Source organism: Hyla sarda, chromosome 8 (assembly GCF_029499605.1).
Source record: "Hyla sarda isolate aHylSar1 chromosome 8, aHylSar1.hap1, whole genome shotgun sequence".
NCBI lineage: Eukaryota > Metazoa > Chordata > Amphibia > Anura > Hylidae > Hyla > Hyla sarda.
In genome coordinates, this window is record NC_079196.1 from 18,110,843 (window position 1) to 18,182,931 (window position 72,089).

The following is a 72,089-nucleotide window of genomic DNA, read 5'->3' on the forward strand; positions in this document are numbered from 1 at the left end:
AGGGGGAAACTACCGGGGGCCTATCTACAGGGGAAAACTACTGGGGGCCTATCTACAGGGGGAAACTACTGGGGGCCTATCTACAGGGGGAAACTACTGGGGGCCTATCTACAGGGAGAAACTACTGGGGGCCTATCTACAGTGGGAAACTACTGGTGGCCTATCTACAGGGAGAAACTACTGGGGGCCTATCTACAGGGAGAAACTACTGGGGGCCTATCTACAGGGGGAAACTACTGGGGGCCTATCTACAGGGAGAAACTACTGGGGGCCTATCTACAGGGAGAAACTACTGGGGGCCTATCTACAGGGGGAAACTACTGGGGGCCTATCTACAGGGGGAAACTACTGGGGGCCTATCTACAGGGGGAAACTACTGGAAGCCTATCTACAGGGGGAAACTACTGGGGGCCTATCTACAGGGGGAAACTACTGGGGGCCTATCTATAGGGAGAAACTACTGGGGGCCTATCTACAGGGGGAAACTACTGGGGGCCTATCTACAGGGAGAAACTACTGGGGGCCTATCTACAGGGAGAAACTACTGGGGGCCTATCTACAGGGGGAAACTACTGGGGGCCTATCTACAGGGGGAAACTACTGGGGGCCTATCTACAGGGGGAAACTACTGGGGGCCTATCTACAGGGGGAAACTACCTACAAGGGCCTATCTACTGTGGAAACTGGTATCTACCACTCTATGGGGGACATCGGTTTGTGTATAATTTTCTTTTATTTATTAACAATATGGTGATAATATGTAGTAATATTGTGACAGAATTATTTCCCCCTTAAGACTTTATATACCCCTGATATTGACCATGGCATCTAGGTGGTTAAGAGTGTAGGATCGAAAGGTATCTCCGCCTGCTCCATGCTCCCTTACCGCCACCATGATGTACATATACTATGCGGTGTTAAGGGGTTAATCTCTATGAGACACACATTGTAAACTTGTAAACTGGTGACATATATGGGATCTGTGAGGAGCGGAGCCGTCACATCTATATAATCTGGTGTTTTTTTTTAATGTTTGCAAAAAATGTTGCAGACCTGGTGTAGCGGCCCTATAAACAGCGGCGCGTGTACCTATAATCTACGGCGCCGTCTCTGCAGACGTTTATTACCATCCTGTGTGAGATGTTATTACCATCGCTTTTATGCCGTATTTGCGAAGGTTCTGTCTCTACCTGGTGGGATTTATGGCCGGCGCTTAGGTTTGTACACACCGTCAGTAATTGAGGGCCCGGCTGTTCCCGAGGACGTTTTCATTAAAGGGGCGATGTGTATTTGTGTGTTCGCATCTCACTTAGATTATAGGTTTCTATTGACTTTCGGAGCGTCCTGATTATTACAGATAGATCCGCCGGTAACCGCTCATTAAACTCCACAGCGTTATTACCAGGGGCGACATTAACCAGCCGCAAGACATCTGCATCGTGAGTTACTGGACCATTGGTGCTGCCATAGAAGAGTCAACAATCGGGATTACATGTACAAGAATATTCCAGAAGGCCCCATAGATTGCAATAAGGACGCAGCATTGCCTAATGAAGACAACTGTATATTTTAGAATAAGATCTGTATCAGCCTACCCACAACCCCCTGCTTCATGGAGGGGCCTACTGAACGGCTCATCCTGGGCTGTCTGATTTAAGAATTAAATTCAACAACTTCAGTGAAGACTGACACAGAGACAGCAACATATAATAGAATATAATGACAAAGCCAGCCGGCAACATTGCCCCTACAGGAGAGACAGCCTGCAACACTGCGCCTATAGGAGAGCCAGCCGGCAACATTGCCCCTACAGGAGAGACAGCCTGCAACACTGCGCCTATAGGAGAGCCAGCCGGCAACATTGCCCCTACAGGAGAGACAGCCTGCAACACTGCGCCTACAGGAGAGCCAGCCGGCAACACTGCAACTTCAGGAGAGCCAGCCTGCAACACTGCGCCTACAGGAGAGCCAGCCTGCAACATTGCCCCTACAGGAGAGACAGCCTGCAACACTGCGCCTACAGGAGAGCCACCCGGCAACACTGCCCCTACAGGAGAGCCAGCCTGCAACACTGCACCTACAGGAGAGCCAGCCGGCAACACTGCACCTACAGGAGAGCCAGCCGGCAACACTGCGTCTACAGGAGAGACAGCCTGCAACACTGCACCTACAGGAGAGCCAGCCTGCAACACTGCACCTACAGAAGAGCCAGCCGGCAACACTGCACCTACAGGAGAGCCAGCCTGCAACACTGAACCTATAGGAGAGCCAGCCGGCAACACTGCACCTACAGGAGAGCCAGCCGGCAACACTGCGCCTACAGAAGAGCCAGCCGGCAACATTGCCCCTACAGGAAAGACAGCCGGCAACACTGCGCCTACAGAAGAGCCAGCCTGCAACACTGCACCTACAGGAGAGCTAGCCGGCAACACTGCGCCTACAGGAGAGCCAGCCTGCAACACTGCACCTACAGGAGAGCCAGCCTGCAACACTTCGCCTACAGGAGAGCCAGCCTGCAACACTGCGCCTACAGGAGAGCCAGCCTGCAACACTGCACCTACAGGAGAGCCAGCCTGCAACACTTCGCCTACAGGAGAGCCAGCCTGCAACACTGCGCCTACAGGAGAGCCAGCCTGCAACACTGCACCTACAGGAGAGCCAGCCTGCAACACTGGACCTACAGGAGAGCCAGCCGGCAACATTGCCCCTACAGGAGAGCCAGCCGGCAACACTGCACCTACAGGAGAGCCAGCCTGCAACACTGCACCTACAGGAGAGCCAGCCGGCAACACTGCACCTACAGGAGAGCCAGCCTGCAACACTGCACCTACAGGAGAGCCAGCCTGCAACACTGCACCTACAGGAGAGCCAGCCGGCAACATTGCACTTACTAACCACAGCCCCCCAGTACTAACCACAGCCCCCCCAGTACTAACCACAGCCCTCCTAGTACTAACCGCAGCCCCCCTAGTACTAACCAAAGCCCCCTAGTACTAACCGCAGCCCCCCCTAGTACTAACCACAGCCCCCTAGTACCAACCATAGCCCCCCTAGTACTAACCACAGCCCTCCTAGTACTAACCGCAGCCCCCCTAGTACTAACCGCAGCCCCCCTAGTTCTAACCACAGCCCCCCTAGTACTAACCGCAGCCCCCTAGTACTAACCGCAGCCCCCAAGTACTAACCACAGCCCCCTAGTACTAACCACAGCCCCCTAGTACCAACCACAGCCCCCTAGTACTAACCACAGCCCCCTAGTATTAACCATAGCCCCCCTAGTACTAACCACAGCCCTCTAGTACTAACCACAGTCCTCTTAGTACTAACCACAGCCCCCCTAGTACTAACCACAGCCCTCCTCGTACTAACCACAGCCCTCCTAGTACTAACCACAGACCCCCAGTACTAACCACAGCCCTCCTAGTACTAACCACAGACCCCCAGTACTAACCACAGTCCTCTTAGTACTAACCACAGCCCCCCTAGTACTAACCACAGCCCTCCTAGTACTAACCACAGCCCCCCTAGTACTAACCACAGCTCTCCTAGTACTAACCACAGCCCTCCTAGTACTAACCACAGACCCCCAGTACTAACCACAGCCTCCCTAGTACTAACCACAGCCCCCCTAGTACTAACCACAGCCCCCTAGTACTAACCACAGCCCCCCAGAACTAAGCACAGCCCTCCTAGTACTAACCCCAGCCCCCCTAGTACTAACCACAGCCCCCTAGTACTAACCACAGACCCCCAGTACTAACCACAGCCCTCCTAGTACTAACCACAGCCCCCCCAGTACTAACCACAGCCCCCTAGTACTAACCACAGCCTCCCTAGTACTAACCACAGCCCTCCTAGTACTAACCACAGACCCCCTAGTACTAACCCCAGCCCCTCTAGTACTAACCACAGCCCCCTAGTACTAACCACAGCCCTCCTAGTACTAACTACAGACCCCCAGTACTAACCACAGCCCTCCTAGTACTAACCACAGACCCCCTAGTACTAACCACAGCCCCCTAGTACTAACCACAGCCCCCTAGTACTAACCACAGCCTCCCTAGTACTAACCACAGCCCCCCCTAGTACTAACCATAGCCCCCCTAGTACTAACCACAGCCCTCCTAGTACTAACCGCAGCCCCCCTAGTACTAACCACAGCCCCCCTAGTACTAACCACAGCCTCCCTAGTACTAACCACAGCCCCCCCTAGTTCTAACCATAGCCCCCCTAGTACTAACCACAGCCCTCCTAGTACTAACCGCAGCCCCCTTAGTACTAACCACAGCCCCCCTAGTACTAACCACAGACCCCCTAGTACTAACCATAGCCCCCCTAGTACTAACCACAGCCCTCCTAGTACTAACCACAGACCCCCTAGTACTAACCAAAGCCCCCCTAGTACTAACCACAGCCCCCTATTACTAACCACAGCCTCCCTAGTACTAACCACAGCCCCCCCTAGTACTAACCATAGCCCCCCTAGTACTAACCGCAGCCCCCCTAGTACTAACCGCAGCCCCCCTAGTTCTAACCGCAGCCCCCCTAGTACTAACCGCAGCCCCCTAGTACTAACCGCAGCCCCCAAGTACTAACCACAGCCCCCTAGTACTAACCACAGCCCCCTAGTACCAACCACAGCCCCCTAGTACTAACCACAGCCCCCTAGTATTAACCATAGCCCCCCTAGTACTAACCACAGCCCTCTAGTACTAACCACAGTCCTCTTAGTACTAACCACAGCCCCCCTAGTACTTACCACAGCCCTCCTCGTACTAACCACAGCCCTCCTAGTACTAACCACAGACCCCCAGTACTAACCACAGCCCTCCTCGTACTAACCACAGACCCCCAGTACTAACCACAGTCCTCTTAGTACTAACCACAGCCCCCCTAGTGCTAACCACAGCCCTCCTAGTACTAACCACAGCCTCCCTAGTACTAACCACAGCCCCCCCTAGTACTAACCACAGCCCCCCTAGTACTAACCACAGCCCCCTAAGTACTAACCACAGCCCTCTAGTACTAACCACAGCCCCTCTAGTACTAACCACAGCCCCCCTAGTACTAACCACAGCCCCCTAGTACTAACCACAGCCCCCCTAGTACTAACCACAGACCCCCTAGTACTAACCACAGTCCTCCTAGTACTAACCACAGCCCCCCTAGTACTAACTACAGACCCCCAGTACTAACTACAGCCCTCCTAGTACTAACCACAGCCCCCCTAGTACTAACCCCAGCCCCCCTAGTACTAACCACAGCCCCCCTAGTACTAACCACAGCCCCCTAGTACTAACCACAGCCTCCCTAGTACTAACCACAGCCCCCCCTAGTACTAACCATAGCCCCCCTAGTACTAACCGCAGCCCCCCTAGTACTAACCGCAGCCCCCCTAGTTCTAACCGCAGCCCCCCTAGTACTAACCGCAGCCCCCTAGTACTAACCGCAGCCCCCAAGTACTAACCACAGCCCCCTAGTACTAACCACAGCCCCCTAGTACCAACCACAGCCCCCTAGTACTAACCACAGCCCCCTAGTATTAACCATAGCCCCCCTAGTACTAACCACAGCCCTCTAGTACTAACCATAGTCCTCTTAGTACTAACCACAGCCCCCCTAGTACTTACCACAGCCCTCCTCGTACTAACCACAGCCCTCCTAGTACTAACCACAGACCCCCAGTACTAACCACAGCCCTCCTAGTACTAACCACAGACCCCCTAGTACTAACCACAGTCCTCTTAGTACTAACCACAGCCCCCCTAGTGCTAACCACAGCCCTCCTAGTACTAACCACAGCCTCCCTAGTACTAACCACAGCCCCCCCTAGTACTAACCACAGCCCCCCTAGTACTAACCACAGCCCCCTAAGTACTAACCACAGCCCTCTAGTACTAACCACAGCCCCTCTAGTACTAACCACAGCCCCCCTAGTACTAACCACAGCCCCCTAGTACTAACCACAGCCCCCCTAGTACTAACCACAGACCCCCTAGTACTAACCACAGTCCTCCTAGTACTAACCACAGCCCCCCTAGTACTAACTACAGACCCCCAGTACTAACTACAGCCCTCCTAGTACTAACCACAGCCCCCCTAGTACTAACCCCAGCCCCCCTAGTACTAACCACAGCCCCCCTAGTACTAACCACAGCCCCCTAGTACTAACCACAGCCCCCCCCTAGTACTAACCATAGCCCCCCTAGTACTAACCGCAGCCCCCCTAGTACTAACCGCAGCCCCCCTAGTACTAACCGCAGCCCCCCTAGTTCTAACCGCAGCCCCCCTAGTACTAATCGCAGCCCCCTAGTACTAACCACAGACCCCCAGTACTAACCACAGTCCTCTTAGTACTAACCACATCCCCCCTAGTGCTAACCACAGCCCCCCTAGTACTAACCACAGCCTCCCTAGTACTAACCACAGCCCCCCCTAGTACTAACCACAGCCCCCCTAGTACTAACCACAGCCCCCTAAGTACTAACCACAGCCCTCTAGTACTAACCACAGCCCCTCTAGTACTAACCACAGCCCCCCTAGTACTAACCACAGCCCCCTAGTACTAACCACAGCCCCCCTAGTACTAACCACAGACCCCCTAGTACTAACCACAGTCCTCCTAGTACTAACCACAGCCCCCCTAGTACTAACTACAGACCCCCAGTACTAACTACAGCCCTCCTAGTATTAACCACAGCCCCCCTAGTACTAACCCCAGCCCCCCTAGTACTAACCACAGCCCTCCTAGTACTAACCACAGCCCTCCTAGTACTAACTACAGACCCCCAGTACTAACCACAGCCCTCCGAGTACTAACCACAGACCCCCAGTACTAACCATAGCCCCCCTCGTACTAACCACAGACCCCCAGTACTAACCACAGCCCCCTAGTACTAACCACAGCCCCCCTAGTACTAACCACAGACCCCCTAGTACTAACCACAGTCCTCCTAGTACTAACCACAGCCCCCCTAGTACTAACTACAGACCCCCAGTACTAACTACAGCCCTCCTAGTACTAACCACAGCCCCCCTAGTACTAACCCCAGCCCCCCTAGTACTAACCACAGCCCCCCTAGTACTAACCACAGCCCCCTAGTACTAACCACAGCCTCCCTAGTACTAACCACAGCCCCCCCCTAGTACTAACCATAGCCCCCCTAGTACTAACCGCAGCCCCCCTAGTACTAACCGCAGCCCCCCTAGTACTAACCGCAGCCCCCCTAGTTCTAACCGCAGCCCCCCTAGTACTAATCGCAGCCCCCTAGTACTAACCACAGACCCCCAGTACTAACCACAGTCCTCTTAGTACTAACCACAGCCCCCCTAGTGCTAACCACAGCCCCCCTAGTACTAACCACAGCCTCCCTAGTACTAACCACAGCCCCCCCTAGTACTAACCACAGCCCCCCTAGTACTAACCACAGCCCCCTAAGTACTAACCACAGCCCTCTAGTACTAACCACAGCCCCTCTAGTACTAACCACAGCCCCCCTAGTACTAACCACAGCCCCCTAGTACTAACCACAGCCCCCCTAGTACTAACCACAGACCCCCTAGTACTAACCACAGTCCTCCTAGTACTAACCACAGCCCCCCTAGTACTAACTACAGACCCCCAGTACTAACTACAGCCCTCCTAGTATTAACCACAGCCCCCCTAGTACTAACCCCAGCCCCCGTAGTACTAACCACAGCCCTCCTAGTACTAACCACAGCCCTCCTAGTACTAACTACAGACCCCCAGTACTAACCACAGCCCTCCGAGTACTAACCACAGACCCCCAGTACTAACCATAGCCCCCCTCGTACTAACCACAGACCCCCAGTACTAACCACAGCCCCCTAGTACTAACCACAGCCCCCTAGTACTAACCACAGCCTCCCTAGTACTAACCACAGCCCCCCTAGTACTAACCATAGCCCCCTTAGTACTAACCACAGCCTCCTAGTACAAACCACAGCCCACCTAGTACTAACTACAGCCCTCCTAGTACTAACCACAGCCTCCCTAGTACTAACCACAGCCTCCTAGTACTAACCACAGCCTCCCCAGTACTAACCACAGCCCCCTAGTTCTAACCATAGCCTCCCTAGTACTAACCACAGCCCCCCTAGTACTAACCACAGCCTCCCCAGTACTAACCACAGCCCCCTAGTTCTAACCATAGCCCCTCGTACTAACCACAGCCCCCTAGTACTAACCACAGCCCCTCTAGTACTAACCACAGCCTCCCTAGTACTAACTACAGCCCCCCCCCAATACTAACCACAGCCCCCCGAGTACTAACCACAGCCCCCCCAGTACCAGCCATCGTGCACCCAGTTAGAATATCTTTCCATGTATTTAATACGTCGCCGTTTCACACAAACACATGGGAGATTCTACATAATCTACATTTCAGCAGATGTTGACTCTTATAGTTAACTACACCCAGATTTCCTGAGGAAGACACCCAGAGATAATATGCGCTTTATGTTCCATTTAAACAATAGGTTAAATTAAATATATTCCCGGATTTGATTTATAAATGCATCCTGTCAGTCAGAGTAACAAATTGTGGTAGCGGGGTGTGATGAGGGCAGATGTTGTTACCCTAGGGGCAGATGGCATTAACCCCTTGTATTCGTGACGCCAGGGCGCAGTTTAGCCTATAACCACCTGAGGGTGTACCGCTGGATCCTGGGCTAGGCACAGGGGGGCAATAATGACTCCGACGCCAAGTTACGGACAACGGTAGCTTTACTGAGGGTAGACAGATGGTAAAGTCTATACAGTTCAGCCAGGGCCCAAGGAGGTGACCAGTGACTCAGAGACCTTAAGGGCTTGCTGGGACTTGTAGTAGGACTGGACAATTGAATGCCGGCCATGCTGACTTGACAGATGACAGGGACTGACTGGACTCATAAAGCTGTGACTTTATCTTACTTGACTTGATGGCGGCTGCAGGACTGGACTTTGAGGTCTCCAACACTCTGGACACACACACTAGACAAGACTGCACTGGACCTCAGCAGAAGAGAGAGAAGCTCCACCCAGGGGTTATATGGGGAGACTAGCAGGGAGCCCATAGGTCACTCTTGGGGTCACCTGGTCACTGGTACCTCCTGGGTAACAATCACATGACATTTCTTTTAAAGATACAAGACATTTTATAATACAATACACTGCAGAACATATGTACAGGGGGGAGGGGGACAGGTACAAGGAGCCCTGGGGACACTGAAGGAGGCTGCCTGACAGGACAGCAAGGGTACGGGGTAACATCTCCCATACTGGGCCACCACACAGACGTGTCCTTAAATGGCTCTAACTGGGTTTTATACATGAAGTCAATCTTCAGTCATTGGTGAAAAAGTAACTTTGTCCTAAAGGTTTCCTTGCTCTTCTGCACCAGATTTCAGATCTCATAATTCAGCGCGCAGTGTAAAGAATGGGGGATTTTTATTCTGGTTGCGATGGCCACATCTGGTGACTGTCTACATTTCTGAAGGAGATTAATCCTATCTCTTGGCAGCCTCTCAGGGTCATAACATATATTATTGGGGTTCATGGTGGAGGGGAAACCGTTAGTATGGCCATGACTGCAGGGATATACAGGGGCAGAAGAGTTTAGGGATATTTGGTTCCAGTTTAGGGAAAGGTCTAGGGAAAGATTAGGGCCAGTCCTTGTATTTGTTTCCATTACCTTCTTCTATTTGCATTGTCATATTTTCCCTCCTGTCTAGTTCAGGTTATCTTTTGGTGAGTTGCCATCTTCGTGTTACCTTCTGATATTAATATGTGCTTGTATGGTTTTCCTTACGACTGCCTGCTGGTCATCCTACTCTGCCCTCCTGTAAGTCCTGGGGGTATTTAAGTACTAGGTGTCAGAGGTAAAGCTCAGTCCTGTTGTCTAGAAAGCAGCCAGTGTGGTTAAAAGTAGGAGTGGGAATGTGGTGCTAGCTTCTTCCTCCCAAAGTTAAGTCACCATTGTACAGGATATGCACATACAACTACAGGGTAATACACATCTATAGGATGAGATCTGGTGACTGTGGAGGCCATTAAAGTCATGTGACCTCATTGTCCTGTATGAGATGATGTCATGTGACCTCATTGTCCTGTATGAGATGATGTCATGTGACCTCATTGTCCTGTATGAGATGATGTCATGTGACCTCATTGTCCTGTATGAGATGATGTCATGTGACCCCCATTGTCCTGTATGAGATGATGTCATGTGACCTCATTGTCCTGTATGAGATTATGTCATGTGACCTTATTGTCGTGTATGAGATGATGTCATGTGACCTCATTGGCCTGTATGAGATGATGTCATGTGACCTCATTGGCCTGTATGAGATGATGTCATGTGACCTCATTGGCCTGTATGAGATGATGTCATGTGACATGGGGCATTATCCTGCTGGAAGTATCATTAGAAGATACAGGGGACACTGTGGTCATAAAGGGACGGACATGATCAGTAACAATACTCAGGTAGGCTGTGGTGTTTATACCAGGATCAATTGGTACTAAGGGGCCCAAAGTGCCCAGAAAATGTCCCCAGTGTGGTCTTCTGCTGCTGTAGCCCATCTCCAAGGCTGGACATATTGTGTGATCAGAGGTGGTATTCTGCAGACCTTGGTTGTAACCTTTCTACCTTTCTGTCATCTCGAACCAGTCTGCCCATTCTCCTCTGACATGAACAAGCTATTTTTCTCCACACATCTGCCACTCACTGGATATTTCCACTTTTTCGGACTGTTCTCTGTAGACCCTAGAGATGGTTGTGCGTGAAAATCCCAATAGATTGTGAAATACCCAGCACCAACAACCATGTCACATTCACAGTCCCTAATTTGGGTACTTTGGTGGATTTATTTATTTATGTATTTTTTATCAACTGGTGCCAGGAAATTAAACAGATTTGTAAATTACTTTTATTAAAAGTTCCAGTACTTATCAGCTGCTGTATGCTCCACAGGAAGTTGTGTAGTTCTTACCAGTCTGACCACAGTGCTCTCTGCTGCCACCTCTGTCCATGTCAGGAACTGTCCAGAGCAGGAGCAAATCCCCATAGCAAACCTGACGTGGACAGAGGTGACAGCAGAGAGCACTGTGGTCAGACTGGTAAGAACTATACAACTTCCTCTGGAGCATACAGCAGCTGATAAGTACTGGAAGGATTAAGATTTCCTAATTTACAAATATGTATAACTTTCTGGCACTAGTTGATTTAAAAAATAAAATAAAAAAAATAAAACATTTTTTTTCACCGGAGTACTCCTCTAAATCCCCTTTCCTTCCCATTCTGAAGCTCGATTTGAATGTCAGCAAGTTGTCTTAACCACGTCTACTTGCCTAAATACATTGAGTTGCTGCCATGTCATCGGCTGATCAGCTGTTTGTGTTCACAAGCAATGAAACTGGTGTACCTAATAAAGTGGCCAGTGAGTATAGATTCTCCATTTGTTCTTCCATGTCCTTATTTTAATATTTGCTACATTGTGTCAGTTTGAACCAGTGTTTCCCAATGGGGGTGCCCCCAGCTGTTGCAAAACTACAACTCCCAGCATGCCCGGACAGCCGTTGGCTGTCCGGGCATGCTGGGAGTTGTAGTTTTGCAACAGCTGGAGGCGCCCTGGTTAGCAAGCGCTGTTTTAATCAGTGACTGATCTCCCAACCTGGCGGTATTTTTTATCAATACACCGCGTGTGAATTTATGCACATTGTGCAGATCTATTTCTGAATTGTCATCCGCGCGCACTTTTATTATTTTTTATTTTTTCATTACTTTTTTTTTTTTCATTTCCTGGCATGCGATCCCGAATCGCATTATTTTAAGCAGTTTGCACTGTTTCTCATGAAAATACTGTACATTTATTTAAACAGCAAAACTGAAGGTGACAGCAGCACAAATGCTACTAACCGCGTGTACACGCTATTCATCGGCCGCGGTATTTATAGCATTCTTTTCTTAGGTACGAGGGACAGCGCTAATCTCATTTATTGGCAAATAAACCTGGAGGGAGAGAGAGGGGGGGGGGAAATAGACTTAAAGGGAAAGCGTTACGAGGAAAGACATTTATCACATCCTTAATATGTCCTAATAATACTGATCTAGTGGACTCCTGGGGCTATAACCTGCTCCTCAAGGGGGCCAGATAGTAGCGTGCACATTAGCCCATCCCCTATGTAAGCCGATTTACCCGCCTTATCCACTGGGCTGAGCTTCTACTATTATTTTGCATGCAATGAAGATGCATTTTTTATGTGGCGCACAGCGGCACATAGAAATTTTAAGTGTAACTTTCAGATTTGGTGCCCCCCCCCCTGCCCCATACTCACTTTGCAGATGGCCGGCAGTAGCCCTGCTAGCTTGGGGAATGATCTGGGCATTGGGAATGTTCCACACTAGCCTACACCTGCCCTACATTGGCCCTAACATGCTCCCGACAGGTTTCATCCAGCACCCTGGCTTCATCAGGGTAGTTGATACATGTGATATATGCCGTATTGAACAAAAGGCAGAACTCAATAAAATGGACAGTGTACGCCCTGACCTACACCTGCCCTACCTGGGTCAGAACATGCTCCCGACAGGTTTCATCCAGCACCCTGGCATCATCAGGGGAGTTGATTCATGTGATATACGTCATGTTAAAAAAGGGCAGAACTCAATAAAATGGTCAGTGTCAAAAGAATGCATACTAGACAGGGAAGAGGTGGATGCAACTGCAGTCTGAAGTCTGATTGGCTCAGAAAAGGTGTGACATCGCCCCTCTATGTAAGGAGAAATGTGGCTGGCTGTAGGGACATCCAATTATACAACCTTAAAGCGTAGCTGTCATGTCACAGAAAAACAATAATGCATATATGTCTTGTTATCTAGCTTCTGTGTTTGGCTCACAAATCCCTCTGTTCTGATGCTCCCTCATTCTGACATCCACTGCTCAGGAAGGGCGTGTCCGGGGCAAGCATTGATCCCGCCCTCACTCACCATGTCTTTACTTTCTCCCTGAGTATGCTGTGCTGTGTTGAGTCTCTTTATCCAATTACTGCAGGCTGTTCTGTAACCCTCTCCTCTCTGTTTTCATACTGCAATCTGATAGGACAGGAGTGAGCACAGAGGAGTGCTAGTCCCGCCCTCACTTCCTGGACTTTGTCCCTGTCTATGCTTCAGCTGGGACAAAGATAATGCTTCAGCCGGACAGGATCCTACTCTGGATGGTATGGGGACCCCTAGTGGTCATTATATTATAAGCCATTAAAGGGTTACTCCGCTACCCAGCATCAGGAACATTGACTTTCGAACGCTGCCTGCTGGCTTCCATGTTAACGCCCGCCCCCTCGTGACGTCCCGCGCCGCCATGTGACGTCACATCCCGCCCCCTCAATGCAAGTCTATGGGAGGGGGCCTGACGGCCATCGCGCCCCCTTCCCATAGACTTTCATTGAGGGGGCAGGCCGTGACGTCACGAGGGAGCGGGCGAGAACACGGAAGCCCGCACACAGCATTCGGAACTCAATGTTCCGGACGCTGGGAAGCGGAGTAACTCTTTAATTTTATTAAAAGGAGATAACATTTTCTTACAAAGTAAATTAGAAAAGTTAATGTTTTGCCAAGATGTACAACATATAAAATTAGATGCTTATCTCCTATCCTGTGGACAGATAATACGTTTTTAAGTACTGGAGTACCCCTTTAAGTTTAGTCCAGTGTTTTTCAACCAGGGTGGCTCCAGCTGTTGCAGAACTACAACTCCCAGCATGCCCGGACAGCCGTTGGCTGTCCGGGCATGCTGGGATTTGTAGTTCTGCAACAGCTGGAGGCACCCTAGTAGATGCAAAAGGCTTTTACATGTGTAAACATAAACGTGACTAATTCCTAAATAAACTGATATATTCTGCTGTATGTCATGCAAAATAAATATAAGTAAAACCCTACAAGCTGCTGCCCTTATCTCCTAAGACAGAGCCTCCGCATTGTCACCGATACAACAACAAAAAAATCCCATTAAGCTCCCGGCTGTGTGCACAAGGCCTTAACTGGAGCAATATACTTCACCTTGGTGCTAGAATGGAGACAGATCACAGAATGGCTGGAACTTTTGCTATCGGCAAATCAGCTTTTTGCGCAGAGTATATTGGGTAGAAAGATAGAAATGGACAATGTAATACGGCAGAGGAAGGAGCCGGGGAGAAAGATATGTGTTCACTGACCCAGGCAAAAAGGAGTGCAGAAGAGTTAGTTATATTTGTTATCAAAAAACATGGTATAAAACACTATAGATGTAACAAAATATAAAGAAATGTGATATAATAAAATATCATTGTATATGAAAATGTAAACTATGTAATGGTTTCTGCTATAATACTATAATACTGCACTTATGTACAAGAATATAACTACTATAATACTGCTCCTATATACAAGAATATAACTACTATAATACTGCCTCCTATATACAAGAATATAACTACTATAATACTGCCCCTATATACAAGAATATAACTACTATAATACCGCTCCTATATACAAGAATATAACTACTATAATACTGCTCCTATATACAAGAATATAACTGGTATAATACTGCTCCTATATACAAGAATATAACTACTATAATACTGCTCCTATATACAAGAATATAACTACTATAATACTGCTCCTATATACAAGAATATAACTACTATAATACTGCCCACTATATACAAGAATATAACTACTATAATACTGCTCCTATATACAAGAATATAACTACTATAATACTGCTGCTATATACAAGAATATAACTACTATAATACTGCACCTATATACAAGAATATAACTACTATAATACTGCCCCTATATACAAGAATATAACTACTATAATACTGCCTCCTATATACAAGAATATAACTACTATAATACTGCCTCCTAGCTGAGAGGTTGTGTCTGTGTAGCTCTCCTGATGTCTGGTGAAAGCCCGGGGCGGGGCGGGGCCACCCTGGGTGGGGAAGCTCCCCAAGCAAGGCCCAGGCTTCTCGGCCTATTCTGGGAATTAATCCCCAGACACCTCAAACCATGGATGAAAATCCTAAAGTTTCTCTGGATGTAAGAAATGTTCAGAATGTTGTCAGTTCTGGTGCAGCAAGAAGCACAGATGAAAAGAAAGTCTTGGAAGCTAAGAAGGAATCATCAAGTAAGGTAATGGCTGCAGGTACAATCCACCCCTCCTGCAGTCAGACAGAGGAGAACATCCCTGGAGAAGCAGACCATGCAGGAGAATCTGCAGCAGCCTGTCCTGATACGTTCTGACCGCACACGATACGGGAGCGGGAGCAGCGCAAAAGTTACAAGCACGCCAGAGGGGACCAGAGGGAGTACAGCAGGAAGGCTTCAGGGGGCCACAAGTGCGGTCACTGGGAAGAACCAGGGGCCCAGTCCCCAGTCTGGAGATTGTGACCCCGCAGCAGTGACCACAGCACCGAGACAGATCCCACCTCAGAAGCAGAGTCCTGTGAGTACCCCACCAGCGCGGCCCCCCAATACTCAGCGGGCACCTGAACTATGTCTGGCCGAGCAGATCCCAGCTCTGGTAAAGAGACTTGAGACTTTAAAAAAGACTAAGTTACAGCTGCAGAAACAAATTGAATGTATTTACAAGCTAAAGGCAGCAAACCCCAATAACCAGGCCGTCCATGACAAGAAGCTGAGCTCCCTCGCTGTGCAGCTCGCTGACACTGTGCAGGACATGGAGGACGTATTGGACCAGATGGGACCAGTCGCTGAGACCTTCAGAAACCAGCAGCGATTTGAGGGATATAAGGAAAGACCAGCAACAAAGTCATCTACATCTACTGCTGCACCCAAGTCTTCAGCCTCACCAGGGGACACCCAGCAGTCCTGTACAAGACAAGAGGACATCCAGCAGTCCTGTGCAAGACCAGTCCTCAGACCAGCCAGCTTCCCTTTTGAAAAAGGGGATTTGTACAGACAAGCAGAAGCAAGCGTCCAGCAACATCAGAGACCTGCAGAGACTCCTCCAGAGGTACCACAAGTCCCAGCAGTCAGCACGGTGAAGCAAGACTATGGACACATACCTGAAGGTAACTCTGTAACAGTAGTGCAGTCACCACAAGCCCCTGGGGGCAGTAGAGAGCAGCAGGACTGTGGACTCTTACCTGAAGGCAGCAGTGCAGCAGAGAGTTCACAGGACATGGCTCTGCAGGGCTTGCTGGGCTCTGTAGTGCAGGATCATACTGCCAGTGACTGCACTGATATGACTGTATGTGATATTACTGATAATGTGTCTGCAGAGGGGGGTGCTTCACAGTCTGTGTGGGATCTGGGGTCATCTCTGGGGTCAGGTCCACCATTAGTTCAGCCTTCAGAGGCTTGTGACCCCCAGAGTATAGAGGTTGATGGTGGGGAGGGGGCTGTACAGTCTGATGCACAACACTTCCCCCCTTTAGTCACACAAGTGTCAGACCCCCCTAGTACGGCTGGTCAGCAGCCATCACAGCGCCCCCAAGTACAGCAGGAGGGTAGAAGTAGTGGCGCCTCCTCTGGTAATGCCTGGAGTCGTGGGTCACCATTCATGTCTAATGTAAACTACACGGGTCAGGCTTTCAAGAGGAGGAACGTGGTCAGGTTCAGACATAGAGGGGCCAAGGAGGAGCTGCCTGACAGGAGGTTTGTGGTCCGTGAACTTCTGTGCCACCAAATGGGCTTCCTGCCATCTAACATCCTGGCAGTGATAAACCTTCCTGACAGGCAGGGCTATGACGTCAGCTTCAAACTCATGTCTGACCTGGACCGCTTCTGGGCCCATGTCACCCGGGTGAGAGATGCTGATGGCTGGAATAAGTTCAGCTTTGTCCCCATCTCCAGACCGGACACAGCGAATGTCACCATTATATTCTGGAACGAGTCTGTCCCCCCCCAGGATATTGTTGTATGGTTAAAGAGACACTGTGACCTAATGTCAGACCTGACTAAGACCAGGGATGAGGACGGCATATGGACGGGAGGGTGGAAGGTCCTGGTGAAGTTAAGGCAGATTAATAACATTACCCAACATCTGCCCAATTCATTTTTCATTGGTCGGGAGAAGGGGGTTTGTTTCTATGCAGGTCAGCCCAGAAAATTCTTCAAGTGTGGGAAGACCGGTCATATCGCGAGTGTGTGCACCCTAGTGAAGTGTAATTTATGTGGGAGATCGGCCATGTCAGCGCCACCTGCCAGAACATCCGCTGCAACCTCTGTGGTAAGACCGGTCACTCCCACAGGGACTGTCCTGACGCCTGGCATAATATCTGTAAGGACTTCCCTGATGAGGACCTGCTGGAGGGGGCAGAGGACTTGGAGGAGGAGACATTGGTGTCAGGGTCAGCAGTGACACAGTCCGAGCCTCAGCATAACACTAGGGGTGACAATATGGGTGACACTGTAGGTGACACTAGGGGTGACAATATGGGTGACAATATTGGTGACACAGTGCCCGACCAGTCCCAGCCAGGAGCCACTGAGGGGAACAGGGAGGTCACTGAGAGGGTTGTGGCCATGTCTTCTTCTGCCCCAGCATCAATAAATCCGCAGAAGAGATGGAAAAAAGACAAAACCAGCCGTAAGCCTGAGGAGGGATGGACCACTGTCCAAAAGCCCTCCAAAAAGAAAGTAGACCCCGGGTCAGGTCTAATGACCATCACAAATAGGTACAGTGTGTTGTCAGAGTCAGACGCTGAGGAAGAGATGGAGAGGGAGCTAAAGAGAGTGATAGAGGAATTTAATGAAGACCAAGAGGGTGATCCCCCCACAAAAAGGAGACCCCCACGGGATAAACGTCTGTCCGAATCGGACATGGAAACAGGTGGTCAGCAGGAGGGCTCGGACTCAGATCTGTGATGATGGGGGTGACATCTCTGCACTTTCTTCTTTCCTTTGTTATGATGGCCGACTTTACCCTTAAAGTGTTCTCCAGTAATGTGAACAGTGTCAGAGTGAGGAGGACCAGACACGTCGTATATGACCATCTAAAGTCTATTGACGCTGACATCTTCTTCTTACAGGAGACACGTTTAAATACTCAAGGACTGTTACGTGAAGCAGAGCGTGAATGGCGGTCTGGTCCATCCTTTTGGTCACTGGCTGTGGAACCAAGTGCCGGGGTCTCTATCCTCTTTACCACCAATGATGTAACTGTACATAGGCTGACAGAGGTATTGATGGGAAGGTGCCTAATGCTGGAAGTTACTATATGGGGTAGAAGGCTCCGACTCATTAATATCTATGGTTCACAGACAGTGACTGAAAGGGTTAACCTTTATAATGAAGTGAAGCCATATCTCTTCACGTCTGTCCCCGTCATCTTGGCTGGAGATTTTAATGCCTCCAGAACAACTAGTGACAGATCCTCTAATAGACCTCTAACACGAGACTCCAAGGTCTTAAACAACATCATTCTACAGGCCGGGTTGTCAGATGTGTTTGTGCAGGGTGGTCGGAAGGCAAAGTTTACCTATTTTTGTGGTGGAAGAAGCAGTAGGATAGATTTGGCTCTGGTTAGTCCTACAGAGACGATTGGTGAGAAAGATGAGAAAGTCGTCCCTTATTCTGACCATCTGGCCTTATATTTTTGTCTGGGTGTCACACAGGGTCCTGAGACAGGTAGAGGGTTGTGGAGACTGAATTCCAGTCTATTAGAGGATTCTTCTGTGCAGAGACAGGTTCACTCTCTTATACAGGGTCAGCTAGAGCGGGTGGACTTCTATGATGATATGGCCGCCTGGTGGGAGGATGTCAAGGATGAGATCAGAACCCTCTTAAAGAGACTGTCCTTTATAAAGGGGAAGAGTAAGTATGGCCAGTATCTCAAGCTGCGGAAAGAATTGGAGTCACTATATTCGGCGGGTGGGGACCAACAAAGGATAGACCGGCTGAAATCTGAGATAAGGCAGTATCAGTACAGCAGGTATACCTCCCTGGTTCTTGAACGGGATTATGGGTCCTTAGGGTCTCCTGATCCCTTTGAGAATTGCCGGGAGCGGGTGGCAAATAAATCTGTCACCGGTCTCACTGACTCCCAGGGTGTTTTGCAGGAATCTCGGGAGGGTATCCTGGGGGTGGTGAGATCGTACTATGCTGACTTGTTTCAGAGGAAGGTTTTGGATAGAGACAAGATGACCCAATTCTTGGAGACAACTCCGCTCCCTGATACTAATGATTTGGACTTTTCTCCTTTGACAGCAGAATTGACGGTGGCAGAGGTCAAAGAGGCCATTGATAAGTTACATCTGAAGAAGGCACCAGGTCCAGATGGGATAACAGCAGAATTCTATAAGACATTCAGAGACCTCTTGGCCCCAATCCTCGTGGATGTTTATACAAATTGTCTAGAAAGTCACCTGATGCCTCCATCCATGAGAGTGTCCTCGCTGATTCTGCTGTCTAAAGGTAAAGAGCCGAGTGACATCAAGAACTGGAGGCCAATTGCCCTCTTGAATGTCGACAGGAAGATTCTGGCAAAAATCCTGTTTTCTAGGTTAGTTTGTCTGTCCCCGGCACTGTTGGCAGGCTGTCAGTATGGCACAGTAAAAGGGCGGAACATCTCTGGGGCAGTGATCTCCATAAGGGAGATGTTTGAGAGATGTAAAGTCCTGAGGTGTGGGAGATATGTTGTCAGTCTTGACCAGGCTAAAGCCTTTGACAGAGTAGATCACGAGTATCTATGGGCCACTTTGTCAAAGTACGGTATTCCGGGACAATTCATCGATTGGCTGAAGACTTTGTATTGTGAGGCCGAGAGCTTTCCTCTGATCAATGGTTGGCAGGGTGACACGTTCAGGGTTGAGGCGGGGGTGAGACAAGGTTGCCCACTGAGCCCGCTACTGTATGTATTTGCCTTAGACCCGTTTCTGAGGTCACTGCAGGAGTGTGGTTTTCAGGGGGTGCCGGTTCCCCACTGCCTACCCCTGAGTGTTGTTGCCTACGCGGATGATGTGACTGTAGTGATATCTGAGCCTCGTGAGGTGGAGATGTTGTCTGCGGCCATCAAAAGTTACTCGGAGGCCTCAGGGTCTCTGGTCAACCTTGAGAAGAGTCAAGCTCTCTGGGTATCAGATACTGATCCAGATTTTGATCTGCCCCAATTTGTGAGAGCCTCCTCCTATATTAAAATCCTAGGGGTCAAATTCGGGAGGGACGATAACGCCAAACTAAATTGGGAAGAGAAGTTGGAAGCCGGAAATGCAAAGGTTCAGCGATGGAAGAACTGGAGGCTGACCTATAGAGAAAGGGTTAAAATGTTGAAGACTTACCTGGTCCCCGTCTTTTTGTATGTCTCTGTTGTTTTTCCTTTGCCAGAATCTTTCTCCGCTCGGCTCTTTAGCCTGTTCTTCCAAATGTTCTGGGGGAACAGGTTGAATCTGATAAAAAGAGGGGTCACCTACCTACAGAGGAGAGAGGGTGGGTTGGATATGCTGAATCCAAGGGTGTTCTTTGACTCCATGTTTCTAAAAGTTAATTTTGGTTGCATGGACTCAAACAACAGCTCCCTGTGGGTGAATAGTATCAGGGACTGGATATTGCCTTTTGCAGAGTCTTGGGTGCGAGGTGGCAGTCTCAAGAGGGGGAGATGGACGCGTGACTACCTCCCCCCGTACCTGGAATACGGGCTCAGATGTCTGAAGAGATGGCGCATTGAGAAGTCCGATATAGAGAGTAAGCCAAGGAAGGATCTATACGTAAGGGTTTGTAGGGCTTTCTTCTGCTCTCCGCTTGCCTTGAGGGATTGTGTGACCAGCACTTTACAGGAAAGTCTAAAGTTCCTCAATGGGAAACGACTCCCCGCAAAATTCTTTGACATAGCTTGGCTGTCGCTCCATGGGAGGCTCTTTGTCAGGGGTAACCTGAAATATCTAAGCGTTTCTGATAGGAACTGTCCTCTGGGTTGTCAGCAGGAGGAGACTATGGAGCATTTCATATCTGACTGCAGGGGCGGGAGGAGGATATGGGAAGAAGTGTCCAGTAAGCTGAACATCCCATTACTGCAGAACCTGATGTATCCTGACATCATATATGCTGTACCATCCAGTAACAGGACTGTAGACAGGGGGACAATGTACATAATTATAACAATCATTAAATATTACCATTGGCACATGAGAACTAGAGTGTCCATACACAACGAGCCATTCCACCACATCACAGCAGTAAGACAGATCATGTCCGAGCTCCAGTGGGTAAAGTCATTAGAGATACGGAGGAACCAAAATAATGGGAAATTATGGAGGAATGTCTCTTTGGTTTAACACGGATGATGTCATGTTATTTTATTAAATTTTTTGTGTTTTTTCTTTTCCAGCAAATGTGGACTTTCTAAGTTTAATATTACTCTGTACATACTCTAGTTGAGTAGTCATTGTGTGTACAATGCTTGTTATTTTTGTTTTGCATTGTAAGAATTTATGTTAATTGTAATTTTGTTTGTTTTCACAATAAAAATTGCCTCCTATATACAAGAATATAACTACTATAATACTGCTCCTATATACAATAATATAACTACTATAATACTGCTCCTATATACAAAAATATAACTACTATAATACTGCCCATATATACAAGAATATAACTACTAGAATACTGCCCCTATATACAAGAATATAACTACTATAATACTGCTCCTATATACAAGAATATATCTACTAGAATACTGCTCCTATATACAAGAATATAACTACTATAATACTGCTCCTATATACAAGAATATAACTACTATAATACTGCCTCCTATATACAAGAATATAACTACTATAATACTGCTCCTATATACAAGAATATAACTACTATAATACTGCCTCCTATATACAAGAATATAACTGCTATAATACTGCTCCTATATACAAGAATATAACTACTATAATACTGCTCCTATATACAAGAATATAACTACTATAATGCTGCTCCTATATACAAGAATATAACTACTATAATACTGCTCCTATATACAAGAATACACCTACTATAATACTGCCCATATATACAAGAATATAACTACTATAATACTGCCCCTATATACAAGAATATAACTACTATAATACTGCTCCTATATACAAGAATATATCTACTATAATACTGCTCCTATATACAAGAATATAACTACTATAATACTGCTCCTATATACAAGAATATAACTACTATAATACTGCTCCTATATACAAGAATATAACTACTATAATACTGCCTCCTAGCTGAGAGGTTGTGTGTGTGTAGCTCTCCTGATGTCTGGAGAAAGCCCAGGGAGGGGCCACCCTGGGTGGGGAAGCTCCCCAAGCAAGGCCCAGGCTTCTCGGCCTATTCTGGGAATTAATCCCCAGACACCACAAACCATGGATGAAAATCCTAAAGTTTCTATGGATGTAAGAAATGTTCAGAATGTTGTCAGTTCTGGTGCAGTAAGAAGCACAGATGAGAAGAAAGTTGTGGAACTAAAGAAGGAATCATCATCAAGTAAGGTAATGGCTGCAGGTACAATCCACCCCTCCTGCAGTCAGACAGAGGAGAACATCCCTGGAGAAGCAGACCATGCAGGAGAATCTGCAGCAGCCTGTCCTGATACGGTCTGACCGCACACGATACGGGAGCGGGAGCAGCGCAAAAGTTACAAGCACGCCAGAGGGGACCAGAGGGAATACACCAGGAAGGCTTCAGGGGGCCACAAGTGCGGTCACTGGGAAGAACCAGGGGCCCAGTCCCCAGTCTGGAGATTGTGACCCTGCAGCAGTGACCACAGCACCGAGACAGATCCCACCTCAGAAGCAGAGTCCAGTGAGTACCCCACCAGCGCGGCCCCCCAATACTCAGCGGGAACCTGAACTATGTCTGGCCGAGCAGATCCCAGCTCTGGTAAAGAGACTTGAGACTTTAAAAAAGACAAAGTTACAGCTGCAGAAACAAATTGAATGTATATACAAGCTAAAGGCAGCAAACCCCAATAACCAGGCTGTACATGACAAGAAGCTGAGCTCCCTCGCTGTGCAGCTCGCTGACACTGTGCAGGACATGGAGGACGTATTGGAGCGGATGGGACCAGTCGCTGAAACCTTCAGGAATCAGCAAAGATTTGAGGGATATAAGGAGAGACCAGCAACAAAGTCATCTACATCTACTGCTGAACCCAAGTCTACAACCTGTCCAGATGACATCCAGCAGTCCTGTGCAAGACAAGAGGACATCCAGCAGTCCTGTGCAAGACCACTCCTCAGACCAGCCAGCTTCCCTTTTGAAAAAGGGGATTTGTACAGACAAGCAGAAGCAAGTGTCCAGCAACAACAGAGACCTGCAGAGACTCCTCCAGAGGTACCACAAGTCCCAGCAGTCAGCACGGTGAAGCAGGACTATGGACTCCTACCAGAAGGTAACTCTGTAACCGTTGTGCAGTCACCACAAGCCCCTGGGCGCAGTAGAGAGCAGCAGGACTGTGGACTCTTACCTGAAGGCAGCAGTGCAGCAGAGAGTTCACAGGACATGGCTCTGCAAGGCTTGCTGGGCTCTGTAGTGCAGGATCATACTGCCAGTGACTGCACTGATATGACTGTATGTGATATTACTGATAATGTGTCTGCAGAGGGGGGTGCTTCACAGTCTGTGTGGGATCTGGGGTCAGGTCCACCATTAGTTCAGCCTTCAGAGGCTTGTGACCCCCAGAGTATAGAGGTTGATGGTGGGGAGGGGGCTGTACAGTCTGATGCACAACACTTCCCCCCTTTAGTCACACAAGTGTCAGACCCCCCTAGTACGGCTGGTCAGCAGCCACCACAGCGCCCCCAAGTACAGCAGGAGGGTAGAAGTAGTGGCGCCTCCTCTGGTAATGCCTGGAGTCGTGGGTCACCATTCATGTCCAATGTAAACTATACGGGTCAGGCTTTCAAGAGGAGGAACGTGGTCAGGTTCAGACATAGAGGGGCCAAGGAGGAGCTGCCTGACAGGAGGTTTGTGGTCCGTGAACTTCTGTGCCACCAAATGGGCTTCCTGCCATCTAACATCCTGGCAGTGATAAACCTTCCTGACAGGCAGGGCTATGACGTCAGCTTCAAACTCCTGTCTGACCTGGACCGCTTCTGGGCCCATGTCACCCGGGTGAGAGATGCTGATGGCTGGAATAAGTTCAGCTTTGTCCCCATCTCCAGACCGGACACAGCGAATGTCACCATTATATTCTGGAACGAGTCTGTCCCCCCCCAGGATATTGTTGTGTGGTTAAAAAGGCACTGTGACCTAATGTCAGACCTGACTAAGACCAGGGATGAGGACGGCATATGGACGGGCGGGTGGAAGGTCCTGGTAAAGTTACGGCAGATTAATAACATTACCCAACATCTGCCCAATTCATTTTTCATTGGTCGGGAGAAAGGGGTTTGCTTCTATGCAGGTCAGCCCAGAAAATGTTTCAAGTGTGGGAAGACCGGTCATATCGCGAGTGTGTGCACCCTAGTGAAGTGTAATTTATGTGGGGAGATCGGTCATGTCAGCGCCACCTGCCAGAATATCCGCTGCAACCTCTGTGGTAAGACCGGTCACTCCCACAGGGACTGTCCTGACGCCTGGCATAACATCTGTAAGGACTTCCCTGATGAGGACCTGCTGGAGGGGGCAGAGGACCTGGAGGGGGAGACATTGGTGTCAGGGTCAGCAGTGACACAACCCGAGCCTCAGCATAACACTAGGGGTGACAATATGGGTGACACTGTAGGTGACACTAGGGGTGACAATATGGGTGACAATATTGGTGACACAGTGCCCGACCAGTCCCAGCCAGGAGCCACTGAGGGGAACAGGGAGGTCACTGAGCAGGTTGTGGCCATGTCTTCTTCTGCCCCAGCATCAATAAATCCGCAGAAGAGACGGAAAAAAGACAAAACCAGCCGCAAGCCTGAGGAGGGATGGACCACTGTCCAAAAGCCCTCCAAAAAGAAAGTAGACCCCGGGTCAGGTGTAATGACCATCACAAATAGGTACAGTGTGTTGTCAGAGTCAGACGCTGAGGAAGAGATGGAGAGGGAGCTAAAGAGAGTGATAGAGGAATTTAATGAAGACCAAGAGGGTGATCCCCCCACAAAAAGGAGACCCCCACGGGATAAACGTCTGTCCGAATCGGACATGGAAACAGGTGGTCAGCAGGAGGGCTCGGACTCAGATCTGTGATGATGGGGGTGACATCTCTGCTTCTTCTGCTTTCCTTTGTTATGATGGCCGACTTTACCCTTAAAGTGTTCTCCAGTAATGTGAACAATGTCAGAGTGAGGAGGACCAGACACGTCGTATATGACCATCTAAAGTCTATTGATGCTGACATCTTCTTCTTACAGGAGACACGTTTAAATACTCAAGGACTGTTACGTGAAGCAGAGCGTGAATGGCGGTCTGGTCCATCCTTTTGGTCACTGGCTGTGGAACCAAGTGCCGGGGTCTCTATCCTCTTTACCACCAATGATGTAACTGTACATAGGCTGACAGAGGTATTGATGGGAAGGTGCCTAATGCTAGAAGTTACTATTCGGGGTAGAAGGCTCCGACTCATTAATATCTATGGTTCACAGACAGTGACTGAAAGGGTTAACCTTTATAATGAAGTGAAGCCATATCTCTTCACGTCTGTCCCTGTCATCTTGGCCGGAGATTTTAATGCCTCCAGAACAACTAGTGACAGAACATCTAATAGACCTCTGACACGAGACTCCAAGGTCTTAAACCAAATCATTCTACAGGCCGGGTTGTCAGATGTGTTTGTGCAGGGTGGTCGGAAGGCAAAGTTTACCTATTTTTGTGGTGGAAGAAGCAGTAGGATAGATTTGGCTCTGGTTAGTCCTACAGAGACGATTGGTGAGAAAGATGAGAAGATCGTCCCTTATTCTGACCATCTGGCCTTATATTTCTGTTTGGGTGTCACACAGGGTCCTGAGACAGGTAGAGGGTTGTGGAGACTGAATTCCAGTCTATTAGAGGATCCTTCTGTGCAGAGACAGGTTCACTCTCTTATACAGGGTCAACTAGAGAGGGTGGACTTCTATGATGATATGGCCGCCTGGTGGGAGGATGTCAAGGATGAGATCAGAACCCTCTTAAAGAGACTGTCAGTTATAAAGGGGAAGAGTAAGTATGGCCAGTATCTCAAGCTGCGGAAAGAATTGGAGTCACTGTATTCGGCGGGTGGGGACCAACAAAGGATAGACCGGCTGAAATCTGAGATAAGGCAGTATCAGTACAGCAGGTATACCTCCCTGGTTCTTGAACGGGATTATGGGTCCTTAGGGTCTCCTGATCCCTTTGAGAATTGCCGGGAGCGGGTGGCAAATAAATCTGTCACCGGTCTCACTGACTCCCAGGGTGTTTTGCAGGAATCTCGGGAGGGTATCCTGGGGGTGGTGAGATCGTACTATGCTGACTTGTTTCAGAGGAAGGTTTTGGATAGAGACAAGATGACCCAATTCTTGGAGGCGACTCCGCTCCCTGATACTAATGATTTGGACTTTTCTCCTTTGACAGCAGAATTGACGGTGGCAGAGGTCAAAGAGGCCATTGATAAGTTACATGTGAAGAAGGCACCAGGTCCAGATGGGATAACAGCAGAATTCTATAAGACATTCAGAGACCTCTTGGCTCCAATCCTCGTGGATGTTTACACAAATTGTCTAGAAAGTCACCTGATGCCTCCATCCATGAGAGTGTCCTCGCTGATTCTGCTGTCTAAAGGTAAAGAGCCGAGTGACATCAAGAACTGGAGGCCAATTGCCCTCTTGAATGTCGACAGGAAGATTCTGGCAAAAATCCTGTTTTCTAGGTTAGTTTGTCTGTCCCCGGCACTGTTGGCAGGCTGTCAGTATGGCACAGTAAAAGGGCGGAACATCTCTGGGGCAGTGATCTCCATAAGGGAGATGTTTGAGAGATGTAAAGCCCTGAGGTGTGGGAGATATGTTGTCAGTCTTGACCAGGCTAAAGCCTTTGACAGAGTAGATCATGAGTATCTATGGGCCACTTTGTCAAAGTACGGTATTCCGGGACAATTCATCGATTGGCTGAAGACTTTGTATTGTGAGGCCGAGAGCTTTCCTCTGATCAATGGTTGGCAGGGTGACACCTTCAGGTTTGAGGCGGGGGTGAGACAAGGTTGCCCACTGAGCCCGCTGCTGTATGTATTTGCCTTAGACCCGTTTCTGAGGTCACTGCAGGAGTGTGGTTTTCAGGGGGTGCCGGTCCCCCACTGCCTACCCCTGAGTGTTATTGCCTTCGCGGATGATGTGACCGTAGTGATATCTGAGCCTCGTGAGGTGGAGATGTTGTCTGCGGCCATCAGAAGTTACTCGGAGGCCTCAGGGTCTCTGGTCAACCTTGAGAAGAGTCAAGCTCTCTGGGTATCAGATACTGACCCAGATTTTGATCTGCCCCAATTTGTGAGAGTCTCCTCCTATATTAAAATCCTAGGGGTCAAATTCGGGAGGGACGATAACGCCAAACTAAATTGGGAAGAGAAGTTGGAAGCCGGAAATGCAAAGGTTCAGCGATGGAAGAACTGGAGGCTGACCTATAGAGAAAGGGTTAAAATGTTGAAGACTTACCTGGTCCCCGTCTTCTTATATGTCTCTGTTGTTTTTCCTTTGCCAGAATCTTTCTCCGCTCGGCTCTTTAGCCTGTTCTTCCAAATGTTCTGGGGGAACAGGTTGAATCTGATAAAAAGAGGGGTCACCTACCTACAGAGGAGAGAGGGTGGGTTGGATATGCTGAATCCAAGGGTGTTCTTTGACTCCATGTTTCTAAAAGTTAATTTTGGTTGCCTGGACTCAACAGCTCCCTGTGGGCGAATAGTATCAGGGACTGGATATTGCCTTTTGCAGAGTCTTGGGTGCGAGGCGGCAGTCTCAAGAGGGGGAGATGGACGCGTGACTACCTCCCCCCGTACCTGGAATACGGGCTCAGATGTCTGAAGAGATGGCGCATTGAGAAGTCCTATATAGAGAGTAAGCCAAGGAAGGATCTATACGTAAGGGTTTGTAGGGCTTTCTTCTGCTCTCCGCTTGCCTTGAGGGATTGTGTGACCAGCACTTTACAGGAAAGTCTAAAGTTCCTCAATGGGAAACGACTCCCCGCAAAATTCTTTGACATAGCTTGGCTGTCGCTCCATGGGAGGCTCTTTGTCAGGGGTAACCTGAAATATCTAAGCGTTTCTGATAGGAACTGTCCTCTGGGTTGTCAGCAGGAGGAGACTATGGAGCATTTCATATCTGACTGCAGGGGCGGGAGGAGGATATGGGAAGAAGTGTCCGGTAAGCTAAACATCCCATTACTGCAGAACCTGACGTATCCTGACATCATATATGCTGTACCATCCAGTAACAGGACTGTAGACAGGGGGACTATGTACATAATTATAACAATCATTAAATATTACCATTGGCACATGAGAACTAGAGTGTCCATACACAATGAGCCATTCCATCACAACACAGCAGTAAGCCAGATCATGTCCGAGCTCCAGTGGGTAAAATCATTAGAGATACGGAGGAACCAAAATAATGGGAAATTATGGAGGAATGTCTCTTTGGTTTAACACGGATGATGTCATGTTATTTTATTAAATTTTTTTGTGTTTTTCCTTTTCCAGCAAATGTGGACTTTCTAAGTTTAATATTACTCTGTACATACTCTAGTTGAGTAGTCATTGTGTGTACAATGCTTGTTATTTTTGTTTTGCATTGTAAGAATTTATGTTAATTGTAATTTTGTTTGTTTTCACAATAAAAATTGCCTCCTATATACAAGAATATAACTGCTATAATACTGCTCCTATATACAAGAATATAACTACTATAATACTGCTCATATATACAAGAATATAACTACTATAATACTGCCTCCTATATACAAGAATATAACTACTATAATACTGTTCCTATATACAAGAATATAACTACTATAATACTGCCTCCTATATACAAGAATATAACTACTATAATACTGCTCCTATATACAAGAATATAACTACTATAATACTGCCTCCTATATACAAGAATATAACCACTATAATACTGCTCCTATATACAAGAATATAACTACTATAATACTGCCTCCTATATACAAGAATATAACTACTATAATACAGCTCCTATATACAAGAATATAACTACTATAATACTGCTCCTATATGCAAGAATATAACTACTATAATACTACCTCCTATATACAAGAATATAGCTACTATAATACTGCTCCTATATACAAGAATATAACTACTATAATACTGCTCCTATATACAAGAATATAACTACTATAATACTGCTCCTATATACAAGAATATAACTACTATAATACCGCCTCCTATATACAAGAATATAACTACTATAATACTGCTCCTATATACAAGAATATAACTACTATAGTACTGCTCCTATATACAAGAATATGACTACTATAATACTGCCATCTATATACAAGAATATAACTACTATAATACTGCTCCTATGTACCAGAATATAACTACTATAATACTGCTCCTATATACAAGAATATATCTACTATAATACTGCTGCTATATACAAGAATATAACTACTATAATACTGCTCCTATATACAAGAATATAACTACTATAATATTGCTGCTATATATAAGACAATAGATGACGGTATGTTCATATCTTGGTGTCAGATACAGATAGAACAGATTCTTGTGAGCTGTTTTGCTGATTCGGTTATAGTTCTGTCCTCCCCTTCGCACCCTCCTCCCCTCCCCCTCCTGTGGTGTCACTGTAAATCCATTAGTTCTGCATAATTTAATTGTACTCAATTACCAGATTATGATAATTAACTCCTCATTTAGGGGGAAACAATCTCATTCACTTCTTCTCTTCTGGATCGTATTCAGCACCAGTTGGCAGGATGGAGCCGTGGGGCGTCCTCTGGGTCACCTACAAGGTCAGAGGTCAGAGCAAGGAGCCTGGACGTTCGACCACTTATGATGTCATTTAGAGGGGTCACCCCCATCATCCTCATGGTGGAGCGGTCACCCCCATCATCCTCACATCTGAACACATCTCTCTGCCAAGAGACTAATGAAAAGACTTAATATGAGGGTAACTGTAAAGAAAGTAATCATGGAGAACGCTTCGTCTTTTATCTACCATATGTTTAAGTACAGGAAATGTTCTGATATGATTGTATCAAACACCGAAAACTCGTTAAGGAGAAACTCCAACTAAAACCATGAAATCTTTCCTACCAGACGGGAAAATAGAAGTCATCGGGCTCCAGAGCAAAACTCCGAAAGGGTCTCACAATATTTATGGTTTATATGGTGATGAAATTATTAATTGTAGAATTCTACTACCACTAGGGGGAGCTGAACCCCATAAATAAGCTGACCATACTTCCTGGTTTTGTTCTTAAAGGGGTACTCCGAGGAAAACTTTTTTTTTAAAATCAACTGGTGCCAGAAAGTTAAACAGATTTGTAAATTACTTCTATTAAAAAATCTTCCAGTACTTATTAGCTGCTGAATACTACAGAGGAAATGATTTTCTTTTTGGAACACACAGCTCTTTGCTGACATCATGACCACAGTGCTCTCTGCTGACACCTCTGTCCATTTTAGGAACTGACCAGAGCAGCATATGTTTGCTATGGGGATTTTCTCCTACTTTGGACAGTTCTTAAAATGGACAGAGGTGTCAGCAGAGAGCACTGTGTTCCAAAAAGAAAATTATTTCTTCTGTAGTATTCAGCAGCTAATAAGTACTGGAAGGATTAAGATTTTTTAAATAGAAGTAATTTACAAATCTGTTTAACTTTCTGGCACCAGTTGATTAAAAAAAAATAAAAGTATTCCACTGGAGTACCCCTTTAAAGAGGTACTCTTTTTTTTTTTATTTTTTTTTTTTTTAATCAACTGGTGCCAGAAAGTTAAACAGATTTGTAAATTACTTCTATTAAAAAATCTTAATCCTTCCAGTACGTACTAGCTGCTGAATACTACAGAGGAAATTATTTTCTATTTGGAACACAGAGCTCTCTGCTGACATCACAAGCACAGTGCTCTCTGCTGACACCTCTGTCCATTTTAGGGACTGTCCAGAGCAGCATATGTTTTCTATGGGGATTTTCTCCTACTTTGGACAGTTCTTAAAATGGACAGATATGTCAGCAGAGAGCACTGTGGTCATGATGTCAGCAGAGAGCTCTGTGTTCCAAAAAGAAAATAATTTCCTCTGTAGTATTCAGCAGCAAATAAGTACTGGAAAGATTAATATTTTTTTTAATAGAAGTAATTTACAAACCTGTTTAACTTTCTGGCACCGGTTGATTGAAAAAAAAAAAAAAAAGTTTTCCACCAGAGCACCCTTTTAAAGAGGTACCCTGCCCCCTTAATGTAAGTCTATGGGAGGGGGCGTGACGCTGTCACGCCCCCTCCCATAGACTTGCATTAAGGGGGCAGGGTGGGATGTCACGATCTTCCAACCCCTGCCAGTCATCAGGCATGGAACGAAGTTTGCTCCGTGCACCAGATGATAAGGGTGCTGCAGAAGAGATTGCGGTGGTCCTCAGGGGAGTGACCTCCACGATCAGACATCTTATCCTTTGTATAGGGAATAAGATGTCTAGGGGCGGAGTACCCCTTTAAAGTGTTAGTTAGTGCCATGGTCACTTTGACGCTGCCCTCCAAGGAGCGGAGCAGGAGGACATCTGGGATGTCAGGAGAGGTTGTGTCAGGACCTTGGTGTGGAACCTGAAGCGGGCACCGGTGCAGAACTGCTCCCCTGGTCTGAGCACCTACCGCTGTGGTCATAGCAGTAGGTCCCGACCCCAGAACAGAGGAGCAGTGGAGCAACAGGGCAGTATGGCGGGGCCGCCTACTACTATATATATTAGGGCATATAGAAGAGAGGGACCACAACTAAATGGGGTACAGGGAGGGGCCTACAACTATATATGGAGTCATTATAGAACTTACATCTATATATATGGGGGCAGTATAGGGGACTACAACTAAATATAGGGGTAGTTTAGAGGTCCACAACTAAATATAGGGGCAGTTTAGAGGTCTACAACTAAATATAGGGGCAGTTTAGAGGTCTACAACTATATATGGGGCAGTTTAGAGGTCTACAACTATATATAGGGGCAGTTTAGAGGTCTACAACTATATATAGGGGCAGTTTAGAGGTCTACAACTATATATAGGGGCAGTTTAGAGGTCTACAACTAAATATAGGGTCAGTTTAGAGGTCTACAACTATATATAGGGGCAGTTTAGAGGTCTACAACTAAATATAGGGGCAGTTTAGAGGTCTACAACTAAATATAGGGGCAGTTTAGAGGTCTACAACTATATATAGGGTCAGTTTAGAGGTCTACAACTATATATAGGGTCAGTTTAGAGGTCTACAACTATATATAGGGGCAGTTTAGAGGTCTACAACTAAATATAGGGGCAGTTTAGAGGTCTACAACAATATATAGGGGCAGTTTAGAGGTCTACAACTATATATAGGGCAGTTTAGAGGTCTACAACTATATATGGGGCAGTTTAGAGGTCTACAACTAAATATAGGGTCAGTTTAGAGGTCTACAACTATATATAGGGGCAGTTTAGAGGTCTACAACTAAATATAGGGTCAGTTTAGAGGTCTACAACTAAATATAGGGCAGTTTAGAGGTCTACAACTAAATATAGGGGCAGTTTAGAGGTCTACAACTATATATAGGGGCAGTTTAGAGGTCTACAACTATATATGGGGCAGTATAGGGGACTACAGCTAAATATAGGGGCAGTTTAGAGGTCTACAACTATATATAGGGCAGTTTAGAGGTCTACAACTATATATAGGGGCAGTTTAGAGGTCTACAACTAAATATAGGGGCAGTTTAGAGGTCTACAACTATATATAGGGAAGTTTAGAGGTCTACAACTATATATAGGGGCAGTTTAGAGGTCTACAACTATATATAGGGGCAGTTTAGAGGTCTACAACTATATATAGGGACCGTTTAGAGGTCTACAACTATATATAGGGGCAGTTTAGAGGTCTACAAGTACATATAGGGGCAGTTTAGAGGTCTACAAGTAAATATAGTGGCAGTTTAGAGGTCTACAAGTAAATATAGGGGCAGTTTAGAGGTCTACAACTAAATATAGGGGCAGTTTAGAGGTCTACAACTAAATATAGGGGCAGTTTAGAGGTCTACAACTAAATATAGGGTCAGTTTAGAGGTCTACAACTAAATATGGGGCAGTTTAGAGGTCTACAACTAAATATAGGGGCAGTTTAGAGGTCTACAACTAAATATAGGGGCAGTTTAGAGGTGTACAACTAAATATAGGGGCAGTTTAGAGGTCTACAACTAAATATAGGGGCAGTTTAGAGGTCCACGACTAAAAATAGGGCAGTTTAGAGGTCTACAACTATATATAGGGGCAGTTTAGAGGTCTACAACTAAATATAGGGGCAGTTTAGAGGTCTACAACTATATATAGGGCAGTTTAGAGGTCTACAACTATATATGGGGCAGTTTAGAGGTCTACAACTAAATATAGGGGCAGTTTTGAGGTCTACAACTAAATATAGGGGCAGTTTAGAGGTCTACAACTATATATAGGGGCAGTTTAGAGGTCTACAACTATATATAGGGGCAGTTCGGAGGTCTACAACTATATATAGGGGCAGTTCGGAGGTCTACAACTATATATAGGGGCAGTTTAGAGGTCTACAAATATACATAGGGTCAGTTTAGAGGTCTACATCTAAATATAGGGTCAGTTTAGAGGTCTACAACTATATATAGGGGCAACACAAAGGTCTACAACTATATATAGGGGTCTACAACTATTTATGGGGCAGTATAGGGGTCTACAACTATATATAACCCAATGTCCCATTTTTTATCTTGGTCATAGGAATGTATCCAGCATGTATCAACCTCCATTGGTGCTGGACCCGCCATTCTCCGCCACCAAGGTGCATTTGCAAAGGAAATTATATACATATCCATAATGTAATGTGATTGGTCCTTCCCACTTTTGGGAGGGTAGACTTGTTTCTTAGGAAGAGCTACTCTTATGGCCCCAGATGGGAGAACAGTCAGGACCCTGAACGCTCTTTTAAGTCCATTAGAGATAAGCAAATTGATTGATCAATTTGTTTCAAATTTCTCTGAAAAAAAAAAAATCTGATTCATCCAAATCTGACACTTTCGGGATAGTTTTCAGGCGTATTCTCCAGATGTCCATGGCGCCCTACAGCAATTCAGTACGATGCAACAAGGAAAGTATGAAAAGGAGCAGGGACTAAATTCAATAACAGGAGTCCCTGCTCTAGTAAACTGAGTGGCCTAGAGGTAAAACATATGTCCATATTCTCATCTCTATGTCAGACCATCTTGTACACTATGGCATACATTTGCTGACCAACGGGTGTAGTCATCAGAGTATGGTATATAGTAGGTAGGCAATAGTAGACATAGAGTAGGTGTGGCAGGGGGTGTGATGAGGGCAGATGTTGTTACCCTAGGGGCAGATGGCATTAACCCCTTGTATTCGTGACACCAGGGCGTGGTTTAGCCTATAACCACCTGAAGGTATACCGCTGGATCCTGGGCTAGGCACGGGGGCAATAAAGACTCCGACGCCAAGTTACAGATAACGGTAGCTTTACTGAGGGTAGACAGATGGTAAAGTCTATACAGTTCAGCCAGGGCCCAAGGAGGTGACCAGTGACGCAGAGACATTAAGGGCTTGCTGGGACTTGTAGTAGGACTGGACAATTGAATGCAGACCACGCTGACTTGACAGATGACAGGGACTGACTTGACTCCTAAAGCTGTGACTTTATCTTACTTGACTTGATGGCGGCTGCAGGACTGGACTTTGAGGTCTCCAACACTCTGGACACACAGACTAGACAAGACTGCACTGGACCTCAGCAGAAGAGAGAGAGAAGCTCCACCCAGGGCTTATATGGGGGAGACTAGCAGGGAGCCCATAGGTCACCCCTGGGATCACCTGATCACTGGTACCTCCTGGGTAACAATCACATGACATATCACATGGTATAACTCTTAAAACAATATTACATTTTATAACACTTTAAATGCAGGGGACCTTGTGGACACTGAAGGAGGCCGCCTGACAGGACAGAAGGAGCACAGGGTAACTCCTCCCGTACTGGGCCACCACATAGGCAATGGCACAAAGGCTTCTGCCACAAAATAAGATATTAGTATGAACCTAAGTTCAGAATAACCAAAGGATAAGCAAAAATCTAGCGCCTCAATGCAAAACATGTAATGGGACCCCTACCATGGACCACTTATATATTAGTAACAAGCATTGGGGAAACATGCAGATGGCATCCCACAAATATGGGCACATTGGCTTAGATCCTCACAGCAGTACCACATGTACCACCTTTATGGTTGGACCCACTACCTCTACCCACTCTATTTCTAAAACTGTGGTCATCTAGCTGTAGCAAAACTACAACTTCCAGCATGCCTGGACAGCCATTGTAAACCCCTTGCAAACTCTTCCGTGATAGTCCATGGTAGGTAAATCAAGGTTTCCCTCTTAACCTAACAGCAGCAGTTCAGTGCTTCACGTAGCCCAGTGTTTCCCAAGCAGGGTGCCTTCAGCTGTTGCAAAACTACAACTCCCAAGCATGCCCAGACAGCCATTGAAAACCCCTTGCAAACCCTTCCATGATAGTCCATGGTAGGTAAATCAAGGTTTCCCTCTTATCCCAACAGCAGCAGTTCAGTGCTTAGTGTAACCCAGTACTTCTCAATCAGTGTGCCTCCAGCTGTTGCAAGTCTACAACACCTAGCATGCCAGGACAGCCTTTCCAAACCCTTTCATGATAGCTCATGATAGGTAAATCAAGGTTTCCAGCAGTTCAGTGCTTAATGTAACCCAGTACTTAAAGTAACCCAGTGCTCAACCAGTGTGCCTCCAGCTGTTGCAAATCTACAACTCCCAGCATGCCTGGACAGCCTTTTTCAAACCCTTCTATGATAGTCCATGACAGGTAAATCAAGGTTTCCCTCTTATCCCAACAGCAGCAGATCAGTGCTTAGTGAAACCCAGTGTTTCCCAACCAGTGTGCCTCCAGCTGCTGCAAAACTACAACTCCCAGCAGGCCCGGACAGCCAAAGGCTGTCCGGGCATGCTAGGAGTTGTAGTTTTGAAACATCTGAAGGTCCACAGTTTATAGACCACTGCCCCACTTGAATCCGGGGCACTTTGGGGGGGGATTGATCAAAACCTATGCAAAGAAAAAGTTGCCCAGTTGCCCATAGCAACCAATCAGATGGCTTCTTTCATTTTGCAGAGGCCTTGTTAAAAATGAAAGTAGCGATCTGATTGGTTGCTATGGGCAACTGGGCAACTTTTCCTGTGGACAGGTTTCGATAAATCTCCCCCTTTATGTGCTGTTCACCTTTATAGCATCTCAATGTGGCAGATTCCCCACCCTTCGTGGTATGAATACCTCGGCGCCGCTTTATTCACTTACCGCCTTTTCTTTACGCTTTTTTTCACCATTTTCATGATAATTTTCCCGTTGCTCCATTGTAGTTCCGGGATGTTAATGAGAATAGGTAACACAATGGGTGTTCCGCTTGTATTAATAAATGTCAATACCAGCTCATCGCCGCCGAAAACCTTCTGCCTAGAACCTGACAGATGAAATGATTAATTTTGGGAAATCCTTCACGGCAAGACAGTTTTCTGCAAAACATTGACACGTTATAATAAATAAAGGTTTTATAACTATATTATCTTCAACAGGGAGACTAGAGAATTTAATGCAGTGTTTCCCAAGCAGGGTGCCTCCAGCTGTTCCAAAACTACAACTCCCAGCATGCCCGGACAGCCTTTGGCTGTCCGGGCATGCTAGGAGCTGTTGTTTTGCAACAGCTGGAGGCACACAGCTTGGGAAACACCGACCTTAATGCATGAAAACCAAATAAAAAGCCGAGAGGTGGCCCATAGCAAGTCAGGTCACTGCTTATCTGTGCTGTGATGTCACAGTACAGGGATAATACACACAGTGATGTCACCGTACAGGGATAATACACAGTGATGTCACAGTACAGGCATAATACACACAGTGATGTCACAGTACAGGGATAATACACAGTGATGTTACAGTACAGGGATAATACACACAGTGATGTCACAGTACAGGGATAATACACAGTGATGTTACAGTACAGGGATAATACACACAGTGATGTCACAGTACAGGGATAATACACACAGTGATGTCACAGTACAGGGATAATACACAGTGATGTCACAGTACAGGGATAATATACACAGTGATGTCACAGTACAGGGATAATACAAAGAGTGATGTCACAGTACAGGGATAATACACACAGTGATGTCACAGTACAGAGATAATACACACAGTGATGTCACAGTACAGGGAAAATACACAGTGATGTCGACGTACAGGGATAATACATAGTGATGTCACAGTACAGGGATAATATACACAGTGATGTCACAGTACAGGGATAATATACACAGTGATGTCACAGTACAGGGATAATACACAGTGATGTCACAGTACAGGGATAATACACAGTGATGTCACAGTACAGGGATAATACACACAGTGATGTCACAGTACAGGGATAATACACACAGTGATGTCACAGTACAGGGATAATACACAGTGATGTCACAGTACAGGGATAATACACAGTGATGTCTAAGTACAGGGATAATACACACAGTGATGTCACAGTACAGGGATAATACACACAGTGATGTCACAGTACAGGGATAATACACAGTGATGTCACAGTACAGGGATAATACACAGTGATGTCACAGTACAGGGATAATATACACAGTGATGTCACAGTACAGGGATAATATACACAGTGATGTCACAGTACAGGGATAATACACAGTGATGTCACAGTACAGGGATAATACACAGTGATGTCACAGTACAGGGATAATACACACAGTGATGTCACAGTACAGGGATAATACACACAGTGATGTCACAGTACAGGGATAATACACACAGTGATGTCACAGTACAGGGATAATACACACAGTGATGTCACAGTACAGGAATAATACACAGTGATGTCACAGTACAGAGATAATACACAGTGATGTCACAGTACAGGGATAATACACAGTGATGTCACAGTACAGGGATAATACACAGTGATGTCAAAGTGCAGGGATAATACACACAGTGATGTCACAGTATAGGGATAATACACAGTGATGTCACAGTACAGAGATAATACACACAGTGATGTCACAGTACAGGGATAATACACAGTGATGTCACAGTACAGGGATAATACACACAGTGATGTCACAGTACAAGGATAATACACAGTGATGTCACAGTACAGGGATAATACACAGTGATGTCACAGTACAGGGATAATACACAGTGTTGTCACAGTGCAGGGATAATACACACAGTGATGTCACAGTACAGGGATAATACACAGTGATGTCACAGTACAGAGATAATACACACAGTGATGTCACAGTACAGGGATAATACACAAAGTGATGTCACAGTACAGTGATAATACACACAGTGATGTCACAGTACAGGGATAATACACACAGTGATGTCACAGTACAGAGATAATACACAGTGATGTCACAGTACAGAGATAATACACACAGTGATGTCACAGTACAGGGATAATACACACAGTGATGTCACAGTACAGGGATAATACACACAGTGATGTCACAGTACAGGGATAATACACAGTGATGTCACAGTACAGAGATAATACACAGTGATGTCACAGTACAGGGATAATACACACAGTGATGCCACAGTACAGGGATAATACACACAGTGATGTCACAGTACAGGGATAATATACAGTGATGTCACAGTACAGGGATAATACACAGTGATGTCACAGTACAGGGATAATACACACAGTGATGTCACAGTACAGGGATAATACACAGTGATGTCACAGTACAGAGATAATACACAGTGATGTCACAGTACAGGGATAATACACACAGTGATGTCACAGTACAGGGATAATACACAGTGATGTCACAGTACAGGTATAATACACAGTGATGTCACAGTACAGGGATAATACACACAGTGATGTCACAGTACAGGGATAACACACAGTGATGTCACAGTACAAGGATAATACACAGTGATGTCACAGTACAGGGATAATACACAGTGATGTCACAGTACAGGGATAATACACACAGTGATGTCACAGTACAGAGATAATACACAGTGATGTCACAGTACAGGGTTAATATACACAGTGATGTCACAGTACAGAGATAATACACACAGTGATGTCACAGTACAGGGATAATACACACAGTGATGTCACAGTACAGAGATAATACACACAGTGATGTCACATTACAGGGATAATAAACACAGTGATGTCACAGTACAGAGATAATACACGCAGTGATGTCACATTACAGGGATAATACACACAGTGATGTCACAGTACAGGGATAATACACAGTGATGTCACAGTACAGGAATAATACACACAGTGATGTCACAGTACAGGGATAATACACAGTGATGTCCCAGTACAGAGATAATACACACAGTGATGTCACAGTACAGGGATAATACACACAGTGATGTCACAGTACAGGGATAATACACAGTGATGTTACAGTACAGGGATAATACACACAGTAATGTAACAGTACAGAGATAATACACATAGTGATGTCACAGTACAGGGATAATACACACAGTGATGTCACAGTACAGGGATAATACACACAGTGATGTCAGAGTACAGGGATAATATACACAGTGATGTCACAGTACAGGGATAATACACACAGTGATGTCACAGTACAGAGATAATACACAGTGATGTCACAGTACAGGGATAATACACACAGTGATGTCACAGTACAGGGATAATACACAGTGATGTCACAGTACAGAGATAAAACACAGTGATGTCACAGTACAGGGATAATACACACAGTGATGTCACAGTACAGGGATAATACACAGTGATGTCACAGTACAGGTATAATACACAGTGATGTCACAGTACAGGGATAATACACACAGTGATGTCACAGTACAGGGATAATACACAGTGATTTCACAGTACAAGGATAATACACAGTGATGTCACAGTACAGGGATAATACACAGTGATGTCACAGTACAGGGATAATACACACAGTGATGTCACAGTACAGAGATAATACACAGTGATGTCACAGTACAGAGATAATACACACAGTGATGTCACAGTACAAAGATAATACACACAGTGATGTCACATTACAGGGATAATACACACAGTGATGTCACAGTACAGGGATAATACACACAGTGATGTCACAGTACAGAGATAATACACACAGTGATGTCACAGTACAGGGATAATACACACAGTGATGTCACAGTACAGGGATAATACACAGTGATGTTACAGTACAGGGATAAGACACACAGTGATGTAACAGTACAGAGATAATACACATAGCGATGTCACAGTACAGGGATAATACACACAGTGATGTCACAGTACAGGGATAATAGACACAGTGATGTCACAGTACAGGGATAATATACACAGTGATGTCACAGTACAGGGATAATATACAGTGATGTCACAGTACAGGGATAATATACACAGTGATGTCACAGTACAGGTATAATATACACAGTGATGTCACAGTACAGGGATAATACACAGTGATTTCACAGTACAAGGATAATACACAGTGATGTCACAGTACAGGGATAATACACAGTGATGTCACAGTACAGGGATAATACACACAGTGATGTCACAGTACAGAGATAATACACAGTGATGTCACAGTACAGAGATAATACACACAGTGATGTCACAGTACAAAGATAATACACACAGTGATGTCACATTACAGGGATAATACACACAGTGATGTCACAGTACAGGGATAATACACACAGTGATGTCACAGTACAGAGATAATACACACAGTGATGTCACAGTACAGGGATAATACACACAGTGATGTCACAGTACAGGGATAATACACAGTGATGTTACAGTACAGGGATAAGACACACAGTGATGTAACAGTACAGAGATAATACACATAGCGATGTCACAGTACAGGGATAATACACACAGTGATGTCACAGTACAGGGATAATACACACAGTGATGTCACAGTACAGGGATAATATACACAGTGATGTCACAGTACAGGGATAATATACAGTGATGTCACAGTACAGGGATAATATACACAGTGATGTCACAGTACAGGTATAATATACACAGTGATGTCACAGTACAGGGATAATACACAGTGATGTCACAGTACAAGGATAATACACAGTGATGTCACAGTACAGGGATAATACACAGTGATGTCACAGTACAGGGATAATACACACAGTGATGTCACAGTACAGAGATAATACACAGTGATGTCACAGTACAGAGATAATACACACAGTGATGTCACAGTACAGAGATAATACACACAGTGATGTCACATTACAGGGATAATACACACAGTGATGTCACAGTACAGGGATAATACACACAGTGATGTCACAGTACAGAGATAATACACACAGTGATGTCACAGTACAGGCATAATACACACAGTGATGTCACAGTACAGGGATAATACACAGTGATGTTACAGTACAGGGATAATACACACAGTGATGTAACAGTACAGAGATAATACACATAGTGATGTCACAGTACAGGGATAATACACACAGTGATGTCACAGTACAGGGATAATACACACAGTGATGTCACAGTACAGGGATAATATACACAGTGATGTCACAGTACAGGGATAATATACAGTGATGTCACAGTACAGGGATAATATACACAGTGATGTCACAGTACAGGTATAATATACACAGTGCTGTCACAGTATATTGATAATATGCAGGGATAGTACGCACATTACAACATAGAAAGAACATTATACAGTCATGCCCGTAAATGTTGGCACCCCGGAAATATTTAGAGACAATGAAGTATTTCTCACAGAAAAGGATTGCAGTAACATGATTTGCTATACACATGTTTATTCCCTTTGTGTGTATTGGAACTAAACCAAAAAAGGAGGAAAAAAAGCAAATTATGACATAATGTCACCAAACTCCAAAAATGGTCTGGACAAAATTATTGGCACCCTTTCAAAATTGTGGAAAAATAAGATTGTTTCAAGCATGTGATGCTCCTTTATACTCACCTGGGGCAAGTAACAGGTGTGGGCAATATAAAAATCACACCTGAAAGCAGATAAAAAGGAGAGAAGTTCACTTAGTCTTTGCATTGTGTGTCTGTGTGTGCGCTACACTAAGCATGGACAACAGAAAGAGGAGAAGAGAACTGTCTGAGGACTTGAGAACCAAAATTGTGGAAAAATATCAACAATCTCAAGGTTACAAGTCCATCTCCAGAGATCTAGATTTGCCTTTGTCCACAGTGCGCAACATTATCAAGAAGTTTGCAACCCATGGCCCTGTAGCTAATCTCCCTGGGCATGGACGGAAGAGAAAAATTGGTGAAAGGTGTCAACACAGGATAGTCCGGATGGTGGATAACCAGCCCCAAACAAGTTCCAAAGATATTCAAGCTGTCCTGCAGGCTCAGGGAGCATCAGTGTCAGCGCGAACTATCCGTCGACATTTAAATTAAATGAAATGCTATGGCAGGAGACCCAGGAGGACCCCACTATGGAGGAGACCCAGGAGGACCCCACTATGGAGGAGACCCAGGAGGACCCCACTATGGAGGAGACCCAGGAGGACCCCACTATGGAGGAGACCCAGGAGGACCCCACTATGGAGGAGACCAAGGAGTACCCCACTATGGAGGAGACCCAGGAGGACCCCACTATGGAGGAGACCCAGGAGGACCCCACTATGGAGGAGACCCAGGAGGACCCCACTATGGAGGAGACCCAGGAGGACCCCACTATGGAGGAGACCCAGGAGGACCCCACTATGGAGGAGACCCAGGAGGACCCCACTATGGAGGAGACCCAGGAGGACCCCACTGCTGACACAGAGACATAAAAAAGCAAGACTACATTTTACAAAAATGAACTTGAGTTACCAAAATCCTTCTGGGAAAATGTCTTGTGGACAGATGAGACCAAGACAGAGCTTTTTGGTAAAGCAAATCATTCTACTGTTTACCGAAAACAGAATGAGGCCTACAAAGAAAAGAACACAGTACCTACAGTGAAATATGGTGGAGGTTCAGTGATGTTTTGGGTTGTTTTGCTGCCTCTGGCACTGGGGGCCTTGAATGTGTACAAGACATCATGAAATCTGAGGTTTACCAATGGATTTTGGGTCGCACTGTACAGCCCCCTGTCAGAAAGCTGGGTTTGCGTCCGAGATCTTGGGTCTCCCAGCAGGACAATGACCCCAAACATACGTCAAAAAGCCCCAGAAATGGATGACAACAAAGCGCTGGAGAGTTCTGAAGTGTCAGCAATGAGTCCAGATCTAAATCCCATTGATCACCTGTGGAGAGATCTTAAAATTCCTGTTGGGAAAAGGCGCCTCCCAATACGAGACCGGGAGCAGTTTGTAAAGGAAGAGTGGTCCAACATTCCGCTGAGAGGTGCAAGAAGCCTATTGATAGTTATAGGAAGTGACTGATTTCAGTTATTTTTCCCAAAGGGTGTGCAACCAAATATTAAGTTAAGGGTGCCAATAATTTTGTCCAGCCCATTTTTGGAGTTTGGTGACATTATGTTCAATTTGCTTTTTTTTCCTCCCTTTTTTGGCTAAGTTCCAATACACACAAAGGGAATAAACATGTGTATACTGTATAGCAAAACATGTGTTACTGCAATCCTTTCCTGTGAGAAATACTTCATTTTCTAGAAACATTTCAGGGGTGCCAACATTTACGCCCATGACTGTATAGTGATGTCACAGCCCAATATTAGTGCATGATACGGCACTCCACAGTATGGGTAACTGTGATAACAATTATAATGCAGTCGCACTCAGTTTTAGATGATCAATAGGGTCGTGTGGTATTGGATTAGGGCCCTCTTGGTTGTTGGGCCCCATGACGGCTGCTACATTTCCTACCCTGGTAGTTTCGTCCCATGCTCCCGAATACACAGGGGCCTATCTCACCCATTAGTCTTCTTATTCTTCTGGTTATAAAGTAGCACTTAGTATAGAGCATCATGTGGGGTGACGCAGCCTGCGGGAAGAAGGACAAGGCGTAATGGTGTGCAGCAGGAGCTGGAGTGTGTCTGCGGTGTGACCGCGCTCTCCTGTCACATCTCTTATTCATGGCATAAACAATGATAGATAAACAGTTAAGTGAGATCATCATTTTAACCTGACTGGTGTGGGGAATAATGGACGGTGAAGGTCCGGGGCGGCTCTAACATGCTGACTCCGGTTTAACAGGCTATAAATCCTGCATTTACTTAAAGGCTAACTCCGCTGCAGTGTCAATAGCTGGACGTATCTTTATACAATTCCGTTAAAAGGTAATGTGCCTTCTAGATTTCTTTTAATTAGTTAAAGCAGTGTTTTCCAACCAGTCTGCCTCCTGCTGTTGCAAAACTACAACTCTCAGAATGCCCGGACAGCCGTTGGCTGTCCGGGCATGCTGGGAGTTGTAGTTTTTGCAATAGCCGGGGACACCTCGGTTGGGAAACACTGATCTAAAGCAATAGTCTCCAACCCATAGTTTTCTAGAAGGCTTTCAGAGCATGCTGGGAGCTGTAGTTTTGCAACAGCCGGGAGACAGACTGGTTGGGAAACACTAGAAGTTGGGAAACACTAGAGGCTGGGAAACACTAGAGGCTGGAATACACTAGAAGTTGGGGAACACGAGAGGTTTGGAAACACTTGAGGCTGGGAAACACTGGATGTTGGGAAACAATAGAGGCTGGAAAAAACTAAAGGTTGGGAAATACTAGAGGTTGGGAAACACTAGAGGTTGGAAAACACTACAGGCTAGGAAACACTAGAGGCTAGGAAACACTAGAGGCTGGGAAACACTAGAGGCTGGGAAACACTAGAGGCTGGGAAACACTAAAGGCTAGGAAACGCTAGAGGTTGGGAAACACTAGAGGCTGGGAAACACTAGAATTTGGGGAACACAAGAGGTTGGGAAACACTAGAGGCTGAGAAACACTAGAGGTTGGGAAACACTAGAGGTTGGACAACACTAAAGGCTAGGAAACACTACAGGCTAGGAAAAACTTGAGGCTGGGAAACACTGGAGGTTGGGAAACACTAGAGGCTGGGAAACACTACAGGCTAGGAAACACTAGAGGCTAGGAAACACTAGAGGCTGGGAAATACTAGAGGTTGGGAAACACTAGAGGCTGGGAAACACTAGAGGCTGGGAAACACTAGAGGTTTGGAAACACTAGAGGTTGGGAAACACTAGATGCTGGAAAACACTAAAGGTTGAGAAACACAAGCGGTTGGGAAACTCCAGAGGTTGGGAAACACTAGAGGCTGGAAAACTCTAGAGACTGGAAAACTAGAGGTTGGGAAACACTAGATACTGAAACGTTCTTTTTTTCTAATGATTTTCAATGTTGTAAAAAATGTTTTATTCATTTTTTTTTTTTAGTACAATCATACAGGGGTACATCTTGCTTGAGCTGTTTTTAACAGCATTTAGTGATATGCTTTACAGCAAACCCCATAGACATAGACACAATAAACATCTTCAAGCCTATTCTATGTATTGGGGATTCTTTTGAGCATGCTCCGTGACCTGTGCAGTGATCATTCTATAGAGGAGGGGGAGGCTGAGCTCCTGTTGTCTTTATCTACTGATGTCACCTCTTGCTGTTATTCTGTACAGATCACTTTTCAGCAGCATCATACCTATCATTACAGCCAGTATCATAAGAGTAATACCCATTTTTGAATATTTTTTGTATTGTTGCACTACTTTAAAAAAGTCTAACTTTTTTTTAACAAAATCAGTATGCTTAAAATTGTCCTATTCTTTTTATTTTGGGGGCTAATTTTTGCACCATGATCTGTAGTTTTGTCTGTACCATTTTTTTAATATATATATATATATATGAGTAATTGGGTTTCGGGGGTGTCCCCCATACATCCCTGTGGTCTACCCCTGTTGCCTCTTACCTCTTTGAGCTCGGCAGGCCGATCCTGAGCCTCTGCCACCTGGGAGCTGAGGTTCATATCTGTGGCAGTGCCTCCACCCAATGGAGCATCTGGGGTATGGTTGTGGGGCCCCATTGGGAAGAACACCTGCAGCCCACCCTAATCTTCAACCTAGTGGCCATTGGGTACCTTCAGTTGGTGAATAGATGTGGCCCTTACAAAGTCTTTCTCTACTGATCTTTTTATCAGTATGTGAATTCAGAGTGGCGTATTGTGGGACAGGGAAGAAGGATTTCAGACTTACCCTTACGCGGGCTGTAATCAGTTCAGTCCAGCTTCAAGTTCTCTTTACTGTTTTTGCTACCAACACTGAATCTTGTTCCACCTTCTAGCAGATTCCTTTCAGCTGCTGCAGCAGTCTTTAAACCAGGACTCCTGAGGAAGCCACCATCTTTGGCGGAACGCGTGGAGCAAGCTGTTCCCCTGACCCCAGGTGAATCTGTTCTCATGTCTTATCGCTTATCTTAAATAGTCGCCATTTTTTGCAGCCAGAACTCACTTATTTAATAGGGCTATTCTCCCCCCCCCCCCCTGTTTTTTTTGGGGGCCCTTATGCATCACTTTATTGGGGGGTAGTAGGATGGTTTTTGCTATATATTATTCTTTGAACACATTGTTTGGGTTAATATCTACATAGACACTGGTTTAAACCAGGATTCCGCACTGGCTGTCCCTCTGTGTCCTCTCTGTCTGCTTGATCTGCCGGAACTGAAAAAAATCCAAGATGGCTACAAGCACATGTCCACAAAAAATACCTCTTCTCTCGCTTTAATCAATGCTCAGCTCATTTTCTCGTGCAGTTCTCCACCTACTTCATGTAATTGCAGGATACTACACAACAATAATCCCAGGGGGTTACATGTGACTTTTTGATCACCTTGTATTTATATTATTTTATGTGATATGACCAAAAATCGGCATTTTTAATTATTCAAACAATTCTGTATGTGGTGATAATTGTGTAGTATTTACGTTTTTAGTTTTTGTATTTTTTTGTTGAACAATTGGGTTATTTAGATATTAGAGGACAAATGGACAACCATGAAACGGTCATAGCCACATCTGTTTACTCAGCGTTTGCTGATCCACATCTCTCTATCGAAGGAAACTTCAATACGTTTTGATGATTTTTCACTGGGTGATTACTTTTCTATTTACAGAATTGTATTGTACATATTGAGTTTTTGCATAAACTTGATGTATTCGTCAATAAAAGTTTAAGAACATATGAAATGTTTAGAATTGTATCCAGTAACCATAGAAACATCTGACTTAAAAATCTAAAAACAATAAAGTAGCAAACTGTGTGAAAACCAGAATTTGTGTCAGTCTGGAAACCTTTGGCCACGTCTGCAGTTCTGCCCTCGTTATTCTCTGCAGGACCTCACTGGCAGGACCTCTGCAGGACCTCACTGGACCTCTGCAGGACCTCACTGGACCTCTGCAGGACCTCACTGGACCTCTGCAGGACCTCACTGGCAGGATCTCTGCAGGACCTCACAGGACCTCACTGGCAGGACCTCTGCAGGACCTCACAGGACCTCACTGGCAGGACCTCTGCAGGACCTCACAGGACCTCACTGGCAGGACCTCTGCAGGACCTCACTGGACCTCACTGGCAGGACCTCTGCAGGACCTCACAGGACCTCACTGGCAGGACCTCTGCAGGACCTCACTGGACCTCACTGGCAGGACCTCTGCAGGACCTCACAGGACCTCACTGGCAGGACCTCACAGGACCTCACAGGACCTCACTGGCAGAGTCCATTAGTGGTCTGTTATTCTTCATTTTATTCCTTTTTATTTTTAGAATTGTTTTTCTCATGTATGTCATTTCTATTACATTTTTATTGCACTGTTTGAAGAAAACTGGGTGAGCCGGTTGAAACATAGCTTAGGCTGGGTTCACATCACGTTTTCTACCATACGGGGGCGCATACGACAGGGGGGATCTGAAACCTCGCGCTCTCGTATGCCTTTCTATGCGCTCCCGTATGTCATTCATTTCAATGAGCCGGCCGGAGTGAAACGTTCGGTCCGGTCGGCTAATTTTTGTGCTGTATGCGCTTTTACAACCGGACCTAAAACCGTGGTTGACCAGCTCCCCCCTGCCGTATGCGATCCCGTATGGGAGAAAACGTGATGTGAACCCAGCCTTACTGTGAGACACTGTTTTTTTTGCCATGGAATAAACACCCAATATTTTTAACCAATTTTGTGTGCTGTGGGAAGATTCCTTTTGCTGTCTGAAGTGGAGGGGCCCTAACCCAGGCTCCAGAACCACGTGCACCAACTACACCAATTCAAAGGAAAAGGGATGTGCTGTTTTTCTACATTATCTAGATAGATATGAGATAGATAGATATGTGGTAGCGGGGTGTGATTAGGGCAGATGTTGTTACCATAGGGGCAGATGGCATTAACCCCTAGTATTCGTGACGCCAGGGCGTGGTTTAGCCTATAACCTCCCAAAGGTATACCACAAAATCCTGGGCTAGGCACGGGGGCAATAAAGACTCTGATGCCAAGTTACGGACAACGGTAGCTTTACTGAGGGTAGACAGATGGTAAAGTCTATACAGTGCAGCCAGGGCCCAAGGAGGTGACCAGTGACACAGAGACCTTAAGGGCTTGCTGGGACTTGTAGTAGGACTGGACAGTTGAATGCAGACACGCTGACCTGACAGATGACAGGGACTGACTTGACTCATAAAGCTGTGACTTTATCTTACTTGACTTGATGGCGGCTGCAGGACTGGACTTTGAGGTCTCCAACACTCTGGACACACACACTAGACAAGACTGCACTGGACCTCAGCAGAAGAGAGAGAAGCTCCACCCAGGGCTTATATGGGGGAGACTAGCAGGGAGCCCATAGGTCACTCTTGGGATCACATGGTCACTGGTACCTCCTGGGTAACAATCACATGACATATCACATGGTATAACTCTTAAAGCAACATCACATTTTATAACACTTTACATGGTAAAACATATTTACAATGGGGAAACAAATGCAGGGGGCCTTGGGGAAACTGAAGGAGGCTGCCTGACAGGACAGCAGGAGCACGGGGTAACAGCTCCCATACTGGACCATCACAAACTCCCCCTCTTAATTACAGTTGTTCTCAACGCCCATTCCTGGAGGGCAGAGGACTTCAGTTGGTGCTCGCTGGTTAGGCCAAACCTCCTCGACCACAGGAGTAGGCCTGGGCACATTCACAAATGACTGTGGTAGATACTTTGGTGCCATGACAGGCACTTCGGGCATTTAGACCTCCTCCTGGACGGTACCTCTGACTTTAGGCTGTTGCAACCCAAAGGGATCGACATCCATGTCGTCCAATGGGAAGTAGGTAAACGGAATCTGGGTTGGATTCTTAGGACGGGTCACCTCAGCCGCCCACTCTCCTCTCAAGCTCTGTACAGGAGTATACTCCACGATCTCCCCGCTCTCTAGAGAATGCAAGGATGGAGGAAGATAGTCTCTCTGCACTGCCCAACGATTGACCAGGATGGCCCCTCCATGACGACAGTCCATGAGGGTGCCAAATCCCGCACTTTGTCAAATTTCATCACCGTAGCACAGCAGTATTCCAGGGGTGGCTCACCCTCTTGGGGTTATTCCAATTTTCTGATGTACAGGGCCTCTAATGCTTTGGTGTCCTGTTGCTGAGCCTGTCGTACCTCATATGGCAGCAGCTTCGGCCCATATCTCTCCGCTCTCTGTGCCCTCAGTCCCTCTATGATCTCGGCCAACTGAGCCTCTCTTCTGGCCCTCTCGGACTGTGCCAGAGCGACTTGGGGATGGGACTTCGATGGCAGGGGAAGAAGGTGCTCCCTCACTTATCAGATCAGTCCAGGCTCATCGCCAAACAACCACTTCGGTAATGGTGGTGACTGGGGATGGGTGACAGACTTCTGGGCCTGGGGGGGTTTGCTCTTGGCTAGGGGTAGAAGGAGGGGTAGAGAATGTTGCCTCAGCCGGGTTATTCACTTCTGACTCCTCGGTGTGAATTTCGGCCAAGGACCCCCAGGTCGAGTGGTGAGGGGACAGCCTCACTGGCGATGCACTAGAAGAAGCTGGCGTTCCCTCCTCCAGGGTTGGTGGCCAGTCTCCATCATCCTCAAGTAGCGGGACGTGGTAGCAGTCCTCTTCAGCTCTGATGGACATGCGCTGTAGACGATCTGCCAGCTTCTGAAACACTTACACCGCAGCAACTTTCCGGGACTCTGGCACCATCTTGGGACTCTCTGCATGTGTGCTTGCCTGTTCCGCCATGCTGCTCCTCTTACTGACTTCCGGCAAACTGAGAGGTTCCAAAAGTGCGTCAGCAGTGCAGCGCTGACTTCCGCTCCCCCGGGAACAAGGGGCTGATCTTCACAGTTCCACTTCGGCATCGATACAACAACATGGTTTCCACGCCCAGGGGCGGGACACTGGCAACAAACTTTTCTTCACCTCCCCCTCTATTTCACAAGCGCCTTGGGTAAAACACATTTAATAGACAAAGTCCCATAACTTTTTGGTGTAGACTTAAATCGCATCGGCATGCTTTTTTTGCAGACACGGTGTTTTGGACACAGTTCAGACTAGGGGGGAGGATTTGTGGCATAAGGCGCACACCCGTATCCTGTTCGTGACGCCAAAGGTTGTGGTGGCAAGGTGTGTTGTGCAGGGCAGATGTTGTTACCCTAGGGGCAGAAGGCATTAACCCCTTGTATTCGTAACACCTCATGTACTTGGCCACCACAGATAGATATGAGATAGATAGATTTGCTGACTTTTAAATGACATTACTGCATCAGTCATGGCAACATATAACAATGATTAGAATGTAGTTTGGGGCCCCGGGGGGGCTCCTGATTGACCCCCACTCTCTTATTCCGCAGATTCACATCTGACACAGCTCTGGGCCTCTCTACAGACGTGGTCACCTATAATTGATATGAAAATGAAGCAGAATTTTTCTCCAGAATCAGCTTAATCTCGATTGTTCGTTCCTCCTTTTATAAATGAGGACTCCGGGTAAGGTCAGGCCGCCCCAATTAGAACAAGAATCGTTCTGCAAAACCTCCACATCAGCCCCGGGGGGACCCTGAAATGTCTCTGCGTAGCATGCGGAGAACGCTTACATCACAGGAGCGAAGAGCGCCCGCTCATTAGGAGGAGGGGGGTCTGGGGGGAGAAGAAAGTTGAGTCGGCACTAACAGAGGACGTTAGCCCTTTAACTGCCGGAACGTGCCGAACCCATTACAAACCTTCTGTGTTGTTAGATACCATATTTTTAATTTGCACCACTGTAAAGAGGCTCTCCGCTTTAAACCGACCCATTTTGTTTGATGGGCCCACCAAAAAATAAAGGTTAATCATTGGCAGCATGGGTAAATGTGGCCCACCCATTAGGTAGGTATGTCCTTAAATAGGACACATACAGGTGGAGATCCGGGGAAAGTGTCCTGAGTTCCCTATTAGCAAAAAAGGGCTCAATATTATAATGGGAGCGGTAACCCAAAATGTTCTCATTATAATCTGCCCCTGCCCTTCTAGCACAAGATGGCACCGCCTGAGGTGAGGTACTCAACTTGCCTCATGGCAGAATCACAAATTAGTTTGTATTCTGTAGTGCAGTGTTCCAAAATCTGTCACTGACCTGCTGTTGCAAAACTACAACTCCCATCATGCCCGGACAGCCAAAGGCTGTCCGGGCATGATGGGAGTTGTAGTTTTGCAACAGCTGCAGAGCCACAAGTTGGGGAAAACTCTGCTGCATGGGAACACAGTTTTGTTTCCCTGCAGCTCCCCCACAGGCCAAGTCAAGTATTACACTACTGTTCTGTAGTATATGGACATGCTGAGTCCTCCAGAGAGAGAGAGAGATGTTCTTTGTAGCAGTTTTATGCTCAGGCTGACAAACGTGGGCCTTGAGTGGGGGGGGGGGGGGTGCACCCATGAGATGCAAAAAAGGTTCTTTTAGGATATACTGTACTGTACCTGTGCACTGACACCGGCACAAAGGCTACAACTATAATAGTCCAACCACTAGAAATCTTCAGCATTTGACAGGCCTTACTACACTCATAGCATCTACAGGGCTATAATATACAGTGAAGGAAATAAGTATTTGACCCCCCTGCTGGTTTTGTACATTCGACCACAAAGAAATGATAGGTCTATCATTTTAATGGTCGGTTTATTATAACAGTGAGAAACATAATAACAACAAAAAAGCCAGAGAAAAATGCATTTCCAATAAGTTATTATTTGATTTGCATAAGTAATTGACCCCCTATCAACCAGCAAGATTTCTGGCTCCCAGGTGTCTTTTATATGGGTAACAAGCTGAGATTAGGAGCACTCTCTTAAAGGGAACACTCCTAATCTCAGCTTGTAAGGGTATGTTCACACTGTGGAATCTCCGCAGAATTCCGAGAGCAAAGATTGCATCTGGGGGCGGCCGCCGGAAATACTTCAGTGGTAGGACCGCATGGCACTGCCCTGTCACCATTGACCATGCAGTGCTCACGGACTTCCGCGCAAAGAATGAACATGTTCTTTCTTTCCGCGGAACAATTTCAGCGGCGGAATTGTCTGACGTTGAAATTCCTCAGTGTGAACGGGTCTCACGGAAGACTGATTCACACTGAAGCTAATGTTCACGGCGCGGAATTCCATGGGAATTTTGCAGTGTGAACATACCCTTACCTGTATAAAAGAGACCTGTCCACAGAAGCCATCACTCAGATTCCAAACTCTGTCCAATGGCCAAGACCAAAGAGCTGTCCAAGGATGTCGGGGACAAGATTGTAGACCTACACAAGGCTGGAATGGGCTACAAGACCATCGCCAAGAAGCTTGGAGAGAAGTTTACCACAGTTGGCGCCATTGTTTACCAATGGAAAAACACAAAATATATCAGTCCATCTCCCTCGGTCGGGGGCTCCATGTAAGATTTCACCTCGTGGGGTGTCAGAGATCATGAGAACGGTGAGGAATCAGCCCAGAACTACACAGGAGGATCTTGACGATCAGTTAGCTGGGACTTTGCCACAAAGGACTGAAATCCTGCAGCACCCGCAAGGTCCCCCTGCTCGAGAACACACATCGGAATAAATCAGGGGTTCTTTGGCAAACTCAAAACTCTTACAAATGTCCAATCAAATTGGATCAGACTACACAGCGTTTGTTTGCAGTCTAAGAGCATAGTCTCCAAGAAAACAATTGGTAACACACTACGCAGTGAACGACTGAAATCCTAAAAAGTCTGCAAGGTCCCCCTGCTCAAGAAAGAACATGTACAGGCCCGGCAGCAACAGGTAATGATCTGTATACATCCATATGGCTCTGAGCCCTTGTAAATGAACGCCCCTGTAGGGTCTCCCCCTCTGTATCCTGACTTATGGCCCGTTTTATGGTATAATCTATTCTCTGTCCTGTGTAGCCGTTCTCCGAGACTTAATTCTACAAACATATATTTAATGACAAAACACGGGAACAACAATTATAATGTCTGAGAAACTATTACATGGCTGGGTGACTCTGCATCGCAAATAGATGCTACTAAGTGAACTCCGAGCCTACAATTAATAGCCGACATTTATTGTTCTGCTAAACTGGGAGAACAAAAGTCTCCGAGCTGAAATGTAAGAGAGATTACCTACACAATGGGGAGAATTATCAGACCGTGTGCAGAGGAACGGTGGAGCAGGAGCCCATAGAGACCAACCAGATTCCAGCTAAAAAAGCCTCTGAAATATGAAAAATGTAATTTAATTGGTTGCTATGGGCAACTGCTCCACCATTCCTCACAACATGGTTTGATAAATCTTCCCCAATGTCTTTTGTGTACATTCCCCCATATGGACATGATGACATCACACAGTTCCTCTATATGGACATGATGACATCACACAGTTCCTCCATATGGACATGATGACATCACACAGTTCCCCCATATGGACATGATGACATCACACAGTTCCTTCATATGGACATGATGACATCACACAGTTCCCCCATATGGACATGATGACATCACACAGTTCCTCCATATGGACATGATGACATCACACAGTTCCTCCATATGGACATGATGACATCACACAGTTCCTCCATATGGACATGATGACATCACACAGTTCCTTCATATGGACATGATGACATCAAACAGTTCCTCCATATGGACATGATGACATCACACAGTTCCCCCATATGGACATGATGACATCACACAGTTCCCCCATATGGACATGATGACATCACACAGTTCCCCCATATGGACATGATGACATCATACAGTTCCTCCATATAGACATGATGACATCACACAGTTCCTCCATATGGACATAATGACATCATACAGTTCCCCCATATGGACATGATGACATCACACAGTTCCTCTATATAGACATGATGACATCACACAGTTCCCCCATATGGACATGATGACATCACACAGTTCCTCCATATGGACATGATGACATCACACAGTTCCTCCATATGGACATGATGACATCACACAGTTCCTCTATATGGACATGATGACATCACACAGTTCCTCCATATGGACATGATGACATCACACAGTTCATCCATATGGACATGATGACATCACACAGTTCCCCCATATGGACATGATGACATCACACAGTTCCTCCATATGGACATGATGACATCACACAGTTCCTTCATATGGACATGATGACATCACACAGTTCTCCATATGGACATGATGACATCACACAGTTCCTCCATATGGACATGATGACATCACACAGTTCCTCCATATAGACATGATGACATCACACAGTTCCTTCATATGGACATGATGACATCAAACAGTTCCTCCATATGGACATGATGACATCACACAGTTCCCCCATATGGACATGATGACATCACACAGTTCCCCCATATGGACATGATGACATCACACAGTTCCCCCATATGGACATGATGACATCATACAGTTCCTCCATATAGACATGATGACATCACACAGTTCCTCCATATGGACATAATGACATCATACAGTTCCCCCATATGGACATGATGACATCACACAGTTCCTCTATATAGACATGATGACATCACACAGTTCCCCCATATGGACATGATGACATCACACAGTTCCTCCATATGGACATGATGACATCACACAGTTCCTCCATATGGACATGATGACATCACACAGTTCCTCTATATGGACATGATGACATCACACAGTTCCTCCATATGGACATGATGACATCACACAGTTCATCCATATGGACATGATGACATCACACAGTTCCCCCATATGGACATGATGACATCACACAGTTCCTCCATATGGACATGATGACATCACACAGTTCCTTCATATGGACATGATGACATCACACAGTTCCTCCATATGGACATGAGAATCTCCGGTTCCACCACATCCCAGCGGTGATCTATTGGATGAGATCTGGTGACGGTGGAGGCCATTGGAGTCCAGTAACCTCACTGTCCTGTATGAGATGATGTCATGTGACCTCACTGTCCTGTATGAGATGATGTCATGTGACCTCACTGTCCTGTATGAGATGATGTCATGTGACCTCACTGTCCTGTATGAGATGATGTCATGTGACCTCATTGTCCTGTATGAGATGATGTCATGTGACCTCGTTGTCCTGTATGAGATGATGTCATGTGACCTCATTGTCCTGTATGAGATGATGTCATGTGACCTCATTGTCCTGTATGAGATGATGTCATGTGACCTCATTGTCCTGTATGAGATGATGTCATGTGACATGGGGCATTATCCTGCTGGAAGTATCATCAGAAGATACAGGGGACACTGTGGTCATAAAGGGACGGACATGGTCAGTAACAATATTGGGACACTACAGAACATTAAAGGCGCCCATACACCTTAGACAGTCAGCTGGTTCAGCCAACAGTCTTAAAGGAGTACTCTGCCCATAGATGTCTTATCCCCTATCCCCAGCGGCGGCACCCTTGTGATCTCCCTGCTGCACCCAGCGTTCGTTTAGAGCATTGGGTGCAGTGCCGTAGATTCGTGACATCACAGTCACACCCCGCTCGCGACGTCATGGCCACGCCCCCTCCCATAGACTTGCATTGAGGGTGTGTGGTCGTGACGTCGCAAGCAGGGCACGACCGAGACGTCACAAGCCTCCGCCCTGCATCGATAGTCATCCGGCACAGAGCGAAGTTCGCTTGTCGCACCAGATGTGGGGGGTGCCGCAGCCCAGATCACGGGGGTCCCCTTTGAATAGGGGATGTCAAGGGGCAGAGTACCCCTTTAAGTTTATGGCGGCTTCCTGACTTTCCACTGACAGATGATGTTGGAGTTGTGCATGTTTGATTTTCAGCGCTGAGTTCCTATAGGAAAAACCACGCTGAATGTTCTTGTGCATGGGGAGGGGGTGGGAGTGATAACTGTCAGCCATATGTTCACTATTGTACGGTCACCTTAAAGGGGTATTTCGGGGGTTTTGGCTGTTTAAATGTAAGAGAGGGACAGCAAAGTTCATCAAGTTACTAATATACTTCACGTACCTGTGTTTGGTGGCTGGTATCAAATTTCTTTGTCTTACTTTTCCCCGTAAGTTCATTTTTTGCAGTCTATGAAATTTTCCCAGCTTGCTGTGTGGCCCGAGACAATACATCACAAGGCAGGTACTGAAAGAGGGCTTGGCTGCTTCATCTGTTGTGTGTGAAGCCTAACCCTTGGTGACGTGCATTCATCATCACACAGATCCACAGCTTGTGTGTCAGGTTGTGCTGTGCTGCAATGTTTGGGGTGACCGATGTGTGGGAGGGAAATAAGTTACCTCCCACCTTAAAACTAAGGATCCTGGAGATTGTAGTCTGAAGGAGGCCACAGAAACAGAAAGTGTCCAGTTCTCAAAACCAAGCCAGCAACGTGATGGGAGACACAGGACATGGCTATTTACCACCAACACAAGCATGGATCCTTAGTAAAATGTCCATTACTGTGTGAAACTTAATTACTAAAGTCTCCTTATGTAAGATAATCCCTTTAAGAAGTATTCTGGTGGAATACAAATTTTTCAAATCAACTGGTGCCAGAAAGTTGTACAGATTTGTAAATTACTTCAATATAAAAATCTTAATCCTTCCAGTACGTATCAGTTGCTGTATACTCCATAAGAAGTTGTGTTGTTCTTTCCAGTCTGACCACAGTGCTCTCTGCTGACACCTCTGCCTGTGTCAGGAACTGTCCAGAGCAGGAGAGGTTTGCTATGGGGATTTGCTCCTGTTCTGGACAGTTCCTGAGACAGACAGAGGTGTGAGCAGAGAGCACTGTGGTCAGACTGGAAAGAACTACACAACTTCCTCTGGAGCATACAGCAGCTGATAAGTACTGGAAGGATTAAGATTTTTATATAGATGTAATTTACAAATCGTCGGAAGGCACCTTATTGTTGAAGCACCTTTTATACAAACGTATCGGAGAGATGGTGCAGAAATGGTCACAGTAGTCCAAGAACGCTGGAGACAAGCAGGAGCTGTAAAGGCAGCCATATTGATCATCACCCAGCTTTTCCAGGATCAGATTTAACCAAGAAACGGTCTAATCTAATTTTTTGCCTACTTGACTGAAGAGGACGCGTCAAGTACTTTTTACGGGTTGTCTCGTCTCATCTGCCGATTCGATGGTTTATACGCGGCGGCAGATGCTTGGAGTGTCCTTAGAAGACGAGGCGCGCGGTATAAGTCACAGAGGCGTCACTTCTCCGAGCTCTAACTAAATGCGTGCTGGAAGAGCTATTGCCCCCTGAATAACAATGTCCGTGAACCATGTGCGAGATGTTCGCAACCCGTCAACGACTGCCAAGAGAACGGAGACGCTCGATATTTAATTAAAGCGTAATGTTATGCAAAGGCATGCCTGATATTTACAGAAACACACATACCCGGCGGCGTAATGAGCGCTCCCCTGCGCTAAGCAAATACGAGCGAGACTGGGTCATGGGCGACTTAATGAAGACACCGACCTGAAACGCATGTTTGCCTATGGACTATTGGGGGCTGTGGGCATCTAAACTTTTAGGGTGTTTCCGAACCAGGGTGCCTCCAGCTGTTTCAAAACTACAACTCCCAAAATGCCCGGACAGCCGTTGGCTTTGCCACAGCTGGAGGTACACTGGTTAGGAAACACTGTGTTACACTAAGCACTGAATTACGGCTGTTGGGATAAGAAGAAAACCTTGATTTACCTATCATGGGCTATCATGGAAGGGTTCACAAAGGCTGTCCAGGCATGCTGGGAGTTGTAGTTTTGCAACAGTCGGAGTCAAACTGGTTGAGAAACAATGAGTTATACTAAGCACTGATCTGCTGCTGTTGAGATAAGAGGGAAAACTTGATTTACCTATCGTGGACTGGTTTGCAAAATAAAGAAATAGCAGCACAGCAAGGAAGGGGTTACACTAGTGTTTCCCAACCAGTATGCCTCTAGCTGTTTTAAAACTACAATGCCAAGCCAAAGCCTGTCCAGGTATGCTGGGAGTTGTAGTTTTTCAACAGCTGGTGGCACATTAGTTGGGAAACACTGGGTTACACTAAGCACTGAACTGCTGCTGTTGGGATAAGAGGGAAATCTTGATTTACCTATCTTGGACTGGTTTGCAAAGTGCTAAGTGAGCAGAAAGAAAATAAACAGCAGCACAGATAGGAAGGGGTTACAACAGTGTGTCTCCAGCTGTTGCAAAACTACAACTTCCAGCATGCGCCTTAGATACACCAGTACAGCATTCGGCGCTCCCATAGAGAACGCATGAAGCATGTGCAGACACGCCACTCCGAGCAGAGGGAGAAATAGGGCCGCATTTTGGAGATCACTAGGGGTTCCAGAGGTCAGACCCACCCTTGCAGATAGGGGATAAGTTTTAATGCATTTTCTAGTTGTAGTTTTGCAACAGCTGGAGGCATTGGGCGTTTACACTTTGCTGCCATTGGGGGAGATTCATAAAAACCTGTCCAGAGGAAAAGTTGCTGAGTTGCCCATAGCAACCAATCAGATCGCTTCTTACATTTTTCAGAGGCCTTACCGAAAATGAAAGCAGTGATCTGATTGGTTGTTATGGGAAACTCAGCAACTTTTCCTCTGCACAGGTTTTAGTAAATCTCTCCCAATGGCAGCAAAGTGTAAACGGAACTGAATAATGTGTGTAATCGAGTTAACCCTTTGTAATACAAACATTATGAAATACAGCGCACATATTACGTTTTAGTACCGTGGCCATAAAGCAGGTTGTACTAGGCCCAACCAATGATAGGAAAAACACTGTAGTGGGACACTGCACTATGGGGGGAGATTTATCAAAACCTGTCCAGAGGAAAAGTTGCTGAGTTGCCCATAGCAACCAATCAGATCACTTCTTTCATTTTTCAGAGGCCTTTTCAAAAATGAAAGAAGCAATCTGATTGGTTGCTATGGGCAACTTGGCAACTTTTCCTCTAAACAGGTTTTGATAAATCTCCCCCATATGGGTTTGAACAGCAAGAGTATTTCATAGGGCGCCCGAGAGTTTATAGGCTGCCAAGAGTTCATAGGGTGCCGAGGGTTCATAGGGTGCCGAGGGTTCATAGGATGCCCAGAGTTTATAGGGCGCCGAAAGTTGATAGAGTTCCGAGAGTTCATAGGGTGCCGAGCGTTCATTGAGTGCTGACAGTTCATAGGCTGCCAAGAATTCATATGGTGCTGTGAATTCATAGAGTGCCGAGAGTTCATAGGGTGCCGAGAGTCCATATAGTGCCAAGAGTTCATAGGGCACCGAGAGTTCATAGAGTGCCGAGAGTCCATATAGTGCCAAGAGTTCATAGGGCACCGAGAGTTCATAGAGTGCCGAGAGTCCATATAGTGCCAAGAGTTCATAGGGTACCGAGAGTTCATAGAGTGCCGAGAGTTCATAGGGTACTCAAGCAAAATTAGATCAGCCACAACCACCTATTGACAGGAAAATGAAACAGCACCAAGTAGTGATATAATAGGAATATTTCAGAGGACCCCCATATAAGTGTTAAATAGCTGAAAGCCACCATCTTGTTATTCCCTACAATAAAATACCATCTTCTTGCCCATGAGTTGACCTCCTGGGCCTTAAAGCAGCTGATATGGCTGTTAAAGCTGTAGTTGGGCCCATGTGCGTAATCTTCCATCTTGGCCATCACAGTGAGAGCCCAGCTGCCACGTGGGTACTACTTCTATGCCACCATGGCCATGGTATTATTTTATGGGAACTACCCATGACCTTTGTGTATGACAAATACTGGGGAAGCAAGTGCTGGTGCTAGGCAGGAAAGGTACCAGGTTCTATAGCGCAATCCACCACTCAGATAAAAGGTTCGATTTATTTAGCCAAAAACATAACGCGTTGCGAAGGTTTAGACCCTCTTCATCAGATGTACAGGCAATGTATGACCATGGTTAAACAGAGCAGGTTTAAATGTGAAACAAGGGCGCCAAAAAGCCACTAGGCTCCGCCCCCTAGTGGGCGTGGGGACTGTCTCGCATACATAGAATCAAGCTAAGTTAAAAGATACTTCAAAATAGCATTCAATCATGCTGCAGTAACGTCAATACAATAAATACTATATATAGTTTAAAATAGACTGGTTATAAGATACGTTGGAAATAGCAAGTCTATTTTAAACTATATATAGTATTTATTGTATTGACGTTACTGCAGCATGATTGTATGCTATTTTAGAGTATCTTTTAACTTAGCTTGATTCTATGTATGCGAGACAGTCCCCACGCCCACTAGGGGGCGGAGCCTAGTGGCTTTTTGGCGCCCTTGTTTCACATTTAAACCTGCTCTGTTTAACCATGGTCATACATTGCCTGTACATCTGATGAAGAGGGTCTAAAGCTTCGCAACGCGTTATGTTTTTGGCTAAATAAATCGAACCTTTTATCCCAAGAAGTTGCCTGAGTGGTGGATTGCGCTATAGAACCTGGTACCTTTCCTGCCTAGCACCAGCACTTGCATCAAATACCTCGGACAGGTTTACCTGCTGCCGATTCCAGGAAGCTGCTCCACCATCACTTTGAACCACGCTGTCTATATACACAACAGTACAAGGTGAGCGAGACTACTTACTTGTTTTACAGCCTCACCATACACATATTTACATTGTTCCAAACGTATTGCCCTATGAGGAGCTCTGCTCTATCTTTTTCTCCATAGAATAAATACTGGGGAAGAGCTTTATTTGTCATTCAGTCGTCATTACAAGTCATACAATAAATTACCATCACACAAAGCATGATGGTACAATATACAGCACAGGTTCCCTAAGCTATACACCGTACCACATGCTACGCTAACACTCCGCTCCATCACTCGATATTGAAGAAACAAAGTCAAAGAACAAACAAAAACACAGTTGAAACTATAACATCTTGGACAGTTTAGACGTCGATGAAGAAGAGGACTAACACCCCTCTACTTCCCCTACCTCCCCATATGTTCACTGAGTAGTTTGGCCCTGTGATCCCCCCTACCTACCCCCATAGATCCCACAAAACACTGTGGAAGGGTTAAAAAGTTGAATGGGTGCTGTAGCCTTCACAGAATTCACTTTATGTGGGGGCACTTAGGGGGTCATTTTGCCCACTCCTTTGGCTTTCTGGTCACAGTATACATAGTTGTCATTATGAGACGCCCGCCGGCCCTGCTGACAGATTCCCTTTAAGCCTCCGCGCTCGCCGTTACGAGTTAAACAAATCCAGCAAATGGAGAATTAGCGGCGAATCAATTTAAAAGTCATATCTTATATTTCTAAAGAGTGCGAAGCCCAATCGATGCCCACCCTGACAGTCATGAATGCTATATCTGAGAGCATTAAATATTCATGGCGATGAGGAGGCGGTGGGGAGTATTGATCCGGATCTATTATTAATATTTGGTTTGGACGGATGGTGAAATCTTCCTAATGCTCAACAGAGAAAAAATAAGTTTTGTTTGTTCTCGCTGTTGTTTGGAGAAGTAAAAAAAATCCCATTACGTTTCTTTATGGTAAAATCCGAGGGGGGTCGTGACCTCTCATACATCCATGACATCTCGACAGAAGCGACTAGGGTTTACAGCTCCAATACTCTAACAGGGGCCCAAAACGGGCGCAGATCTGTCCCCGCGGTAACTACAAATACATGGAGTAATAATACGGGATTAGTCACAGGTTCCTTCCTTTTGTACAATAAAGTGTTTAGCGCCTACGAAAGCGCTGAATCACAAGTACAGTGATCCCTCAACTTACAATGGCCTCAACGTACAATAGTTTCCACATACAATGGTCTTTTCTGGACCATCGTAAGTTGAAACCGGACTCAACATACAATGTACAGACAGTCCAGATCAGTGAAACGTGTCAATGGCTGAAAGAACCGACCAATCAAAATGGGCATTCAGTGGTAAAACATCTGTATTACTGAAGTGCATGCACTGACTGGTGTCTGGTAGCGCCCCCTACAGTACAGGGAGGTATTACATGTTCTGTGCTACTCTTTACCTGTATTACTGAAGTGCATGCACTGACTCTGACTGGTGTCTGGTAGCGCCCCCCTACAGTACAAGGAGGTATTACATGTTCTGTATACTCTTTACCTGCATTACTGAAGTGTATGCACTGACTGGTGTCTGGTAGCACCCCCTACAGTACAGGGAGGTATTACATGTTCTGTACTCTTTACCTGTATTACTGAAGTGTATGCACTGACTGGTGTCTGGTAGCGCCCCCTACAGTACAGGGAGGTATTACATGTTCTGTACTCTTTACCTGTATTACTGAAGTGTATGCACTGACTGGTGTCTGGTAGCGCCCCCTACAGTACAGGGAGGTATTACATGTTCTGTACTCTTTACCTGTATTACTGAAGTGTATGCACTGACTGGTGTCTAGTAGCGCCCCCTACAGTACAGGGAGGTATTACATGTTCTGTATACTCTTTACCTGCATTACTGAAGTGTATGCACTGACTGGTGTCTAGTAGCGCCCCCTACAGTACAGGGAGGTATTACATGTTCTGTACTCTTTACCTGTATTACTGAAGTGTATGCACTGACTGGTTTCTGGTAGCGCCCCCTACAGTACAGAGAGGTATTACATGTTCTGTACTCTTTACCTGTGGCAGGGTTAGCTGCTCATTTGGACACCAGGTGAGGGCGACTCCATGTTGTGTGTGCTGTACAAGACCCCGAAGAAGCTTCTGTCCTCTACATAGACCAGTGTTTCCCAAGCAGGGTGGCCCCCAGCTTTTGCAAAACTACAACTCCCAGCATGCCCGGACAGCCTTTGGCTGTCCGGGCATGCTGGGAGTTGTAGTTTTGCAACAGCTGGAGGCTCCCTGCATGGGAAACACTGACTTAAACAGTGATTTACAGCTCCCAGCAGATCTTTCTTTCTTATATGTAAGGATTTGCTTTATCTATATTAGTTATCTACTTATTTTTCTTCAATTCTCACTTTTTCCTATTTTTGGATGACATTTTGGTACCAATTACCAGGTTTCCATAGAGTTCTGGTCTCAACATACAATGGTTTCAACATACAATGGTCGTCCCAGAACCAATTAATATTGTAACTTGAGGGACCACTGCATAACACTTATATGTGCAGATGTTTAAAGGGGTATTACGGTATCAGAAAACTGTAGCTCCGCCTCTAGTGACACCATTATCGCCACGCCCCTAGACATCTTATCCCCTATCCAAAGGATAGGGGGATAAGATATCTGATTTGCAGGGGTCCCGCCACTGGGGACCTCCGTGATCTCCCTTCTGCACCCAGCGTTCGTTTAGAGCATCGGGTGCAGTGCCGGCGGCTCATGACATCACGGACATAGACTTGCATTGAGGAGGCGTGGCCGTGACATCATGAGCCTCCGCTCCGCATCGCCAGTCATCCGGCAAGGCAGGACCCCCACGATCAGACATCCTATCCCCTAAGATGTCTAGGGGCGGAGTACCCCTTTAAGGTCAATTCCTATAGGTCACCTAGGTGACCCAAAAAAAAAAAAACCAATTTCCCATATATTCCCAAAACTTTATTATTAACTCATAATTAAGCACATAATTTGGTTTAAAAATCCAGTGTTTTTCCGCTCCTGAGGTATTAGATGCTATACAGCACTCTCAACATTCATGATCGGTGTACACCTGCAGTGTGTACAACCAATACAGGAGCTAACACTGATGTTTAAAATCAAAGCTCAGCCCCCTCAACATGTTTCGCTGCTGGACGCAGCTTTGTCAAGAGGTTAACGGGAACTCAATGCCAGTGCCAGTGCCAGTAACCTCTTGACAAAGCTGCGTCCAGCAGCGAAACATGTTGAGGGGGGCTGAGCTTTGATTTTAAACATCAGTGTTAACTCCTGTATTGGTTGTACACACTGCAGGTGTACACCGATCATGAATGTTGAGAGTGCTGTATAGCATCTAATACCTCAGGAGCGGAAAAACACTGGATTTTTAAACCAAATTATGTGCTTAATTATGAGTTAATAATAAAGTTTTGGGAATATATGGGAAATTGGGTTATTTTTGGGTCACATACGTGACCTATAGGAATTGAACTTGAGTATTAACCCGTCATATATTGGTCTATATATGGCCCCCCTTTAAGGTCAGGCCCCAGGAAAGAGGTTGGTAAGTAGATACAAATGTATTCCTTCCCGACCCCCCCCCCCCCCACACACACACACACCTCCATTGTGAGTAGTTCTGTCTAATGTCACGTTGCCATAATCCTCGTTTGTACCCTCAGCGCCCCCAGGCACCTCTCACCTCTGCCCAGGTGGGTCCACATCTTGTGCTGGAATAAAGATGTTATGTAAGGTTATTGATACACAGCGCAGGGATCGGTAATTGTCGGCCATGAGAAATCTTTCCTTCGCTCTCCACCAATCCACCTCCCAGGGCTCCGGACTTTTTCCTACCGCGACTCCATTAATTCCTCTCAGATCACTCAATAGCCGCTATAATTGTCCCCGGTCAAACACTTCTAAACTGTTTAGAAAAGGCGAATCCTGATCTGTAAAGGTCAGACGCTGGCATTTCTCTACTGATTGTAACAGCGAGAAATGAAAGCAGCGAGGGGGGGGGGGGGAGGGGCGAAAGTGGGGCAAATGGAGATGAGGCCGCAGGACGACCCTCCAGGTACAACCGCCATACAGGTTTCACAGGAAGCCGTCAGGAGCCATCACCGTCTGTGCTGCGGAGAATTCTTTTCATTTACAAACTGTGATAATGAATTTTCAGAGCCGTCAATTTACAAAGACAATGAGATGAAAGATCAGCAGAGATCAGGGAGATCAGCGGCAGTGTCTTAACTTTCTACAGAGAGTGTATGATAACAACAGGGGACAGTGTTATAGCAGTTCTTTTCCTGTAAATAGGGAGGAGCACTATAGTAGTTATATTCTTGTATAAAGGAGCAGTATTATAGTAGTTATATTCTTGTATATAGGAGCAGTATTATAGTAGTTATATTCTTGTATATAGGAGCAGTATTATAGTAGTTATATTCTTGTATATAGGAGCAGTATTATAGTAGTTATATTCTTGTATATAGGAGCAGTATTATAGTAGTTATATTCTTGTATATAGGAGCAGTATTATAGTAGTTATATTCTTGTATATTGGAGCAGTATTATAGTAGTTATATTCTTGTATATAGGAGCAGTATTATAGTAGTTATATTCTTGTATATAGGAGCAGTATTATAGTAGTTATATTCTTGTATATAGGAGCAGTATTATAGTAGTTATATTCTTGTATATAGGAGCAGTATTATAGTAGTTATATTCTTGTATATAGGAGCAGTATTATAGTAGTTATATTCTTGTATATAGGAGCAGTATTATAGTAGATATATTCTTGTATATAGGAGCAGTATTATAGTAGTTATATTCTTGTATATAGGTGCAGTATTATAGTAGTTATATTCTTGTATATAGGAGCAGTATTATAGTAGTTATATTCTTGTATATAGGAGCAGTATTATAGTATGTATATTCTTGTATATAGGAGCAGTATTATAGTAGTTATATTCTTGTATATAGGAGCAGTATTATAGTAGTTATATTCTTGTATATAGGAGGCAGTATTATAGTAGTTATATTCTTGTATATAGGAGCAGTATTATAGTAGTTATATTCTTGTATATAGGAACAGTATTATAGTAGTTGTTACGCCTAGCGCTCCGGGTCCCCGCTCCTCCCCGGAGCGCTCACGGCGTCTCTCTCCCCGCAGCGCCCCGGTCAGTCCCGCTGACCGGGAGCGCTGCACTGTCATGGCCGTTGGGGATGCGATTCGCACAGCGGGACGCGCCCGCTCGCGAATCGCATCCCAGGTCACTTACCCGTCCCGGTCCCCTGCTGTCATGTGCTGGCGCGCGCGGCTCCGCTCTCTAGGGCGCGCGCGCGCCAGCTCTCTGAGACTTAAAGGGCCAGTGCACCAATGATTGGTGCCTGGCCCAATTAGCTTAATTGGCGTCCACCTGCTCCCAGACTATATCTGATCTCCTCCCATGCACTCCCTTGCCGGATCTTGTTGCCTTGTGCCAGTGAAAGCGTTTAGTGTGTCCAAAGCCTGTGTACCTGAACTTCTGCTATCCATCCTGACTACGAACCTTGCCGCCTGCCCCCGACCTTCTGCTACGTCTGACCTTGCCTCTGCCTTGTCCTTCTGTCCCACGCCTTCTCAGCAGTCAGCGAGGTTGAGCCGTTGCTAGTGGATACGACCTGGTTGCTACTGCTGCAGCAAGACCATCCCGCTTTGCGGCGGGCTCTGGTGGAAACCAGTAGCCTCTTAGAACCGGTCCACTAGCACGGTCCACGCCAATCCCTCGCTGACACAGCGGATCCACAACCCGTAAGCCGAATCGTGACAGTAGATCCGGCCATGGATCCCGCTGAGGTGCCGCTGCCAAGTCTCGCTGACCTTACCACGGTGGTCGCTCAGCAATCGCAGCAAATTGCCCAACAAGGACAGCAGCTGTCGCAGTTGACCGCCACGTTACAGCAACTTCTGCCTCTGCTACAGCAACAACCATCTCCTCCGCCAGCTCCTGCACCTCCTCCGCAGCGAGTGGCCGCTCCTAGCCTCCGCTTGTCCCTGCCGGACAAATTTGATGGGGACTCCAGACTCTGCCGTGGATTTTTGTCTCAGTGTTCCCTGCATATGGAGATGTTGTCGGACTTGTTTCCTACAGAACGGTCTAAGGTGGTGTTCGTAGTAAGCCTTCTTTCAGGAAAGGCCTTGTCTTGGGCCACACCGCTCTGGGACCGCAATGATCCTGCCACAGCCACAGTCCAGTCCTTCTTTGCTGAAGTCCGAAGTGTCTTTGAGGAACCTGCCCGAGCCTCTTCTGCTGAGACTGCCCTGCTGAACCTGGTCCAGGGTAATTCTTCCGTTGGCGAGTACGCCATACAATTCCGTACTCTTGCTTCTGAACTATCCTGGAATAACGAGGCTCTCTGCGCGACCTTTAAAAAAGGCCTATCCAGTCGCATCAAGGATGTGCTGGCCGCACGAGAGATTCCTGCCAACCTCCAAGAACTCATCCATTTGGCTACCCGCATTGACATGCGTTTTTCTGAGCGACACCAAGAGCTCCGCCAGGAAAAAGACTTAGATCTCTGGGCACCTCTCCCACAGCATCCTTTGCAGTCTACGCCTGGGCCTCCCGCCGAGGAGGCCATGCAAGTGGATCGGTCTCGCCTGACCCTGGAAGAGAGGAATCGCCGTAGAGAAGAAAATCTCTGTCTGTACTGTGCCAGTACCGAGCATTTCTTGGTGGATTGCCCTATCCGTCCTCCACGCCTGGGAAACGCACGCACGCACCCAGCTCACGTGGGTGTGGCGTCTCTTGGTTCTAAGTCTGCTTCTCCACGTCTCACGGTGCCCGTGCGGATTTCTCCTTCAGCCAACTCCTCCCTCTCAGCCGTGGCCTGCTTGGACTCTGGTGCCTCTGGAAATTTTATATTGGAGTCCTTTGTGAATAAATTCAGCATCCCGGTGACCCGTCTCGTCAAGCCGCTCTACATTTCCGCGGTCAACGGAGCCAGATTGGACTGCACCGTGCGTTTCCGCACAGAACCCCTCCTGATGTCTATTGGACCCCACCTCGAGAGGATTGAGCTCTTCGTTCTCCCCGGCTGTACCTCTGAGGTCCTCCTCGGTCTGCCATGGCTCCGGCTTCATTCCCCCACCCTTGATTGGACCACCGGGGAGATCAAGAACTGGGACTCTGCCTGCCATGGGAAGTGCCTCTCCCCCCCCTCCCAGTCCCGTCAGGCAAGCCTCTGTGCCTCCTCATGGCCCCCGTCCTGGTGTCACACTGCCCCGTGCCAGGCTTCGCCCTCTGCCCTCCCTCCCCATTCCCACTCCTGCTGTGCTGCCTCCCGTTGAGGAAACCCTCCATTCTTTCCCGGTGTCCTCATCCCAGGGGAGGCAGTTACCGGACAAAGAAAAGGGGAGACCTAAGGGGGGGGGTACTGTTACGCCTAGCGCTCCGGGTCCCCGCTCCTCCCCGGAGCGCTCACGGCGTCTCTCTCCCCGCAGCGCCCCGGTCAGTCCCGCTGACCGGGAGCGCTGCACTGTCATGGCCGTTGGGGATGCGATTCGCACAGCGGGACGCGCCCGCTCGCGAATCGCATCCCAGGTCACTTACCCGTCCCGGTCCCCTGCTGTCATGTGCTGGCGCGCGCGGCTCCGCTCTCTAGGGCGCGCGCGCGCCAGCTCTCTGAGACTTAAAGGGCCAGTGCACCAATGATTGGTGCCTGGCCCAATTAGCTTAATTGGCGTCCACCTGCTCCCAGACTATATCTGATCTCCTCCCATGCACTCCCTTGCCGGATCTTGTTGCCTTGTGCCAGTGAAAGCGTTTAGTGTGTCCAAAGCCTGTGTACCTGAACTTCTGCTATCCATCCTGACTACGAACCTTGCCGCCTGCCCCCGACCTTCTGCTACGTCTGACCTTGCCTCTGCCTTGTCCTTCTGTCCCACGCCTTCTCAGCAGTCAGCGAGGTTGAGCCGTTGCTAGTGGATACGACCTGGTTGCTACTGCCGCAGCAAGACCATCCCGCTTTGCGGCGGGCTCTGGTGGAAACCAGTAGCCTCTTAGAACCAGTCCACTAGCACGGTCCACGCCAATCCCTCGCTGACACAGCGGATCCACAACCCGTAAGCCGAATCGTGACAGTAGTTATATTCTTGTATATAGGAACAGTATTATAGTAGTTATATTCTTGTATATAAGAGCAGTATTATAGTAGTTATATTCTTGTATATAGGAGCAGTATTATAGTAGTTATATTCTTGTATATAGGAACAGTATTATAGTAGTTATATTCTTGTATATAGGAACAGTATTATAGTAGTTATATTCTTGTATATAGAAGCAGTATTATAGTAGTTATATTCTTGTATATAGGAGGCAGTATTATAGTAGTTATATTCTTGTATATAGGAGCAGTATTATAGTAGTTATATTCTTGTATATAGGAGCAGTATTATTGTAGTTATATTCTTGTATATAGGAGCAGTATTATAGTAGTTATATTCTTGTATATAGAAGCAGTATTATAGTAGTTATATTCTTGTATATAGGAGGCAGTATTATAGTAGTTATATTCTTGTATATAAGAGCAGTATTATAGTAGTTATATTCTTGTATATAGGAGCAGTATTATAGCAGTTATATTCTTGTATATAAGAGCAATATTATAGTAGATATATTCTTGTATATAGGAGCAGTATTATAGTAGTTATATTCTTGTATATAGGAGCAGTATTGTAGTAGTTATATTCCTGTATATAGGGGCAGTATTATAGTAGTTATATTCTTGTATATAGGAGGCAGTATTATAGTAGTTATATTCTTGTAGATAGGAGCAGTATTATAGTAGTTATCTTCTTGTATATAGGAGGCAGTATTATAGTAGTTATATTCTTGTATATAGGAGCAGTATTGTAGTAGTTATATTCCTGTATATAGGGGCAGTATTATAGTAGTTATATTCTTGTATATAGGAGCAGTATTATAGTAGTTATATTCTTGTATATAGGAGCAGTATTATTGTAGTTATATTCTTGTATATAGGAGCAGTATTATAGTAGTTATATTCTTGTATATAGAAGCAGTATTATAGTAGTTATATTCTTGTATATAGGAGGCAGTATTATAGTAGTTATATTCTTGTATATAAGAGCAGTATTATAGTAGTTATATTCTTGTATATAGGAGCAGTATTATAGCAGTTATATTCTTGTATATAAGAGCAATATTATAGTAGATATATTCTTGTATATAGGAGCAGTATTATAGTAGTTATATTCTTGTAGATAGGAGCAGTATTATAGTAGTTATATTCTTGTATATAGGAGGCAGTATTATAGTAGTAATATTCTTGTATATAGGAGCAGTATTATAGTAGTTATATTCTTGTATATAGGAGCAGCATTATAGTAGTTATATTCTTGTACATAGGAGCAGTATTATAGTAGTTATATTCTTGTATATAGGAGCAGTATTATAGTAGTTATATTCTTGTACATAGGAGCTGTATTATAGTAGATATAGGAGCAGTATTATAGTAGATATAGGAGCAGTATTATACTAGTTATATTATTGTACATAGGCGTAGTGTTATAGCAGTTCTCTAATATATGTTTTGGTTATTTTTCTTAACACAAATCCTTCCAGTATAATATAAACATATATCTATAGTTTTGGATATTTTTACATCTGCATTTGATCTGGCATATGAAGCTTTAGTAAAGTTTTCAGTCTATTCGCTTTAATGGCTGCCAGCGCTGTTGTGGATTAAATAACATAATGATTTATATCTCTGCAGCCTCCTGCAGAGTTGGGATAATTGCAATTACATAATTAAAACATTTCAACTAACTGGACAGAAATATATGGAGCTGTTCTCCATCCTCCAAGGATTACAATTTAAAGAAATAACAGAAGTGCCCATTTCTGATAAGCAGTGTCCTAATAACTGGCACATTCCACCCATCTATCTCATATCTATCCATCCATCTATCCACAAGATAGTAGTCACCGCAGCACATCCAGAAATCAAGCAAGTGAAGCTTTATTCAGCACTAACCTTGCTCTTGTCTTTGAGTTATAGTGTCTCCTTCTTGTTGTGTTCGGGCAGTATGTTGACCAGGGTTATCATAGGGATAGTTGCAGGGACAATGAGGTTTACTGGTATCTAGTGTTAGGTTAGAGTTTAGGGAAAGATCTAGGGAAAGATTAGGATAGTTAGTTAAAGGGGTTATCTGGCCAAAGACATCTTATCCCTGCAACTATCCCTGTGATAACCCTGGTCAACAAACTGCCACTGGGTACCCCCCCACCCCCCCACCCCGCCCCCCACAGTCTCCATTCAGCATCCACATTCTATGCGGGGCTGCGTTTCCAGTCTTGGGAAGCTGTTTGTTTCCGGAACTGGAGACGTAACATAACGTCACGCCCCTTGTGACATCACGCCATGCCCCCTCCATTCATGTCTATTGGAGGGGGCTTGACGGTCGTCAGGCCCCTCCCATAGACATGAATGGAGGGGGCGTGGAGAGACATCACGAGGGGGCATGGCATTACATCACTTCCCGTCCCCAGTCCCGGAAACAAAGAGCTTTCCGAGACTGGAGACGCAGTCCCGCGTAGGATGCGGGTGCTGCCCTTTGCCGGATAATCCCTTTAAGGAAGGTAAATTTTTGTACTCGTTCCTGTTTGTTACCGTCTGCTTAATTCCTGACTATCATTATTCATTTGTACCATCATCGATTTCATCATTCTGGTTCCTGTTGAGTTGCTATTCTTGTTTTTCTTGTTCTA